General features: G+C 35.6%; 1 protein-coding gene across 1 annotated transcript; it reads right to left on the bottom strand.

Moving 5' to 3' along the window:
* Positions 1–1,620: 1,620 nt before the first annotated feature.
* LOC112020880 (ADP-ribosylation factor GTPase-activating protein AGD4) lies at positions 1,621–41,684 on the bottom strand. Its single transcript, XM_065776435.1, has 19 exons — positions 41,412–41,684; positions 41,063–41,139; positions 38,688–38,788; positions 34,531–34,601; positions 33,515–33,592; positions 28,162–28,254; positions 24,226–24,291; positions 20,440–20,487; positions 20,239–20,334; positions 20,116–20,157; positions 19,755–19,967; positions 19,476–19,607; positions 19,101–19,319; positions 17,794–17,880; positions 17,417–17,689; positions 15,665–15,786; positions 13,269–13,359; positions 2,259–2,710; positions 1,621–2,012 (listed from the first exon to the last, which is right to left on the bottom strand). The coding sequence occupies exons 1-19, from the start codon at positions 41,457–41,459 to the stop codon at positions 1,898–1,900; spliced, it is 2,424 nt and encodes an 807-aa protein (XP_065632507.1). The 5' UTR covers positions 41,460–41,684; the 3' UTR covers positions 1,621–1,897.
* Between the last annotated feature and the right edge of the window lie 9,674 nt (positions 41,685–51,358).

Genomic DNA, 51,358 nt, shown 5'->3' with positions numbered 1-51,358 from the left:
AAAATTAAGTCTTTTCTAAAAAATCCTCTAAACTTTTTTAAAATGTTCTTTCAAAGATATATCTTTTCTTTCCTTTTGGGGGATTCAGCGAAACAGTACGTTTTGAGGAAGAAGCCGCTAGGATTTAGTTTGCTCACACCATCAATAGAGAGTTCCAGGTTCTTTCTTTATGAGCTCAGGCTGATGATAGAGAGTTTCAAGTTCTTTCTTTGTGATTACTTCGGTTGCTCATTTGATCTGTTTGGTTACTTGGAAAACCAAAAAAACAAAACAAAACAAGACAAAAAAAAAAACAAAAAAAAAAAAAAAAACAAAAATTTTGAAATATAACAAGTTGCCCAGAGGATCCGAGTTTTCTTTGGGGTTTGTTGAGGATCTATGGTTTGATGATTTTGGTTGGAATTTATGAGTTTTGGTTTGATGATTGAGTTTTCTCTGGGGTTTGTTGAGGATTTGTGGTCTAGAATTTATGGATTTTGGTTTGATGATTGGGTTTTGTTTTGTTATTAATGTTGGATGATTTAGATGTTTTGTTGTTGATTTGGTTGGGTTTTGATTTACTGGTTTTGGAGATATGTTTGGGATGAAATTCTATGTATTTAGTTGAATTTGTGTTTTGAGAAATATTGGAGAAGAAATTAAGTACTATGTTCTTCATTCTTGTGATCTAGGATTGTATTCTTGTAATCTGGGTTTAAGTTCTTGTTTATTCATGTTCTTCAACATGATTTGAATTTATGTGTTTTTACGTTTTTAATTTTGTTTTTCTGTTTTTTAATTTTGCTAAAATTGATAAATTAATTTTTTTTTTTTAAATAAGATGCTAACGTGTTATTTTTTAATATTATTTAAATAGCCATATCAACATTTCCTCTGCCACCTATGCCTCCATCTGCATGTAAGAGGTTTCTGTTAGTAGGTTGACGACACGGACCAAAATAGAATCGATTTTCCTTTTTTAGGGACTACATTAGTAACAAAATCAATATTAGGACCAAAATAAAAATTGACCCAAAATATAGGAATCAAAAGTGCATTTTTGCCCAAAAAAAAAAAATGGAGCTTCATTGAACCAAGTACAAATTGCCATACCAATCCTAAATTTACATTGTACACACACTTGCATACATCCACTAGTTTACTATTAAATTGATAAATTCAATGAATTATTTTAAAAATAAATTTAAAAAAAAAAAAAAACCAACAACAACAACTTAAAATTTAAACATTGAGAATTAAAAATCTAGAAGGATTTTTCTACCCAACAACAACAACAACGACGACGACTTAAAATTTAAACATTGAGGATTAAAAATCCAGAAGGATTTTTCTACCCAATTCATATGGCCATGCGAAATACTGGATTTGGATCATTTTATTCAACCTATTGTTCTCTATGTCCATATAAATTCATAGCAACTACAATTAGAAGGTACGTGCACGTTTTGATACATAAAAATAAACAAAAACCATAGCAAAGAAACTTAATCCAAATTTTAAATAATCATCACTGTTCATCACTATCCATAGGGAAACTAATCTTTAATTTTGACACCAGTATTCTACTAATGAATAAAACATTAATCAAATTTGAAGACAGTTAACTGTTTCCAGTGAATATTGTTATAGAATAAGATTAGGAATTTTGAACTACATTAGAACAAAAGAATATTTCTATTTCAAATATTATTAGAGAACAATATTCAACAGACTGCTATAATTAAATTGAGGGAAAATAATGTCAATAGATATCAAAAATTAATTAAAAAGAAGGGTTTTTCTGTTCTAAAAGATGAAAAAGGATTAATGGATTATGATGTTTACAGACAATATGGGGTAGTCAGCAGCGGAGGTCAAAAACAGACTAAGCAAGCTTACATCAGGTGGCAATGTTAGTTTACTCGCATTCCGTAAGCAATATAAATAGCTCCTCATCAGTAATTGCACCCATCTCCATTGCTCTTTCCAGTACACTAAGCCCTCCACCATCTTTAATTGATGGACGTGCACCTCTGCATGACTTATACGTTAGGAGTTATAAAAGAATCTGACCAACAGAAAAGACAGAAGTTGCATTCTATCGCTTGGTCTGTCCCTAATGAAAACAAGATCCTCTATTTGACTAGTACAAAAGCTGTACAGTAATTTTTTATATGATGCTACAAGTTAATCATAAGAAGCAGGAGTTTATATTCATTACAGTCAGTTTCTTAGAAAAAAAAGACTTCCAAAACTTATATTCATGACAGATATATTACCTTCTAAGTAGAACCTTTGCTAGTGGGTTGTTCCCTCTGGAGATGCAAAGGTGCAAAGGAGTCCTTCCATGGAAGTCACGCATATTTATATCAGCACCAAATTGCAGCAACAATTCAATCATCAACGGATAGCTACAGTCACATGCAAGATGCAATAACGAACAACCTTGAAGACAGTTCGCTGGCTCATTGGAGTCCTCGATTCTATCACAGTCCGCTGGATCATACTGTTTCCTTTCAATTGCATCCGAGTCTTGTGCATCCACATGGTGATATAGATTGACACCATCCACATGATCAAAGGTAGTGTTGATGAGACTTACGTCTGACATAACAATAAGGCGATATACTTCTCGCAAATTATTATTCTTAACTGCTTGCCAGATATTTGTAGCATAGGAAAGAGTCCCGGCTTCAATTACTCCTCGGATGACTAGCAATTTCTCTACGTACTAATTTACGGCAAGAATATTATGCTTCATTTTAGACCTTAGATAGTGGAAGATGGTAAAAACTGGTAATTCAGATTGAGATTTATAGAACATGGATCATATTGCAGATATAACATAAGAATGTTTTCTGAACATAAAACACACACACTCAGACACAAATGAAGCTGTACATAAAAATGACAAGGACTCTCATGGATGAACCAGTAGTTTGCAAAGCTAAAGGCTCAAATTTACTTTTACATATTAATAGTTAACATCTTACCAGATCCACAAACAGCATGACAAAGTGAAAGCAACATGAGATCATATGACACTAGTTAACATTTATGTTACCCTTTAAGCCTAAAGAATCATCTAGAAGGCCAAGATACCTACAAAACATCTCTGAAGTGTGGGAAAACATGCAAAATGAATGCATCACTTTACTGTAAACTTCATATTGACTCATGTAGAAACTGAATAATGGAAGGATCGGCAGTGCATCTCCTCTCCACATAATGATTCAAGGATTAGATAACGAGGCAGTAGATGAGCTAGTGCCACTAGAAAGACACAAGGGATGGGGCTTTAATAACAACTTGATAAATTGCTAATTCATGAATCAAAAAGCATATTCTACATAAAACTATTAAAAGGAAGCTGTTTAAGAGGACTCAAGACACAAGATACCTACAAAACATCTCTGAAGTGTGGGAAAACATGCAAAATGAATGCATCACTTTACTGTAAACTTCATATTGACTCATGTAGAAACTGAATAATGGAAGGATCGGCAGTGCATCTCCTCTCCACATAATGATTCAAGGATTAGATAACGAGGCAGTAGATGAGCTAGTGCCACTAGAAAGACACAAGGGATGGGGCTTTAATAACAACTTGATAAATTGCTAATTCATGAATCAAAAAGCATATTCTACATAAAACTATTAAAAGGAAGCTGTTTAAGAGGACTCAAGACAGCATTTGGTAGCGAACTATAAAGCACATTATACAGAGACATTGAATCATGTATGTTTCAAATCAAGAGTAGATGTGCCTTTCTGGTCTAGCTGACTACTGCAATATGCATGTTAAGTGTACTGCTAGGACATTATACATGTATGATACCAGGGGGAAAGGATTGGATATGATAGAGATTTTTTTTTTTTTTCCTAATTTTAATTTTTAAATAAGAAAAGCTATTTTATTAGGAAAAAAGATTACTTCATGCTCACGATGATGAACATAACATAACCTTAAAAAAGTTGGAAGATGAAAGTTATGGCTTGGGGAAATGGGTTTGATGATTAATAGTTGTTCCGGTAAGGCAGCCCATGTTTGTTAAAACAGGATATTGAAAAGTTCAAATAATGCAAATGAGAAAGAAACCATAGGGAGAGGAAGAAGAGGGGAACCCATCATAGTACCATACTCATGATGCCCCCACAGCACCATGATTTGTTTCCTAAAAAACCGATGCAAAAGAAAAGTCCACTGCATTATTTACCAAATTTAGTGATGAGTCTATTGAACTAGAAAAGAAAAGGACAGAAAGTTAAGTGCGCAAGTTAACTTTCTAGTTGGTCCAGCTAAGAAGGACAATATAGCTAAGTCCCTCCAAAGGTAATTGCAAGCTTGCCCATTATATTTATAATGACATTTGTCAAATCCCTCCAAAGATAACTGGTGAATTTGTCCATCATATTTATAATGACATTTGTGATTTTAAAATTTTTAGTTATTATAATGAAATAAGTTTTGAATTTGACCAGAAACTACCTTGGGAGGACAATACAGAATGAATAAGAGATGCAACCCATGTTAAGGAAGGGTAAATGAAATAACACAAAGATACCAACTTTCGGTTTGATTTCAATTGCCATTTCAGATTTCATTGCAAAAAGTAGGATGTCATGAACAATCTTGGATACTATTGAATGACGCAACACAAGAAAGGAAGAAAAAATGTTACTACGTAAAGGTTGGAGATTATGGTGGGTTCCTTTTCTGTGTCAGTTCAGTGGCAAGGGGTGGGGGATGGTTTTATTTGGGTGAGTTCAAGGGTTTATGGCCCAAATGATAATAATGTGAGGGGCTAGATGTGGAATGAGTTGGTTGGCATTCAGCAATACTGGAACATCCAATGGTGTTGCATTGGGGATTTTAATATCGTTCATTTTCCGAGTGAACAATTAGGTAATTCTCGTCTTACTCCGGCTATGGAACAATATCCTAAGTTCATTGAGGATCTTAATTTGATTGATTTGCCTTTGGAGGGAGGGAGCTATTCTTGGTCTAGTGGTTCAAATCAGCCCTCAATTTCGAGGATAGACAGAGTTCTGGTGTCTCATGATTGGGAGGAGCACTATCCGGATGTCATCCAACAAATTTTACCTCATCCTATTTCGGACCATTTCCCAATTCTATTGGCAAGGGGGAAAAGTCCGTTTCGGTTTGAGAATATGTAGTTAAAGACAGACAAGTTTATAGAAAGAGTTCATTCTTGGTGGAATCGACATTCTTTCTCTGGTACACCTAGTTATGTGTTTGCCAAAAAATTGAAGGCTTTGAAAGAAGATATTATTCAGTGGGACCATAGTGAGTTTGGTCATGTCAGACGTAAAAAGAAAGAATTATTGGAGACTTTGAAATTTTTAGATGCCAAGGAAGGGGAGTTTGGCCTCTCTGATGCAGAGACATGTGAGAGTTGTTATGAGATCTCAAGTAGAGAATCTTCTTTCATTGAAAGAAATCTCATGGAGACAGAAATCGAGGATGTTATGTATTAAGGAAGAAGATAAAAATACTAAATTCTTCCATAAGATGACTGATTCCCTTAGAAGGTATAATCATCCAAGTATTTTGGAGGTGGATGCAGTGATTTATGAGGAGGAATCCGAGGTGGTTGCTCATGTAGTACAATTTTTAAAAAAATCTATATCAGGAGACAGAGGAGTGGAGGCCTTTTGTGGAAGGTTTGGAGTCTGATCAGATAGACACATTGGAGAGGGGCTGACTTGAAAGGAGGTTTGAAAAGAAGGAGATTCTGTTGGGAAAAATTCTATAACAGTGAATAAATTTCAGCAAGCACAGCGAAAGCACACCCACACAATAACACAAAAATTTACGTGGAAACCCTTTTTCCTTGAAAGGAAAAACCACAGGACAAACTTCGAATAATTTCACTATATCAAATAGATATTACAACACTTAGAGATACAATTTGAGTAAAGAAAAAACTCTCTTTTTCTTTTCACTCACTGTGTATTTTCTCTAACTCTCTCTATTTTTCTCCTCTTTTTGCTTGCTCTTACTCACGCACTTAGTCCTCACACTTTGGGACTTCACTTCTTTTTTCCCCACACTGGCCGAATGGCCTCCCTATTTACTTGTTTCACATTTTCTTCTTTTCTTCCTTTCACACTCTTCTCTTCAAATCACAATAAATGCAAGCCACTTACTTTGACTTTGCTTCAACCAAAATCTCTTTTCTTCAGCTCTCTGCCATAGCTGAATCTTTTCTTGCTTTCGCATCTTTCTTTTCTTTTGTCTTCAGCGTGTCCAACACACTAAGCCAACAACTCCAATAACTTATGATGACTTTTGTACAAAATGAAGAAAAATTAAGAAACATGAAGACACGCTCATTAAATGAGCATGTCTATTACGTGGGCTGGACTTATGGTGCAATGCACCCAACAATCTCCCCCTCCAGCCCATTTATGGAGGAGATCTTCAACTCAACCCTTCAGTTAGAATCCATGCCGGCCAAGTCAATACCAGACTCAACCTTCTTCATTATCTTCACTAATACTGAGAAAATTTCATCAAAATTAATACCTTTCATTCTCAAATAGTTTACTTCACCTTGGATATCCTTAATCCAATTTCTTGGCTCCCCTTGCTCAAGACCTTCATGATCTTTCACTCCATCATTCTTCCTAGCATCATGATATTTTTCATCAAATATCACTTTCTCATTTAAATCACTTTCAGGAAGAGAGAATTTTACTCTCTTGGCTGCAACACCATTATTATCAACTCTCAACTGTGGAGTTTTCTCAAAAACTTTGACTGCATTGGACTTTTTCTTATAAGCCCTCACATGAGTTCTGTACATGCCACAACAAGTACGCCCTCTAGCAATAACTAATAATCCTTTACAAAGTTTCCATCTTCCATTGCCAAGATGGTTACTATAACCCGCTTGATCCAAAGCAAAAGTAAACAACTCATTCATCCTTAAATTTGGAACATGCCGCACGTCCTTCAATATCAACGTGCAACCAACATTGGTCTTGATGCACACATCACCAATTCCCACAATTTTTGAATAACTGGAGTTACCCATCTTCACAACACCAAAGTCGCCTGCTTTGTATGTGGTGAACAACCTTTTTGTGGGAATAACATGGTGGGAAGCTGCTAAATCAACAACCCACTCAACATCATTCTTAGCAACATGCTTACACTTTTGCTCTTCAATAGAGAGCATCAGAACATCCTCATGAAACACAACTGTTGCAATATTCTTCTCATCATCATTCTTTTCATCTTTCTCTTCAGTTTGTTCTTTATTCCAATGCCAGCAGTTTCTTTTTACGTGACCCTTTTTCCCACAATGGAAACATTCTCTCATCTCTTTAAATTAAGATCTACCTTTTGACTGTGATCTGTCATTGGATTTGGCCCGATCATCAAACCCTCTGCTTCTATTTTTGCCCCTGTTCTCCATAACAAAAGCTTGATCTTGTGCATTGTTTATACCAGCATCTCTTCTGCGAACCTCCTCACTTAGAATCAAATCTTGAATATCATCATATTTGAGTTTGCTTTTTCCTGCAGAATTGCTCACTGCCATTCTCATGGCCTCCCAAGTGTTTGGCAAAGAAGCCAAAACAATTAATGCACGGATCTCATCGTCAAAATCAATCTCCACAGAGGACAATTGATTTGTGATGGTATTAAACTCATTCAGATGCTGAGCCACAGGAGTACCTTCCACCATCTTTAGATTAAACAACTTCTTCATCAAATGCACCTTATTGTTAGCCGAAGGCTTTTCATACATACTAGACAAAGCCTTAATCAGATCTACTGTAGTCTTTTCCTTCATAACGTTGTGTGCAACTGATCTTGTCAAAGTTAATCGTATAACTCCTAACACTTGTCTATCAAGAAGACTCCATTCTTCTTCTTCCATACTATCCGGTTTCCTTCCTAAAAGAGGAAGATGTAATTTCTTCCCATACAGATAATCTTCGATCTGCATCTTCCAATAGCCAAAGTCTGTGCCGTCAAACTTCTCGATTCTTGACGTCTTTCCTTTTTCTCCAGCCATTACTCCCAATCGAACCTACGCTCTGATACCACTTGTTGGGAAAAATTCTATATAACAATGAATAAATTTCAGCAAGCACAGCGAAAGCACACCCACACAATAACAGAAAGATTTACGTGGAAATCCTTTCTCCTTGAAAGGCACGGGACAAACTCCAAATAATTTCACTATATCAAATAGAGATTACAACACTTATAGATACAATTTGAGTAAAGAAAAAACTCTTTTTCTTTTCACTCACTGCTCTCTTCGTCGCTATGTATTTTCTCTAACTCTCTCTATTTTTCTCCTCTTTTTGCTTGCTCTTACTCACGCACTTAGTCCTCACGCTTTGGGACTTCACTTCTTTTTTCCCCACATCTTCACTGGCCGAATGGCCTCCCTATTTATTTGTTTCACCTTTTCTTCTTTTCTTCCTTTCACACTCTTCTCTTCAAATCACAATAAATGCAAGCCACTTACTTTGACTTTGCTTCAACCAAAATCTCTTTTCTTCAGCTCTCTGCCATAGCCGAATCGTTTCTTGCTTTTGCATCTTTCTTTTCTTTTGTCTTCAGCATGTCCAACACACTAAGCCAACAACTCCAATAACTCATGGTGACTTTTGTACATAATGAAGAAAAATTAAGAAACATGAAGACATTCTCATTAAATGAGCATGTCTATTACGTGGGCTAGACTTATGGTGCAGTGCACCCAACAGATTCTTCTAGCTGTTAAAAAATTGGAAGGAGATAAAGCTTCAAGTCCAGAAGGTTTCTCTATGGCCTTTTTTCACCATTGTTGGAGAGTTGTGGAAAGAGATGTTTTAGCAGTATTTGAAGAGTTTTATCAACATAGTAAGTTTGAAAAATCTTTGAATGCTACTTTCATAGCATTAATCCCTAAGACGAATGATGCTTCCAATATTCAAGACTTCAAACCTATTAGCATGGTTGGGAGCTTGTACAAGATCTTGTCTAAGGTTTTGGCAAATCGCTTGAAAGTGGTTTTAGATCAACTAGTATTTAAGTCTCAGAATAGTTTTGTGGGTGACAGACAGATACTTGATTCAATTTTTATTGCCAATGAGTGTGTTGATAGTCGAGTGAAGAGTAAGATTCTAGGGGTTATTTGTAAGCTAGATATTGAGAAAGCTTATGATAATGTGAATTGGAAGACTACTAGATCTGTTGAAGAGAATGGACTATGGGGAGAAGTGGTGCAAATGGATTCGTACTAGTATATCTACGAATCAATTTTCTATTTTGGTCAATGGGTCTCCACCTAACTTTTTTGGGAGCACGAGGGGATTGAGACAAGGGGACCCGCTATCTCCTATGCTGTTTTTGGTTATGATGGAGGTTTTTAGTAGGATGTTGAAAAGAGTTGAAGGTGCTGGCTTGCTTCGTGGTTTTAGGGCTTATGGTAGACGGAGTGGAGGGGAATGTGTCTCGCATCTTTTGTTTGCGGATGATACAATTCTATTTTGTGATGCAAATGTGGAGTAGATCCTACATGTTCAGATGCTACTACTTTGTTTCCAGGCTATGACAAATTTGAAGGTTAATGTCTTGAAGAGTTAGATGGTTCCAATAGGTGAGGTTAATAATGTGCCTGCCTTGGCAGAAATTTTGGGTTGTAAGATTGGGACTTTTCCTATGACCTATCTTGATATGCCATTAGGGGCTTCCCATAAGTCCCCTACTATTTGGAATCCTATCTTGAAGAAAACTGAGCAAAAGTTGGCTAGGTGGAAGAAGCTGTATTTGTCAAAAGGTGGAAGACTGACGTTCCTTTAAGAGTAAGTTATCTAGTCTTCCTACTTATTATTTACCTCTTTTTACTATCCCTACACATGTGGCTAATAAAATTGAGAAGTTGCAAAGGGATTTATTGTGGAGGATTCCAAGACACATTTGGTAAGGTGGGATAAGGTGGGCGCCTATGGCAAATCGTGGTTTGAGAGTAAGGAAATTAACTACTTTTAAAAAACCCTTACTAAGAAAATAGTTATGGCAGTTTGGGGTTGAGGAGACATGGCTTTGGAGAAGGGTTGTAGCTTTGAAATTTGGGGAAAAGTGGGGGGATGGTCTTCCAAGCTGGGTAGGCCCATAGGGGTATACATGGGTGTGGTTTGTGGAGAATTATCCGGATGGGTTGGGAGGTTTTTAACAAAAATATTCAGTTTGAGGTAGGGTTGGGATATAGAGTAAAGTTTCAGACAGATCGGTGGTATGGGTATTTACCACTCCAACTGGCCTTCCCGGTTGTGCATGGGATTGCTACTAATAGAAAGGTATCTGTGGAATCTTCTCTTGAACAATTGGGGATAGAGGAACGGAGAAGTTGGAATGTTCATTTAATTTGATAACCAAATGATTGGGAGATAGGTGTTGTGAATGAATTCCTTTATACCTTGGGATCTAATTTACCTCCAACTGAGAATGGAGACCGTATGAAATGGAAGTTGACGAAGAATGGGAATTTTGACATCTACTCGTTTTATAATATGTTACGAGGTCCCTTGCCCATTATCTTTCCTTGGAAAGGTATTTGGAAGGTTAAGGCTCATCGGCGTGCTTCTTTCTTTGTTTGGACCACAGCTTGGGATAAAATTCTTATAGGTGACAATTTGGGAGTAGAGGCTTTGATTTTGTTGACTGGTGTATTATATGTCGTTGTAATAGGAAGATGGTGGATCATTTGCTACTCCATTGTGAAAAAGCTTATCGGTTGTGGAGCTTGGTTTTTAGATCTTTTGGGATTTCATGGATCTTGCCAAGATCGGTTGCAAATACTCTTTTTGATTGGTGGAATTGGTTTGGAAAGCACTCTTCTAGCATTTGGAATTTAGTTCCATTGTGCCTAATGTGGTGTATTTGGAGGGAGCAAAATTGGCGGACTTTTGAGGATGGTTCACTTTTTGACTGGTCTAGGGCTTGGGGGACTCATCTCTAGTGTTTCTCTCCCTTTGTTCCGTAGTTCTCTCCTTTGTAAATAGCTTTTTCTTTGTCTTTTCGTTTCTTTTTCTGTAATCTTTGGTCTGCCTTATGCTTTTTTTGCACGAGGTAGCTTTTTGAACATACATCTTTCTTACTTATCAAATAAAAGAAGGAAAAAAAAAAAAAAAAAAAAAAAAGGTTACTACGTTGGTTAATAGTAAGAATTCATTCTAAAAATCTGGGAACAGTAAAGTTGGTTGCTATACTCATTTACTAGGCAGCCATTGAATGGTCTATAACATGTAACTGCAACCTGAACTTGTATAGAAAGAATGTAGTACCAGTTCCAGCTAAAACAAGACATATCATATCTTAAATTGGTGGTGATTTGTTTTACCACGAAGGCACATATCCCTAATTAATCACCAGTCTAATATTGGAATTATGTGGAAATATAAAATAGACTAAAATGCAAAACTAACCCTCTAAGTTTCTTCAGATTTTATTTCAGTCCTTTAACTTTGATTTCGTTTATTTCAATCCTCTAACTTTCAAGTTTATTCAATTAAGACTTTTCCATCGACTTTTGTTATATATTGTGGTTAATTTTTCAATTTTTTAAATTAAAAAAAATCAACTAATGATTGAAAAATATTTTGCATATCTTTTTGTTTTTTCAAAAAAATTTAATAACAGTTGAAGGAAAATCCTTAATTGAATAAATTTGAAACTTAAGAGGACTATAATAAACAAAAGTTAAGTTAGAGGACTGAAATGAGATCTGAAAAAATTTAAAGGGTCAGTTTCGCATTTTTACACTAAATAAATGCTTCGTAAGCATACTAATTTGAAATTCCTAAATATCTTCCACATGGTCATCAGCAGTTAGAATTACATGTCTATAAATTCTCTATTAGATTCTAATGAAGTAGAATTAGCATATATCAATAGTTATCGACAGAAGAAAAGCCGTGCACATATCATCCTGCTTACAGAGTATATAATATAGACAGACCATTTTTGGTACATATATTACTTTCTGTGTCACATTTTGTTTTCCCTCCTTCCTTTGTCGGAAGTTCCATTAATAGATGTCCACTTTTAATACCAATACACACAATATTTATGACTTTCCTGAAAACTTCATCGAAAATAAAAATAAAAAGAACAAAAAAGAAAGAATAAAGCAGCAAATGAAAGAGAAATAATGCAAAAAAGGGAGGAAGAGTATTATTTAGAAGAATATTAAGAAATCTTATTGCAAGTTTCAAAATATCAAAACAGAAAATTTATCACCAATGCCAAGTAAGACATGAATTTCCCACATGCACAAGATGAGAGTTTAACTGATCAACAATACTTCTATGTATTTCCTTTTTGGGATGTTTCATAATATATGTTGATCTTCCAAAATCAAAGCACAAAATATGTATGACTAACGTAATTCACAATACCAAAACTGGTGCAACACAGAAACTGAAGGGAAAAAAAAAAAAAAAAACTAGGAATCAGAATAAGCACCTAAGGTTGCATAGAATCAGCACCAAGCTATTGAAGGAAAAACTTCAACAATAAATTTATTACTCAAGGAAATTGTCTCTACTAAAGTATAATAGTGTGCTTATATAGACTAATATGATTTCACCCTAATTCTAATTGACTTAGGAAAGCCCAATTATTGAATCACAAAAATAATCCAAGTCTAGTAAATTAAATATAATACTAATTATTAAAGTATTGGGAATGGCCCAAGAGGCCTAGTTATGTTGTGAGCCCATGTTGGGCTAACCCTAGCTTCTAGTCTCTATATATACCCTATTAAGAGTTCACTGTAATTGATGAGTTGAGTTTATGGTAAAGATGTAACTGCTAGGGCTTTATTCTGTGAATGTTCAAACCACGTAATCCCTTGTGTTCTTCTCTCTTTCTTGCTTTCGCTTCTCTATATTATTTTATTCTCGTCTTTAACACAACTTAACTTAACTAATACGACCTAAAATAAAATCCAATAGAAAAACTATTTAAAATAAAATTTGAGTACTAAAATAAACAAAATCAAAATAAAATAAAATTTTCTTTGCACTTTCCACGTCAATGACTTTCTTATGCTACCCTTATATTCAAGGAGAATAGAATGAAAAATCAAATATAAAGAAAAATCATTAGAAATGGGCTGGAGGCAGTATTATACAGAAAAATCTCACAGAAATTTTTTGCAATTTTAAAGATGTCATACAGAATACCAATACTGATGCTCTAAGCAAGATATTGATTTCAATACATATACAATACAAGAGAAGGATTAACCAGTTACCTTAGCTTGAATGTATTTCTCCCTAACGTAGTTGGGATCTTTGGGGCATGGTTTTGTAACTGATGCAATCATAGCACTTGATTCATCTATCCTGCATAAGATTACATTGGAATTACAAGGGAATAACATTAAAAAATTTAAACTTCTAGAATACCACAAAATGTATATGACCAATATTCAATCAGCCAGACAAGAAATTATGCCAGTAAGCTAAATTGTCACATAGATGATATTTCCACCAATTCTTAGCTTTAATTCACAAGAATTCACTCTCTTTATTGACTGAAATATATAAACACATCTTTAGATCTATTCAAATAGCAGTGGCTAAAAGCCATAACAAAGTATGGAATAAATCTTTTTATTTGTTTGAAATCTTGTCGTACTCTCTCTCTCTCTCTCTCTCTCTCTCTCTCCATATATATATATATATATATGCATATTGATTGATTGATTTCTAAGATTTAAACCATAGATCTTCTCCACCTGAGCCAAAGCCCAAGAGCCAAAAATCCATATGCATATATGACATTAATAAGTATAACGAATTCATATTTCTCTTTCAAACAGCTGTGGGAAATGATAAATTCGAGGAAAACATGGAACTGGTCACTATACCAGGGGAAATGGTAATGACGAGTAAGAAACTAAGAAAGTATACAAAAATTATTGCATTCAGAAAATAAACTAGATGGGTAAATCTGAATTCTTGCTGAGAATACCCAAAACTACCCATTACTAAAAGTATAGATTACCATGTAGCCACTGAACCAAAGATTTTATAAAACCATATTTCAGAAAAAACATTTTAGTTCCCTCAATCTAAAGGAATGTTATTGTAAAGTTTGTATAAGGTGACTTTGTAGAAAGAAACATTAAACTGTCTTAAAACAAATGGCATTTTCTCCTCCCATAATATGGGATGGAGAGTGAGGTCGTGCCGTCATGGATTCAAGAATCACTAAGTGTGTGTAACTTATCAATAACAGTAATAATAATTTTTTTTAAAACATTTTAAAACAAGTCTCAAAGGTACTTCCTAGAGCAGAAGGCTCCAATTTCTATAGAGTTTCTATAGAGCTTCAAAGAGGTGATTAATAGGCAACCTTACCCCCAATATTTGGAGAGACTGATTCCCACACTCAAACTTGCCACACATTGCTTGGAGTCTTGGACAAAGGGCACTTGCCATTGCTCAAAGGTCTGGCCTATATCTTAAACAAGTCTCAGTTCTTATAAATGTTGCTGCTGCAACCTTTTCATTAATTCACCAATATATCTCATTAATTGCGGTCTCAAAAGTTGCCAGATTAATATTTTAAATACCTCAAATAGAAGAGTTTATTTAATAGCAAAAGATCTTCCATGATAAATGTAAGAAAAAACCCCCAAATTTTCATTTAAAAGAGTTAGAAGAATCCCTTTACCAAAAGTTAAGGAGAGCTTGTTGCCAAAAAAGGAGATAAAATCTAAACTTAACCTTTTTATTCTTTTACAATCTTAGGTTAAGTGTACGGATCAAAAGGTGCAACATAGTTATGGCAATAAACAAACTAAGCTGTTCATAAATGGCTTAGACTTTGCTTGAGAAAAAGTTTGTTTATGTTCATTTCATTAGGAAAAAAGTCAAGTTCTACCCATATTTGAAGCTTGATTCACAAGTTAGTAATGTTTTTAATGAACAAGCTCGTGCACAAAAAGGTTTATATATTTATGGGTCTAAACCGGTGTAACTTTAAGTAATGTTATACCAGCTAATAACTTTAATATTTCAAAAATCTCACCATTGGATTACATATTCTCAATGATCTTAACAAGCATGCCAAATTTTGTGCCGATCAAAAGCTATTTACCATTCTATCCATAAACACATCTTTTATGCATAATTTTAACATTTTATAGATAATATAGTTATTGATCTTTGATGACTTGAAATTTTGTAAGCATTGAGGGCATAAGAAGAAATGTAATCCAACAGTGAATTTATCAAAATTTGCATTAAATAAAAAATATGGAGTGGTGTAATATTACTTAAAGTTATACTAGATGTAATTTGAACCCAACCCTATACATATAAAGCAGGTGATCCTAAATTTGAACTTTGTCTCTAGTCTACATCTCATTTAAAAAGTTAAAAATCCAACATGTTGAGCCCCACTTATTAAGGGAGGGTTTAGACTCACAAGTCAAGTGGGAGTCTTATAATAATAGTTAAAATAATTAAATTCACCATTTCCCAATAGCTTAGGCATTTAGGACAAGTAGTAACTTATCACGTTCATTTACATCAAATTTTCCACATAACAATCACAACAAAGATAAAATAAAGAAACTAACAGCTACTAGACAAACTCAATAATATAGCCTACCTGGTATACAGCTCAAGGAAATCTTACCTTTCATTCTCAAGTAGAAGCAATCCCTCCCACACAGAGTTACAAAAAGAGTTACCCAAGTTCTGGAACAAGTCCAAGACAGTAGGTTCCCAAACCTTGACATCTAATGTTAGAGATCTCACCTGCAGTAGATAGGACAAAGGATCACTTTAATTGTAAGCTGTCAACAGGGAATTGACAATCATGACACGATTATGGAGGTTATTATTCACTGTGATTCTTTAATACATAAGTGCTGACTATAAAGAACCTGAACCTTTTTGGTTGACATAAATTTTTAGACAAAACTATATCTAAATCATTAAAACCCATATAATCGATGTTCACGTGAAACTCAACATAAGACTTCAAGCAATCATAAGAGCTTCCAATTAGGCTCTTGGCAAGAGACTCTTAGGTATGTCTTTAACATTGTGAAGAATAACTTATGATGGCCATTAAATGACTTCCTAGTAGAACATATCAAGCATCCTACTTAAATTTTATATAGTGAAACATCTCAGACGCCGCTAAAGTCAGGTTATAAGCAGGAATATTTTCTTGTAATACGGTCACTTCAATAAATAAATCATACTAGAAAGAATTAGCCTGGTTTCAATAATACAGTAACTTCAAAGAATTATTTTATGGTGTTTGTTACACCTATTTACTACACACCACATATTGATTCATGATATATATTTTCTCAAGGAAGTTAATAAATTTAGCATTAACATCTGAGGCCTTGAAAAATGTTCCAAAAGATAAAAAAGAAGCAGCTACTCAGTCTTACTATTATAATTGCAGACTGAGTATTTATTCGAGAATTTAATGATTGGGAGATGGAGGAAGGGCTGCATTTTCTCCGTATATTGGGAGCTAATACTCCTCCAATGGATGGTAGAGACCGGATGAGATGGAAGTTGAAGCCTAATGGGGAGTTTGACATCAGGTCGTATTATAACAAATTGCGGGATTCTCCCTCAATTGTCCTTCCTTGGAAAGGAATATGGAGAGTAAAGGCTCCTAGGCGAGTTTCTTTTTTTGTTTGGCGTGTAGCTTGGAATAAGATCCTAACAGGTGATAACTTGAGACGATTGAGGGGATTGGATTTTGTAGACTGGTGCATTATGTGCCGGCATTGTGGAGAGACGGTAAACCACTTACTTTTTCATTGTGAGATGGCTTATCGGTTGTGGAGCTTTGTCTTCATAACTTTTGGTTTGTCTTGGGTTATGCCTAGATCGATCCCAAATTTGCTTTTTGGTTGGTGGAATTGGTTGGGGAAGCATTCGTCTCAGATTTGGAACTTAGCTCCGTTGTGCATCCTATGGTGTATTTGGAAGGAACGGAATCGCAGGACTTTTGAGGATTTGGATAGTTCAGGTGTTCAGATGGTTGCCTCTTTTAGTGGAACACTTTTTGATTGGTCTCGGGCATGGGGACTCACAACTAGTGATTCTCTCCCTTCTTTTCTTAGCTCTCTCTCTCTTTTGTAATTATTTTGTTGTTTGGTTTTCTGTTTTGTTTTTCAGTTTTTCTTCTTGTATTTTCTGGGTTTGCTCTATGTTTTTTCATGCATAGAGTAGCCATTCGTATATATAACATTCTTACTTATCAAAAAAAAAAATAAGCTATAATATTCTTTCAGCCATCATCCGTAGTGTTTCTATATGAGCAGTTTCAAGAGCCAAAACAGATATTTGTAACTATAAATTCTATAACAAAATAATAGCAATAAATTTTTGAATCTACATTCCAAATATAAGGCACCTTTGAGATATGAACACCAAGATTCCGATGAACACCAGAGCATTCAATGCATAACAATATGCCAAGATTAAGGGATGCCCAATCTGGTTCAGGAGTGCTGCACTCTGCACAAATATCATTTCCTGGAATTCCTCTGAGAATTCTAGGAACATAATCAGCTCTGTTGAATTTTATGTCATCATCTAAACTTTCATGGCTACCTAGTGATTGAACATCAACAGAAGCACCACAGATAGAGTGACTATTCTCAACACGTTTTATTCCAGGGTGCGGCTGCCAAATGGACAACAAATTCTTGTCAGTGAAAGCTAGAATGATTGCATGCACTACTTGGTATAATATCACACAGGAAGGAAAAATGCATTGCATGGACAAACCTGTTGAAGAAAATGAGAATTGAAAAGAGATGCAATAGCACCTGTGATTTTGTTTGTCCATTCCATCCTATCTGCCTCATTTTCAGCCTGACCAAACAAGGTTAAGGAAAAAAGTTGGCACAATTTTGTACAGAATACTTCCAAGTATATTGTTATTGATTTAAAAAGAACCAAATAATAATAATTCACGGACCAACCCCTTAAGATAATATGTTGCCAATTATCATTAGCCAAGATCACATTGTGGCAATTACCAAGAAAAGATAATGCAAAAATCATTCGTACCATAGATAATTGGCACTTAGCCAACCATTTAAAAAAAAAAAAAAAAAAGGCCTTTGATAATTGATGAAGTAACAATATTATCCTGAAAATCCAATTGGATAATCAGTATCCAATATCCATACTGAGGTCGCACAAAACTAAGGATCCATTTGGTATAGTTTTATGAAGTTCTGTTTACAAATGTGTGGTTTCAATTCTTCCTGAACACAACACACCCCCCACCCCTCCCCCCCCAGAAAAAAAAAAAAAAAAAAAAAAAAGAGCCCTTGATTAAAAATCAATGAAAAAGTGTTGTTTATGATAATTGAGCATTTTGAAAATGGTGTAAAGCTATTGTTTCAAGGACAAATTACCAAAAAGGACATGACTACATCGAAATAACAAGTTTCTCTTTTCTTTTTGGGCACTTCATGAAACAACGCAACACGAAAATTGAAAGAACAGAAAAAATAAAAATGACCTAGGTTTTTGCCACAGTTCACTAAATGGTTAAGGGTAGAAACTAGAGAGTGCTACCTTTTAGTAATAATCTTGATTGACTTCCCAAACTCTGATGTTAATAGAGCAGTTTCATTCTCCTTGATCTAGTGTGCTATAGTTGCTCTGGTATTGTTGCCCGACCGTGTCTAGAAATGTTAACTATGTTGATTTCTTGATTGTATTGGGGTTTTGTTTGCTTACGATGTACAATGGTCATGTTGCTGGTTTTCCTAGCTTAATTCAAGAATATTGAGCTTGAGTTTTAGATTGATACTAAGCTTGCGTTTTAAGCTTGAGCTCAAAGGCTTGACTGAAATGAAATATAAGCTTAACAATCATGTAAGCTTTTTCTTTCTTTCTTTCTTTCTTTTTTACCATTTTCATTGTACAAAAATAGGAGTATAAAGGCTTATGTTGGATAGTTGGCATTATGGTACACAAACCCCAAAAAAAAAGGAAGTTGGCCTTTTGCTTATATGCATTAATGCACAATCCAGGAGAAGAATATTATTTAAATATTGAAAAGCCAATCGATCAATCACCTGCAATGTGTAAGTTTTTAAAGGAGAAATTATTCTGAAGCAAAGACGTAGATCCATGTCCTCTGCATCCATCTTTATAGTCGATGTATGGAGATCAACGGTACGGCAGCTCAGAATTTCTTCACTTAATGAAGATGTCCTATTGTGTCTTGAACGGAATCTACCAAACATACTGCTATTACTTTCAGCTGAACGAGTATAATGGTAAGATTGAAAGCCCTGTTGGGGGTAGGGAAAAAGAAAACTTAGGATTATTTCATGTAGCTAGGTCAAAACCATAGGTCAGTAAGTCTGGAAGCAAGCTAAAGAAACATAAATTAAGCATTATATCACTAAATTTTATAGGTCAAGACAAGTTATGACAGTATTATATACCACAGGTTTGGTACCCTTCATTCTGTAATAACTTAGAGTCCCTTGACTGTCAAGTACAAAGAATCTCCTCTTCCAATCTCCTCTCAAACTTGAAGATCGTTTTAAGAGATATCCTTGTTTGATAGTTTGGACCTAAAAAGTGAAAAAATACAAAATAAAATATGTCACAATGGAATCCTAATGAAGTCAGACAGAAGGTTTAGAAAATTTGGGGATGGAAACTGAAGGCAATTGCATAGTCTGTAACTTAATATAAAACTACCAAAACCAGTTAATTACCTCCCCATTGGTGGACTGCATAATTGCTTCAACATTTTTGTACGGACTCATACCAACAACACGAATGCTATCAGTACCTGTTGAATGCTCCAAGCTACTTGAAGCTCGCATATTGTCCAGCTCAGCTTGTGTCCTGTATTCTTGAATCCTTTTTGCAAGTTTATCTTGTTCAATATTGGCCATTTCTTTAGATTGTTGTGCGTATGTTAATACCTAATTTCAGGAATCAATTCATTTATCATTCACAATTATAGAACGCAGGAGCAACTCTGAATTAAGTATGATGCTTCCAGGACTTTGATAAAAAAGAAATTTTTCAAAAGCTGATAAGCAAGGAAATATTCAACCTACACATACATACCTGGTGAATAAACGGTTCCATCTGGCTCAATAGTTCATATCCCTAAAGCACATATAACTATCTTTAGTTCACAAAACGTTTGACATGTAACAAAGTGTAGATTTAAAAATTAAAAAAGCACACCAGTTTAAAATATCTCAGATGACCGTCCATAATTGCACTTATAGATTCCAAGAACTCATACTTCTTCTTTGCTTCAATATTCATGAGGGCATTTACCTGCACTCCTTAAAACCAGAGAGGAAAGTCTACTACAAGTAGAACAACAGAAAAAGTGATTTTGTATGAAAGCATAAAAGAGATCTGCATAAGTAGAAGGCATACTAGATTGAAGCGGCTTCTCTCAAATGCAGACTTCGAGTTCTGCAGATCCTGTCCCAAAAAATAAAAAAGGATGATAAAGAGTGTAAGATCCTTAATTTTTCCATCAGGAAGGTGTCAGCTCCTATAAATTTTATTTTAGGAAAGAATATGCACCTGGCTTTTAAATACCAAAACAAAAGTTTTACTGAATATGTTTTTTTTATATGACGTGCAACCTCACCAAGGCAGTGCCCTTTGGATCCACCCTTGGGGAGTAAACCTTGGATACACAACCCCACCCACCAAAACCATGTATTAGGTAATCCAGGAAAACTCCTAATGAGGATCAAACCCAACATGTTTAGTTCTACAGCTCATCACAAGCCTCCAACCACAAGACTGTACCCTAAAGGGGTAAAAGTTGTGCTGAATATGTTTACCATGAAATATAGTTAAACTCTTTTCTTCTTTAATGGTAAGATATACATGCACCCAGTGGGTTTAGAAACCACAATCTCACCCTCCACGGCGTTCTTACAAAGAAGGAAATGACATTGAAGATATCATTGCCAAAATGTAGTAACACTATACAAATTGGTTAGGAGGAAAGATACAGACATGACCTGGCATGAGAGACCACAAAACAACAATACTTGAAAACTAGGAAACGACATGGCATGGACTCTGTAATAAAATAAATAATTAATATTAATTGTTAGATATATTTATATATTTTTGGGCATATTTTATGTTTATTTTAGGTTTTAAACATAAGTAACAACCAACAAAATGTTTGAAGTCATATCTAAAATATTTCTCAACCAAAAAAATGTTTGATGACAAAGTTTATGTTTATCAAGTGTGCTAGGGAAGCAAATCGATGATTTGTTCTTCTTCTTCTTCTTCTTTTTCTAAAAATAGAAAGATTTTTTTCATCCATTTTGAGACTGTTTCATGGCCATGTCTCGGATGTGTCCCATTTAAAAAAAAAAAAAAAAAAAAAAAANTTAATTTAAAAAAAAAAAAAAAAAAAAAAAAACAACAACAACAACAAAGTATAGGAAAACAACATGGTCTACATTGCCATCAAGCTCAAACCATACGCTTTAAGTTTTTCTTTTACATGGTCTACATTTCTTTCTTTTTTTACCCATAAGTAATATAAGTATTTCGTTCATGATAACTTCTTTGGATATGATTATATGACCTTTTGGAAGGCATTAAAGAGTGTTGAATTTGAAAGGACAATTTGGTAGACAACATTATGCAGGACAATACTAGAACAATTGAACAGCAAAATTGAAAGACAAGAAAATAAAGGGACATGGCCTACGGATCAGCACCTAGGCCTGGCTTAGAGTTGGCACCAAGCATTTCAAACCACTAGGAGTTAGCACCTAGGGTGGAACAGGAGTTGGCACAAGACCAAAGAAACCAAAAGGCTATTGTTTCATTCATCAAATTATAATATCCAAAATTAGTACAATAGTTTGCTTATGTAGGATAACTAATCACTAATTTCTAATTGGTGTAGGAAACCTTAATTGCCTTATTACCAAAATAACCTTACTTCCAAATATTAAAATACTAATAGCCTAATAAACTACTAGGACTTAAAACATAAAAATACAACTGACATGCAAAAATAAATAATAATATTAAATTAAAATTAAAATATCCTTGTGCATCCCGCATCACAGCATAATGTAACTGTATGGAATGCAAACCTTTTGTGTCTTATGTGGTGTATTTGGAGATTGAAATGCTTAAAACTTCAAAGGGTGTGAGGAATTGGTCTTGGATTTGAAGGTTTAGCGTTAAGTCCTTATATGATTGCCTGGCTGCCAACGTGTGTTCTTTCTCTAATTTATTTAAATTTCTAGAGCTTTTAGTTTCCTCGATAGCTTATGGTCCTTTTGTGAACATCTCATGTACATGAGTTGCAACCCTGTTGCCGTTATTCAATGAGATATACATGTAAAACACTCAAACAAATTTTTTTTTGATTTGCATGAATTAGCAGACCGATCACTGAGTAGGGATGCTACCTCCAAAGTAGGAATGCTACCTCCAAAGATTATCTACCCTAGGCTCAAAGCTTTTTGAGAAACCTCCTGGCTGGGTTTGTCTTCTGCATAGAGGTACTGGTTTAAGTCTACCTTGAGAAATTTAGTAAATACAATGGGGTCAGAAAAGCAGGTGCAAATCCAAATGCATGGACAGGACAGGAGCAACCAAGGAGAGAAAGCCAGTGAAGGTTGCCTTGTGTGACTCCAGCTTAATACCAAGCTTTTATTAGAAAAAGATGAAACCATAAGTACAGAGGCTATACAAAAGGTTCACTTAAACATTACAAATTCTAACGTAACAAATCAAAAACCATACAAGGGAAAGAATAAGAATACTGCTATAAGCATGTATTTACTCACATACATATCTTATAAATAAAGATTTAAGCTTAACCATCTCAACCCAAAAACCATACAAGGGAAAGAATAAGAATACTGCTATAAGCATGTATTTACTCACATACATATCTTATAAATAAAGATTTAAGCTTAACCATCTCAACCCCTAAATGTACAACCGTTCCTCTTTCTAAATTGCCCCCAGCACTGTATTCCAAATAAGGCCAAACATGCCTCTCCAAACTATGGTAAACCTCACCATCTCTTTAAGATATTGCCCATTTAACCCCAAAGTGGAAAAGGTAGAAGACCATGACTCTTGCAATAAGTCAATGAATTAAAAGAAGATCAACCATATCATCGCTGCCCTTACAAATGCAACACCAATCCACTTAAATGCTAATCCTCTTAACAAGGTTATCTACCACAACGATTTTAAGCAAAGCAGCTGTCCAAACCAAAAATGCTACTTTTAAATAGACTTTACAGTGCCAAAATTCTCTTCCAATTTAACTGTCTAACATTAGACCCTATTAATGCTTCATTTTTTTATAACTTGATAGTTACAACAATGGAGGAGGGGGGATTTAAATACAAGGTTCTTAGCAACCCTCTTAATGCCTCATTCTAGGATCAGATTTCAAATTTACCATTCTTAGTAAGCTTCCAAAGCAATCTATCAGCCCTTTCTCCTGAAGGACAATCAGATTACTTATAAAAAAAATTTTAAAAAATAGAAGCAAAAATCAAAATCACAAAAAAATTATAAATAAAAAAAAGTGTGTTCTTCGGTCCAGTTTGACAAATATTACGTCACTTTCCCACTAACCTAAAACTAACCCTTGCATTATGAGGCATTCTAGAGAAGAATTCAGAACAAGTTAGTTATCTTGTTGATAATAGGCTTCAAGGGAAATGTCCCAGCCCCCAGTCCATCATGGACATGACACTAATTAAAGGGGTAAAACTGTTGAAGCACAGATCTTCAGCCAGTAAAGCCTAGATTTGGAATGTACAGTGATAATCACATCCCCACACTAAGACAAATGAGCTATAGCTCAATTGGTACTTCCTTCTTCCATGATAATGGGATGAGGGTGAGGTCGTGAGTTCAAGACCCATTGGGCACATTTGTAACATACCAATCCAACAATAAATAAATACTAGCAATCAGTGCCAGGCTTTAAGATAATTGACATCATACTATCTATGACTACTAATTATTTTCAAGAAACACGTCTAACTGCCAATGCAATTAAACACATAACTGGTCAAGAAAAAAGTTCCATGAATACAGATATAGTTAGATATAAAACAGTATGAAGTTACCACAGCCAGATGCAAATGCTTGTCCAGAAAAAAATTAATAAGTCACTGATTACAATAATATAGAAAATACCTCTTCTAGTTCTGCAACAATGTCTTCTCTTGTATTTTTCTTCAAAGACACAAACTTCTCTCGTGCCTGGCAATGGAAAACCACAAAATAAAAGAGATATATACAAGAGAGACAACCTTATGTAGCTAGATGATGCTACGAAGATGATGAGTTTGTTTAACAGCAGGATAAATCCTAAGAAGCACTAGGGTAGAAAAGAGAAATCATCCCATAAATAAAATATGTTTTCTATCAAAATTTCTCACTTCTCAGATTTTCATTCATAAATCATAAAGAATACATAACTTATATTTAATGATCTTTTTTTTTTTTTAATAAGTAATAAAGATTCATTGATATCAAAAAGAGAGAGACACCCAAGTACACAAGGAGTATACAGGGGTGAACAAATCAAAAACGAACATTACAAAGTCAAGCAAATCCAAAATAGAAGAGGAAGGATGGTTTCTCCACACAAAGAACCAATCAAGTAAGGTTCTAAAAAAAGAAGCTTGAGATCAAGCATGGAACGCTCCTTGTCTTCAAAAGACCTACTATTTCTATCCTTCTAAATACACCACATCAAACAATGAGGAACAACCATCCATATATCTCCATTACGATGGCGACCAAAACGACCTTGCCAGCAAGCCAAAAGCCCAACAACAGAGGATGGCATAACCCAGCAAACTCCAAATAACCCAAAAACCATATCCCACAACTCCAAACCATATCCCACAACCATATCCTCATTCTTGAGAATTTATTTAAGTGATCTCACACTCTAGGGTGTAGTGATATGAATTCTCTTGTTGGGTACATTGATTTTTTGGTTTTTCTTTTTCAATGTTAATCTTGTTACTTGTAATTTTTTAGGAGAAATTGGAGTATAAATCCTGCGTACATAAAGCTTATTCCTTTTGCAACAGAAAATATTATTTACCAAAAAAAATTTCCTAGTAAATAATTCTTAGTTTCAAGAACATGCAATCGAAAGTCAGATAAGAATGACAAAATCCATAATGGAAAGATGATATGAGGAGTTAGAATCCCCATCTACTCATATAAAGTACTTAAAAATGTGCTTCTAAACTCTTAAGAATGCTCCATTGTATAAAACGTTCATTAATTGTGTGCCACCCATAAGAACTAGGCCAAGCATAAAAGAGAAGCTCTAGACTTTTTTACTGATAATACTACCAAACCTCACATGCCAATTAAAAAGTACCTTGAAATTTAGTTACCCCAAATGGGCATAGGTAGAATATTACAACTCCCAAGCTACTGAAAGAATGTAAGAAGATTTGGTTTGCTAACTCTATCATGTTCTCTAGCTAAGCAACATACACATGGCAAGCTTTCACAGTCTCTCTTTATAGCGATCCAGGATTTTGATAGGTAATAATAATTTTATTACCTATCAAAAGACGAATTCATGTACAAAGCACATAAATAGGCCTAAAGAATGACAACAAGAAAGAATTACATACGAAAAGATAAGGACACTATGAACAACACAGTGGATTTCCTCTTCATAAACCCCCGTGCTTTCCACATATTCAAAAGTGCATTAATTGTGTTCCCTCCATATTATCATCAAACATAATGGAACAAGGTTCCAAATATCCAACGAATGCTTACCAACCCAACTCCTCCATCCAAACATAAGGTCAATGACCTTAACCAAAAAAACTCACTGAATCCCAAAGGATCTAAAATCAAAGCTCCACAACTCAAAAGCAGCACTGAAGCGTATCAAAAAATGGTCCACCATCTACCCGCTACATCATCACATGCAAAACCAACTCACTATCAAATTGTTATGATCCTAGTGTCCCACATGCATTATGACAAATGGTGAACAAAGTTTCAAAGGATATCAAGGATGTTTTAAAGAAGGTTAAGGCCTTGGCTAAATCTAAAAAGGCCATGAAAGAAGAGCTCTCAAGATTGCAAGAGAATCTTGAGAACATGACAGAAGAGGAGTTACAATCTCTTGATTCAATGGAACAAAAAGAATAAATCAAGTTCCAAGAATCTACTACTGTTATTGCAAGACGGGACATTGATTTTTGTGTCAAAGTGGATGATGATATCCTTGTACACATTGCCATTAAAGTTCCATCCAAAGAACCAACAAAGAAGGTGATGATGATCCAAGAATCCACAATGCATGAAGCTGTTGCTGTTGGCATGGATACGAGTGATCCAATGGCGTTTGACTATGGCCAAACCCATGCTTCAACAAATGGGGCTGCTCATGTAATCAAGAATGAAGGCTTGAAATTAACAGCCACACACACTGGTGGCAATGCAATTAAATTTTAACTAGATGATTCTTTTCTTGGTGGCTGTGTTGGGATAAATAATGGCTTCCATAACCGAGCTGATCATAATTTTTATAAGGACTTAGGTGTGAGTTGGGATCTTAAAGGTTGTGAAGATATAGAAATTGCTCTCAAGAAACTCCCTCTATCCTCAATATCGGCTTCGTGGGAACTTGATCAGTTGGATCCATTTACTGCATGATTTGCAATTTGTGGACAATCATCTCCTTACCCATGTGAGTTGCATGGGTGGTCATTGGTTTGGAAGTTTATGGTCGAAGGCTTGGTATTTGATAGAAAGGCAGGCCAAGTCATAAAGATTTCTTGGTACTCCTTTGCTGATCTAGTTAATGATGGGACCTACTTGCACAAGTTATGGGTTGTGACAAAGTGCTTGGAAGTAGTTGGTATGTTCAATGTTCAAGATGCTTTGAAGTATTGGGTTAGTGGCTGGTTTCCCCTCATGAAGGTGTCATTTCACAACAACACCTTGTGTGCAAGGTGTCTTCAAGGAGAGGGAAATGTTAGGAATATGAGATAATTGTTGTAATCCCTTTAGTTAGGTAGTTAGTTAGTTGAGATTAGAATAAGTTAGTTAGGATTTGAGCACATGTAGATCATTTAACACATGGCTTAATTCATAGAGCACATGTTAAATTAACTAGCCAATTATCTTGAGCCATGTACGCCGATGAGATTAGAGCTAGTCTCCTTTAAATACATAATTGTAATTTAACATTAGATATCATTGAAGAATAAACCAATTGATTACTTAGTGCATTTCCCCTCTCTCTCTCTCTCTCTCTCTCTCTCTTAATATTTCTCTATGGCGGGTGACTACCTCGAATTAAATCAATTACTCCATAATTCCTATCCGTCCCCATTAGGAACCACTCCTAACATTTCATATCAGAGCCAACCACCACATCAAGTAATCGGATATAGCTAATTGAGTATGGGAACAAATGAGTTATGGCTTTGTGGTCGAGTCTCGAAGAGGAGCGACCTAGAGGCTAGATTAAAATGGCTAACTAAGTCATTGAATAACTGATAGGTGAATGGGGCTGCCAAAAAAAAAAGGGGGGGGAAGGGGGGGGGGGCTACCGTCGGATCAATGTCAATAGAGAGTCACCGTGGACGTCAACTGCAGAGTGTGGTGATATGGTATGATCCTAGTGTCTCACATGGATTAAGTGCAAGCTTAACCATGTGTTTATAAGCTCTTTGGCACCCTCCTCTTGCAAGCTAGTTTTCAAGGGTGAGTTCTACCCATGGGTTTCTAACACAATTATCCCCTCTTGATAAAATTGTCACTTGTGAGAATCTTTATAGTGATCTAGGATGGCATGAGGGAACAGGGAAGTTAGGGAAGGATAGATGCAGTGCAATTAAAGAAAGAAATATAGGAATTTGGTAAAGATATACAAAATCAGTTTCTTGGTATTCCCTCAATGCCTCAAAAGATTTTGAAAGCTCCTCAATCTGATAGTAGAAGGAAACTCCTTGAAAATATAAAAATAAACTAAACATATATTTTCTAAGTACAAGCTCGAAACTCAAGCATCTCATCAACTAGTGGGGAATATATAGACAGATTCATACAAGAAGCTTTTAGTAGGATATTCATTACCTGATCATAAGCATGTACAGCTTTGTCAAAACGTCGACGGGACTCCTGCAAAGTAAAGAGGTAAGCATGAAAGGAAAAAATAATTGAGAAGAACTTTCAAGAACCTTATCTCAATACTCACACTAATTTCTAGTAAACAAAACCAAAATAGAAAAGTTTAGTTCTTCACATATGTTAGATTAAATGATTAAATTCACCATTTCCTACAACTAGCAACCAATCAAACAAATAAGTATGAAAAACAATATAAGGTTGAGGACAATCCATTCACAGCACTAAAAGCTACTAAACCCAAATCAACCACTGGTGACCAGAATAGAATCCAAAACCCCTGCTTCCTAGCAAGAACTAGAAGCTTCCTTGTTTCCTGCCAGTCAATGACCAGCATCAAACTTGAAACCTTCTTCTTTTTTTGATAGGTAATAAGACTTTTATTGAATGAAATGAACAACGTGTTCACGATGATGAACACTCTGAACTTGAAACCTTCATTTCCTAGCAAAAATCTAATACTCCCTCGTTTCTTGGTAAGAGCACAAAGCTCCCATTGGGTTTTTTTTTTTTTTGTGATAGGTAAGAAAAAATATTATTGAAAATGGAGTAGCAAGAAAAATACATAGGGTTCACGATAGTGAACAAAGAGTAAAAAGAAATCAAAAAGTAACAAACAATCACTAAGCTATTCTAAGAGACAAAAGAAAATCCATAAGTGCAAAACAATCCGAGAGACCCCAACACCGAGACCAATAAAAGAGGGTCTGTTGGCATAAATCTAACAACTAAGCCAGAGATTTCCCAGTATTCTCAAAAGAACACTAATTCTGTTCAGCCTAAATAGTCCATATTAAACAGCCAAGAACCAAATTCCAAATATCAAAATTATGTTTCCTAAGCCAATGATACCAACAAAATAATAAGTCTACAACTAAACTTGGCATGACCCAATCAATCCCACACAATTGAAGCATATTCATCCACAAGGAATGAGCTACAAGACAAAAAATCAATAGGTGATTCCTCATTACAACAGCACATACAACAACGATTCACCAAAGGTCGACCATGAAGCATAAGGTTATCCGAAGTTAGAATCTGGCCATGAGCTGCTATCCACATAAAGAATGCCACCCTGTTAAGAACCTTTACTTTCCAAATGCCCTTCCAAGGGAAAGTAGAAAGAGTTACATTTCGAATCTTATAATAGAAAGACCAAATGTCAAACTTCCAACTTCCATTGAGATGCCAGCAAAGTCTATCACAACCTCCACCCCTAAGGATCTGAGTTTGGATGAAGTGAAGAAAGGAGTAAGAAGCCGCTAACTCCCAATTATTGAATTTCCTATAAAATCTTAAACTCCACACACTATCATTATCACCAACTAGAGGACTTAACACTTTAGAAATTCAAGCTCCCATTGTTTCAACAACTAATATCAACCTGATAGGCTGATATTGTTGCTACTTGGTTGAAACAGCGCCAATTCAAAGAGATAATGGTCATTACTTTGTTCTCACCTTGTCGCTGTTAAGACATACTAGTACCTCTTGACCGCAACTTGTTGCTCATCTATTTCAAATTTACGAGCCCAGTTGCTTGAAACAATTCTCTCTTGCTTGTCTTAATTGCTTTTCTATTAATTTGATGGTGTTATCCATTTATCCTAGTAGACAATGGCTCTATATTTTGGTTTCCTATGTTTCTTGATTTGCTTGATTGGATTATGGAATTGCGAGGTGATAATTATAATGCTTGTCTAGTTTGGTATTTGTTATAATGGACCCAAATTATCGATTGTCCTTAAAAGCTTAAACTGTTAGAATATGGTAAATTTAATCATTTAACCAATATTCTAACACTCCCCTCGCATATGGGCCTAGACTCTACCTTAATAAGTGAATCAGGGGAAGTATTGAACTAATGAGGCTAAAAAAAGTTATCCGAAGTTAGAATCTGGCCATGAGCTGCTATCCACATAAAGAATGCCACCCTGTTAAGAACCTTTACTTTCCAAATGCCCTTCCAAGGGAAAGTAGAAAGAGTTACATTTCGAATCTTATAATAGAAAGACCAAATGTCAAACTTCCAACTTCCATTGAGATGCCAACAAAGTCTATCACAACCTCCACCCCTAAGGATCTGAGTTTGGATGAAGTGAAGAAAGGAGTAAGAAGCCGCTAACTCCCAATTATTGAATTTCCTATAAAATCTTAAACTCCACACACTATCATTATCACCAACCAGAGGACTTAACACTTTAGAAATTCAAGCTCCCATTGTTTCAACAACTAATATCAACCTGATAGGCTGATATTGTTGCTACTTGGTTGAAACAGCGCCAATTCAAAGAGATAATGATCATTACTTTGTTCTCACCTTGTCGCTGTTAAGACATACTAGTACCTCTTGACCGCAACTTGTTGCTCATCTATTTCAAATTTACGAGCCCAGTTGCTTGAAACAATTCTCTCTTGCTTGTCTTAATTGCTTTTCTATTAATTTGATGGTGTTATCCATTTATCCTAGTAGACAATGGCTCTATATTTTGGTTTCCTATGTTTCTTGATTTGCTTGATTGGATTATGGAATTGCGAGGTGATAATTATAATGCTTGTCTAGTTTGGTATTTGTTATAATGGACCCAAATTATCGATTGTCCTTAAAAGCTTAAACTGTTAGAATATGGTAAATTTAATCATTTAACCAATATTCTAACACTCCCCTCGCATATGGGCCTAGACTCTACCTTAATAAGTGAATCAGGGGAAGTATTGAACTAATGAGGCTAAAAAATCCTTTTGCCGCATTGCTTGATGTGGTGTATTTGAAGAGAAAGGAATGCTAAATGCTTTGAGGGATGTGAGCAGTCCCTTGTTAGAGATTAAGTCTTTTTTCCTGCATACTCTCCTTGTTTGGAATGTGGCTTTATCACATTTTTCATGTTTTTCCCTTCCCGCTTTACTTGATCATTGTAATTTTGGTTCTTGATTTTTGCCCCCATAGTACATCCCCAATGTACTCAGGTTGGCTGGTTCTTTCTTAATAAAATTTTTTCATTACCTATCAAAAAAAAAAATTTCTTTTGTGGAATGTTCGGTGGCTTGAATGACAAGGATGAATGTCAGAGAATGAGGAATTAGCTAAGTTGGAGGGTGGATGTTGTTTGTTTGCAAGAAACAAAAGTGAAGAACATGTCCCAAGGGATGGCCTGAATTATTCAGCCTAACCAATTTGCTGCTTGGGTTTTTCCGTAGATTCAGCAGGATCCTCCGGGGGTATTCTTATTCTTTGGGACACAAGAGTGGTGGAAATGATACAGGAAGCAGTGGGGAGGCACTCTGTTTCCTGTAAATTTAAGCGTATCTCAGATGGTTTTATTTGGCCTTTTTCAGGGGTGTATGGTCCTCACAAATTTAGGGAAACCTTCACAGGTATTTAGTTGTTGATGGCTGCCATCTACTGAGCCTTCTTACCAGCCTGCAGATCCATCTCCATCCCATCCTCCACCTGTCTAAAGTTATTTCTCCTACAGAGGCATCATCTCCGTGCTTTCACCACCCCTATCTCTTCTATGCTTGTTCTTAAGTATGTCTAGGATGCCCTGTCTATAAATGGTTGGAAGACAACCACGGGAAAAAAGATGTTAGCCCTTCACAAGAATGGTGCCCAGTATTTCGTACCTTTTCCCTCAAGAAAGTCTACTGTTGGCTGTTGTTGGGTATAAATTGTGAAATACTTACCTGATGAGTCTATTGAGCACTTGAAAGCTTTTCATGTGGCAAAGGAGCACACCCAGACCTATGGAATTGATTATTCTGAACCCTATTCTCACCAGTTTCTTCTACTTGCTATTTCATATCCCTAGCAACTAATCTGGATTGGCCGTTATTTTAGTTAGATGACAAAAACACATTCTTACGTGGTGAGTTACAGGAGGAAGTCTGCATAGAGCAACCACTTAGGTTTGTTGCTCATGGGAGTTAGGGAAGATTTGTAGACTACGCAAAGCCTTGTATAGACTCAAATAATCTCCTAGAGTGTTGTTTGGCAAGTTTAGCAATGCCAGTCAGTGTTGGAATGCAAAATTGCCTATTTGACACTTTTGAGAGAGGGAAAAAATATTTATAGTTTATGCTAATGATATCATCATAACTAATGATGACCAAAAGCAGATTACTGAGTTAAAGACGTTACTTCTTCATTCCAAACTAAGGATTTGGGAAAGCTATGCTATTTCTTGGGATTTGAGGCATTGTGTTCCAAGCTAGAAATTAATATATCATAGAGGAAATAAATGTTAGATATTTTGGAAGAGATTGAACTGTTAGGGTCAAAACCTGTGTGTTAGGGTTAATAAGATTATTAAGTTGAAGAAATACAATTAATCTTTCTGTTCACACTTACAAAAGGAGGTGTTGCAATTTGAACTAAGGGAGTAGGTACTATTTGAGCTAAAGCTCATAGGCAAATTTGCCTTTTCAATTTATTGAAAGTTCTAATTATACTTACTAAAATAAACAATAGAATTTACAACATATTAGTATCTGGCACATTATATTACCACTTATTCCTTCTTATACTAGCATAACATAAATGCAAATTGGGGCTGCAATTTTGTATATTCAGGAGTAATTTTTATGTCTTATTTCCTAGATTATAGAATACGTAGTCCAGACTCCAGAGTAAATACCATCCAGGACATAAATTATCATCTACACTAGAGTCATATTGCAAAGCCTTTGTCAACTTCCAAGAAAGTATTATCATCACAGCTAAAGTGGAATACAAAAGATATAGCTTTTTCCCATCACTTTAATCAGGGATTTTTTTTTTTTTTTTTTTTTTTGGGTGCGAAGGTAAAAATGCATTGGCCTTCAACTAATAAGGAGATATAGAAAGTGATAGCATCACCTACAGATGCAACTTCTTCCCATCACACTTTAATGGTGTAACAAGTGATAGCATCACCTACTAATGCAAAACTTTATAATTTTATATATATATATATATATATCCCTCTAACCCACTATAAACACTTGCAACAAACACCCATAACACTTGGCACTAGTTCAATGGCTTACAATATATTCTTGTTATCTTTTGTATGGACAGCAGCTTTTTATTCTACACTGACATTAGATAAACTTGTTAAACGGAAGCTAGTGATTGTTAATAGATGTTTTATGTGTAAGAAAAGTTGTTAAACAGACGAGCACTTTTTGTACCGTCCATTGCTAGGAAGATGGGGTCTTTGGCTTCTCCAGCTTTTGGGATTCCTTAGGTTATGCCACACCAAGTAATTGATTTGTTGACTATTTGGAGAGGGGTGTTTGGACATCACCGTAATAGGGCAACGTGACAAGCTACTCTGCATTGCATTATGTGGACCATATGGAGAGAGGGATCACCGGACTCTTGAGAATGATGAGCAATCTATGCAAGAAATGAAAATGGTTTTTTGAGAACTATTTTTGAATATTGTATGGCAATTTGAGGGTGTCTTGTAGTTCTATCATTGATTTTTTGGACCTCTTGAGCGTTCATTTGTAATTCTTTAAGGACGTTCGCATTCGAGCAATCTTCCTTATAATAAATTATTGTCTTATCAAAAAAAAAAATGCAGTAAGATCAGGTTTAAGAAAATAAATACAAATATCAAGAGACAAAGCTCGTGGTGAAAGGTAGCATGTTAAAAACAAATGTATATGAACAGTAAGAAAGGCAAAAAAATGTGTCTAGACCACTAATTTATCATTGCTTAGTCTTAAGGAAGAATGATGCTTTGGATCCACTGATACTAACTGTAGAGACCCAAACGGGAGTCCTACAATTCATGGAATCTCATATCGCCTAGAAAAGCACATGGGGATGCAATTATAAGGAACGATCTCCCTTCAATGTGTAAGTGTCTTTTCCCCTACTACTATATGCTTTAGGAGGAGAACAAAACCGTGAGGGGTATAGATACCAAAGCGGACAATATCAACATAGTTTGGGTAGGGTCATTACAAATGGTATCAAAGTCATGCCCTAGTTGGAAGTGTGGACCCCACATGCGTGCTAGTAAGGGGGGTGGATTGTAGAAACTCAAAAGGTGGGCTTGCAATCCATGAAATCCCACGTCGCCTAAGGAAGCACATAAGGATGTGCTTATAAGGAGTGAACTCCCTTCAATGTGTAGAGGTCTTTTCCCTCACAGCTGTGTGCTTTGAGGGGAGAACAAAACCGTGAGAGTATGGGTAACAAAGCGGACAATATCTATATAGTTGGGGTGGGATCATTACACTAACAATGTAAATGGCATCTCTCATATTCATAATACAATAACATTTGGAAGAACAATTTCATTGATTGGCAGTTTGAGGACTCACTTGGGAACGAAGAAGCTCTTTATAAGTAGCAAGCTCATGAAATGCAGTAATAAACTTGGATAAAACTGGACCTGGAATAAAGGAATAATTTCACATTGGTTATCATCAGATTAGCAAGCAACATAGGTGGGGAATTCTCCATTTTCCAATATTGCTAAAGCCAATTTTGAACATGATTAGTAACTCAACTGTCCCATTGCCATGTAACTGGGACTTGATATTCTATTAAAAATAAAAATCAACAAATATTAAAGGATAAAAATCTACATATTCAAAGTAGTACATATCCTCTCAAAATTCTAAAAATGATATTCTTTTGCAACTCAGACAATAAGGGACAATAATATCATTAAAAAAAAAATAAGCACATCAGAAAAATAATTATAATAACAATAACAACATCAGTAATATTAATCATAATTATCCATTGAATCGCAATAATTTTTTTTTTTTTGACAAGTACTCAATCGCAACTAATAATAGCAAGGGTAAAATGCACCAACACCCCCTAAATTTTCATTTAGTTGGACCTAATACCTCTTATACTAATTATTAGCAAATTCAATACAGGTTCAAAAGGTACCACTTACCAAAACCAAAAACAAATTATAGCAAATTAGTCTTTTAGAGCATTAGCATCAAGTGTGCTAAATGCTAAATTTTTAGCATTTAGCACACCAAACACCAAAAACCCACCAACAACAGATGTTCCAAATGCCAAATAAATTTGGCATTTGCTACAGTACACTTCTACTATTGGCATGGTACGGATACACATGCTATAATTTTTCTATCTTTTTTTATTCATTTTTCTCTCTCCTCTCACCTCAGTCTCACCTCACGTTTGCTCTCTCTCTCTCTCTCTCAGACAGCATCGGCTGTCCTTGCCTTGCCATGCCATGCCGCCAACCACCACTTCGTCCACTCTCACTCTCAGAATCAGATTTGGGTTTTTTTCTATTTCTTCAGATTTGGGTGATGAGGTTTTTTAGTTATGTTTTGCAATGATTTTTTTATTTGATTTGGGTTTTGTGAAGGCTTGTGGTGGTGGTTTGGTGATGGGTTTTGATGGTGGTGCTAGTGATGGGTTGTGGGTTGTAATTGTGATGGCCGTGGTGGTGATGGTGATGGTGATAGTGGTGGTGATGGGTTTCGATAGAGGTGGTGGTGGTGGTGGTGGTGATTTTTGTGGGGATGGTGGTTGTTTGGTTTATGAGAGAGGTAGTGGTGGTGATGATGGTTGTGGGTTTGATGGTGATGGTGGTGAGGTGATGGGTTTTGACGGTGGTGGTGGTGGTGGTGGTAGTGGTGATGGTGGGGATAGTGGTTGTTTGGTTTATGAGAAAGATGAAATCTAATGAAGGGAAGAGAGAGAGAATATAGAGAAAACATAAGCCGAAGAAGAAGTGTCCATGGTAGTTAATTAGGTTTTTTTTATATTTTATTTGATTATTCTAGAGACAAGGTTTTTTTTTTATTGCACTTCCCCATCCCCCTTAAGTATAGGCAAATGCAGATGCAATTGCACTTCTGATAGCACAACCATAGCATGGCACAAGAAAGAATATCCTCTTTGGAAGTCTAAGGCTAAGGAAAAGCCCAAGAATAAGTGTCCATGGTAGTTAATTAGGTTTTTAATATTTTATTTAGTTATTCTAGAGTCAAGGGTATTTTAGTAATTTTACAATTGTTACGTATAGGTCATAGTATGAACCATGGGTTTTATTTTATTAATAAGTCTTATTTTAGATTATGGTTCTTTATGTATGGGCTTTGGTTTAATTCAATTAGGTTTTGTTTACTAGTCAAACTATGAATCCTAGTACTAGTAGGATTTTTTTTTTTTTTTTTTTTGTATTTTTTTTTTTGGTAAGTCATAAAAATTTTATTCAAACATTAAAAAAGAGTCACCCAGGTATACACGACATATACAGCTAGGAATCAATACAATCAAGAACACAAATTATAGGCATCCATCAAATCATAAATTGAAGAGATAGAATGACTTTCTACAATAGACATCCAATCTAATAGTGTTCTAAAGAATAAAAGTTTTAGATCTAGTAGGAGTATTATTACTACTAGTACAAGAAAAAATCTTTATATATTGTGCTCAATGTATTCAAAAGAGGTAGTGTCTTATTAAAATTATTGTATTTGAGCAATAAGCACGTTAGCCTTTGTTGGTTCTTCCTCCTTTTCTCTTCTTTCTTCTCATGGTTACTATTCATACAGCAGTGAACACCCTAAATTTCTCTCTAATTCTTCTTCTTTCCTAACCCTAAGCCCACCACAAAAACACATAGACAAACTCCCTAATTTGTCCTTCATCAATTTCATCCCTCCCTTAGTATTGCAACAAATTAACCAAAAAATCAATTCTTTTTTAAAAAAGTCCAAACCCACAGGTCAATGACCTTAATACCCTCCAATAACAAACACATCATATGCACAATGATTGCATGAATACCCTCCAAAAACAAACACGTCACATGCATAAAGAAGGTCCTTCAAATTATGCATGGGATGTGTTTGTTATTGACGGGTATTAAGGTCATTGATGTATTGGTCTGGACACATTTTTCACAAAAATAAAAATTGAAGTTTCCATTAATTTGATGGAAAATACTAAGGGAGGGGATATAAAAAGATAAAGAGGGGCATTGTTCCATTTTAAACTAAAGTGATGATATTGCAACGGCCCTATGCTTAAGAGGGAAACTACAATTTGCTCAAACTTTATATCAATGCTAAAAATTCACTTTATAAACCCTCTAAATTTAGGGTTACTTCTAAATAAGACCATTGATTTTCAAAACTTGCATTTTACACCCTTGACTATTACAATGATGTAAATGCGCCCCTTCCATTATGGTCCATCAAATTTTCTCTATTAACCAACCTAAAAATGATGTTTTTTCTATTTTTCTGTCTAATACTTTTTTTTTTTTTTTTGGTGTGCGGGTTAACAGCAAGAATCTACCGAAAGTTGACAAAGGGGCTCAGTCATATTTTGTTAATACCCAACCCGATGGTGTAGATTGTAAGTTTACATAATTAAAGGACCCATTTAGAAGCAACCTCAAACTTAGAACTCGAGCCCGCAACTTGTAACTTTTGGTGAAAGGCACTTGTTAAATACAGCAAAAAATAACAAGGTGCTTGTCACATAGTAAAGAACACCAAAGGGCCCAATTGTTCCCTAATAATACCATCTAATTTATCTCAAGTATTAGGGAATGGGAACAAACTTGATATATCTTCAATCAGTGCAACATCGATTTGACCAAGATTGGAAGATATTGGTTGTGATTGGAAGCCTAGTAACTCATTCTCTAATGTGCTCCCAATCAATAATGCTTAAAGTGAGATTGGTCAAATGGTATTACTTGGGAAAAAATGGGCCTTCAGTGGCCAAGTTACAAGCATGTTCGCTTCCCATCATTGACCTTAAAAAAAATAAATAAAAAATAAATTAAAAAAAAAAACTGAAAAAAAAGTACCTATTTGCTACTTCTCAGTAGTAGAAGGGAAAGAAATGGATTAAAATGAACTTTTATTGAATATTCCATATATTCCTTTGTTTGGGAGTTTTGTGGGAAGGAATACCATGCCTCTAAACATTCCATTTCCTTATACACAATCCTCCCAAACGTGGCGGAACTATCTATTCCCCACATTAATTAAAGGGGAAAATGTTCTTATCCTAATGTCTTTAAAAAAAATTAAATATATGAGCATAAGAGTATAAGTTTATATTCATTTCATTTCCTTCCCTTCCCTTCTTTTTATAAACTCCCTAACACACTAGAAAAATAATACCTCATTCTTTTCCGCTCCATTCTATTTCTTTATAACAAATCTATTCCATTTCATTCTTTTATGAACCCATACATAAATGTGCAACTAAGTAAAAGTTCAGGGGTTATTGATGCAATTAAGTAAAAGTTCAGGGGTCTGAATTTTGCCTGAGTAGTAGTAGATAACAATAATAGTTAACAAACAGAATTTTCTTAGTGTTTACAGCTTATATAATGATTTTGTTTATGTTATAGAGAATTGTTTTATTATTTGTTATCAAAGCACCTATGGGTTTCTAACCATTTTCCAAGAGATGAGGAAGAAAAAATAAGAATATAAATATTGATCTCAACAACCTCCAATTGATACGCTAACAGGATCATCCAGCCCCCCACCAAATGCTTCTAATGAATCTGCAAAGGTTTCGTCTCCAATACATGCTTCTCCAAGAGCTGCCCTGTAAAAAAGTAAAAAAAGAAATCAGCAGCTTTCCTCTGCCATGTCTTCACCCTTAATTCTAAATGTGTGCAAACATTTTCACATGGATTTTAAACAATAAATAAAAGAATAATTGTAGGACAAATACTTATCAAAAAATAATAATAATCGTAGGAAAAATAGGATGTTCATTGAAAAACATTCGTTTCCTTCTGCCCCCTAATAAAATAAGATAATGAATCTACAAAAGGAGAGAGGTTATGGGCAAAGGATAAACCTTATGGCAACTGCTAACAGGAGATGACAAATATAAGGTGGACTCTTTAATTTAAGATGTTACAGAAGTCTTTCCTGAATGATTTTTTTTCTTTTTTTTCAGGTCTTTCTTGAATGTACATAAGTGAGGATTCACCATCTGAAAAATATTGTGGTGTAGTCATTCCATTTTGAGAGGGGCTTCATATTTGTAGGGAATGGGAATTCTATAAACAACACAAAAGCCCTATAGTTCTCAGTGACAAAATATTCTGTATTAACATAAGGGTATTCTGTAATCTCATTATATCAGTCTAATATAATATGTGCCAAGGTGAGCGATCTCGATCTCGATCAAACTCTCTAAATCTCTCTCTCTCTCTCTCTCTCTCTCTCTCTCTCTCATACTTCATATTTTACGACTTAATTCAGTATCAAAGCATGTAACGATCCAAGCCTAGAAGCATCTGGAAATAATTGTCAGATAATAAGGGATGTTGACATCAGCATCTATCTGATGATGTCATCATGAATAACGTCAATGCCAGTACAGACACCTTAGCCTTGCAACCACATGGTTTGGTTCACCTCTCTGTCTTGGTAATCATGGTGATTTTTATAAATAAAAAATATATATATTTTATAACAATTTTCAGATTACCAGCATATTTTTTCAAAATGGATTTAGTGCTCTCTTGGTAATTTTGTTAATTGGGCTTGGAAGATGCGTTCAATCATCAGTTGGTGGGATGGGATAGGTTTTACTCCTATTGCTAATGCAGACTTGGGTATTAGGAAGTTTACAATCTTTAACCAAGCTCTGATGGGGAAGTGGCTTTGGTGTTTGATACCGGAAAATAAACTCGGGAAAAAATTGTTAGGAAAAAATTCTAAGTGGGCAATCTAATTAAACAGGAAATTTTCATGGTGAATAGGTCTTGCATATGTAAAACAAGCAGTGAAGACACTGACCACTTGCTACTACATTGTCGAATGGATGGAATTTTGTTTCTCTAGCTTTTGGAGTGAAATGCAAAAATTGGTGATCCGGAAACAATGAAAGGCATGCTGCAATGTTGGCAAACAAATCCGAAAATTTTTAAAAGTAGAGTATAGAACATAATCTCATATTGTCCGATGTGGCAATCATAAAGGAAGCGGAATAGGACTTTCGAGGGGTAAGAGCTATCTATAAGGAGAATAAAATCTCAATTTGTTGGGTCTCTTCTCTATTGGATGTTACTGGATGGGAGTAGACCATAAAAAACGTATGAATTGATAGATGAATCCTATCCCTAATCATCTATAGGAGAACTTGTGGAATATATAGCTAGCACATATCAGTTATAGCCTTCGTATTCTTTGTAAAATTTCAATAAAATTATTGTTACTTATAAAAGAATGAAGGAATTGCCTTCCAAATTTCAATACCATATTGTTTGCCAAACGCCCTTCCAACACACCGATAACTAAACCACTGATCTCAGCATAACCCATCTAGCTCCAAATAAACAGAAAAAAAGAGTCCACAAATCGAATAGCTGTATGTTTCCATTTTGTCTTAATCCAATACTTAACAAATATGAAAATCTATTGTGTGAGAACAAGAAATAAAAATGTAAGGCAAGAAAAGCTGCCAATAAGCTTGAACTCAAACCAAAACTCATCCACTAGTAAGTGACGGCTGTCATGAGTTCAAGACCTTTATGGGTAAGAGTGTAGCCTACCAGCAGAACCAAAAAAAAAAGTAACAGGGTGTCTTATTGTTTTACTAGAGTGTAGCACTCCAATTCAATTCACTTTTTCTACAACATTAATTCAAACCTCGTCAATGAGCTCTAGTTCAATTGGCACCTCCTCCCCTTATAAGTCCTATGTGAAGGGTTGGATCATGGTTTCAAGAGCCAGTGTGTAACTTACCATTAAAAAGAAAATACGTTAAATCAAACCTCATTTCTAGTAGGAACACAGTAGCATAATCTAATCATAGATTATGCTACTGTGAATGAAGTATATAGCGAATAGGTGAGGGACTTACATTAACTTCTTAGACCCTTGATATAGCCTTTGGCAGCGATCTTTCAATACATCAGTCGTCTGTTCTAGCGTATATACCTGACCATAATGGAAAAATGAAAGAAGTAAAAAAAGTAAGAAGTATGACACTTTTTCTTTAAATACAAAAAGAGAGACAGTGACAAAGAAAAATTACATGGGTTCGGCAATTTCAACCATAAAAAAACCTTAAATACAACCTCTTGATTTCTATTTTTGTGGAATCCAATTCCAATAGATTAAATATAGAATCTGATTCTATAACAAGTCAGGTATAGAAATAGTAAAAAAAAAAAATAGAAATATGATAGAGGGTCCGATTGGGCTTGTACCTGCTTCAGAAACATAGGGGAATCGTCCAGCTTGATAAAGGCACCCATTGTTTCTCTCGACTCGAGTCTCAACCCAAAAACGCAAAACCTCTCTCTCTCTCTCTCTCTCTCTCTGAGTTTCAGATCGGAGTGAAAGGAAATAAGATCACAATCGGAAGTCGTTTCACACTTTGACGTGACGTGAGGTGAGGTGAGGTGAGGGGAGAGGGCAATATGGGCAATTGGATAACTAAACACCGAATGTGCACCCTTTTTCCTCCTCGTTCAACAAACATAAATTTTTTTTTTTTTTAATAGTTTCAACAAACATAAATTGAGTGTTTGTATTAATTTAATTCCGTGCGTTACAGACAGTTTCTTCAACTAATACTAAAGTTCCTGAAACCAAAACAAAACAAAACAAAAATAGTACTAAAGTCTCCTAGACGTGCTTTTTTTTTTTTTTTTCTTTTTAAGAAGAAAGTCTCCTAGATGTTTGGAGCTGTTTGGTGAGTGTTTTCAAATAATCATTTTCAGTTTTTAAATAATATTTTATGCATTTCAACGTATTTTTTCATCCACATATATTTTCACAAATATTTTCAAATAACAATTTTTAATTTTTAAACACACCTACCAAACAGACATTTATATCTATACTACTATTAAGAAGCTTCCCCTATTTGGAATCCTCATTTTTTTGGTTCAAAAATGATCATACATCCCAATGTTTAAATAAAAACAAAACCAAAAAGACAATCCGGCAACATTTACAAAAAATGTGGCTATAGCTAATTTATAGCCGCGTTTTTAATAAACACGGCTATAAACTTAGACTACAGCCATGTTTTTAAGTCGCGGCTATAGGTTAAGTATTTTAAGGAGCTTCTAAGCAATTTAAGCCATGGACGTATAAATAAAATACCTAAATTTTAGGTAAATTTTTTAAAAAAATAGTTTTTTTCACTACGTTTCTCCATATCCTACAAAATTAGGCACCACCCCTCCTTACACTTTCTAACTTTTTTTTTTAGATTATATCAACTTGGTTTTATTTTTGATAAAGTTGAACACATACAAAAAAAAAAATGTGAAAGAGAAACAAAAAAAGGAGAGGTACCCTTTTTTTCTTAAATTAGCGTGTTTTTTTATAAGAACCTAGGTTTTTTTTTTTTTTTTTTGGTTAGAAAATAGATATGAACATTATTTTAAATTACAAAAATAAATAAATAAATAGAAGAGCCTTTGAGCACTTGCATGAATGCGTGCTCAGAGGCTATTTTTCATTAAAAATATGGGTAATTACGGTAAACCCATCTATAATTTAGTCCAAAATCACTTTGCCCTCCTGTGATTTGAAAAGTATCACTTCACCCACCTAAAGTAAGCTCTATTTATATTCTATAACCCACCTCTGCCTATGACGTTAGAAAAACACATTTTAACCCCAAAATAGAACATAACACAAATCAAAACTCACTCTCTCAAAATATTTTCACGAGAGTGACCACTCATGTTTTCTACATTCGAATCTCCATTGTTTGAAGTTATTGGGCTTGATTCTGTAAAGTTTTTCGCGTTTTTAATAAATTGAAGCTAGGTTTGCAGTACAAGCAAATAAAAACCAAGTGTGTATGTTTGTTCTTCTTTTAGGTTTTGAATTTTTTTCAAAATAGCTGCGATTGTATGATATGAAAATGGTGAATTTGTTGATACCTTACATGTTGTAATACCTAGAAAGCAATTGTTGAAGTTTTTGTCAATTAATCTTTTGCAATGTCTTCATCTAATGGTAATTACCTAGGTTCAAGTGGCCATATGTGTAATGAGCAAATATGTGTTTTGAGAACAAGTTTGACGCTTGAGAATTTTGGGAGGAGATTCTTGGGTTGTAGCCAATAAAAGGTTGGTCTAAAGTGTCCTTTCTTTGATTGGGTGGATAACCCAATCTATAATCGTGGGAATGAAACTGTGCCCTTGGTTATTCAAAAGATATCTAGGCTTTAGAGTACTATCCAACTTGCAAATGAGAGGCAAAGGGTAACTCAGGAAATGGCAGATGAAGCTAGGCAAATAGCAAAAAAAGCTCTAGAAATGGAAGCCAAAGCCAAGGAGATAGAGAGAAATGTTCGTGTTGTCTATCCAAAAGTTAAGGAAAAAGCCATAATTGCTCGTTAGAAAGAGAGAATGTGTAGGCTTGTACTAATTTTGTCATGGCTCTTCTTTGCTATTTTATGTTTTTATTTGTTTTGGCTCAATTAAGCAATTTGGAGTGAAGAGATTGAGGTTGCCATGAAGTAGTTAATTAGTTAGTAGAATTAGTTATGGCAATGTTGTTGATGGATTTGCATTGTAATAGCACTTACCTACTTAGGTAATGTTCATTATCACTAAATATTGGTAATAGAAGAAGTGTTACTTAATTGTGTGTTGTGTGTGAAGCTGTGTTGAAGTTGGTTTGTTGTTATTCACACCACCTATAAAATGTGAGATGTGTCATGGTTTAATACTCAACTAGCATAACCACATAATGTCAAGAACACAGGTTTAGCATTACAACAATTTGTTCATACCATAATAACAACTTCAATTTGATTATACCAAAACAACCATACAGTGGGCGCAACAAAAGGGGGTACGCCTTGGCCAAGTGGACCAAAGTTGAGAAGGAAAATAGAGTCGCCACCTAAATTAGGTCTAGGAACCATAAATATAGCGCCCTTCGTGGAAGGACTTATTTACTACCAGAGCACGTGTTTGGAGTTTAGGTATGGGGATGGGAAGGTGTTAGGCACCCAACCCCATCCCATCCGTAGGTCGGCTTCCATTAATTATGTCTTACGTCTTAATCTTATTAAAGGCACATTCAACATTTATCATTCTAAACTCACACACACACTAGCGTACATCTAAGCATACAACATGGCACTTTCTTCCCAAACCTTAACATACATCTATCATTCATCTCATCATATCTCAAACTCTAGCATACATCTATCATACATGGCAATATATCATATTCAAGGCAAAAACATAAACATGGCAGCAATCAAACAACATGTTATAGGCATCTAAATATCAAAAACACATCATTCAACCAAGCATGTTCATACTCATCCTCATGGTAAAACCATATGCATGTTCATGTGAATGCATGACTTACTTCACTTACCTTACTGCACCACAGCACCTATGCATCAATTTGTTTAGTGTTCTAAAAGCTAAACATCCAGAACTTTCCAAGGACACCAAAATTAGCTCAATTGGAGTCATGAAGACCATCAAATACATGGTCAAAGTCAGAATCGGAAAAAGTTAAGGCTGTTGATGTCAAGGCTAGAGAGGCAAAGAGAAATCGATGTAGTGGCGATGATTTGTGGTGGCGAGGTAGCAGTGGGAGGATTTGAGTTTTGGGTTTTGATTTTGGGGTAAGGAAATGGTGAGTTTTAGGCTTGGGGGAAGGAGATGTTAGCGTGAGAGATGAGAAGAGATATTATTTTAAAAACTTTATCGTGTTTTTGTTTTTGTTTTGTAAAAATGTGAGAACTCTAAAAAAAGTCAAATATTGGTCAGGGGCATCGATTTTATAGTATATATAGATTAGAATTTTAAGTTTGATAAAGGCTACTCACAACTCTCAAACTCAAAAATCAAACATTCATCTATCATCTTTATATATAATAGCAAAAATCTAATCCTTAATTTTCTTTTCCGCTATGTCATGTGTCATATCTAACACATACTTACAATCCTAAACCAACATAATTTTTCATTCCCAAAAACACCGTATAATAAGACAACTACTCAGATACACCGTCTAAACTAATCGCTATGGCTTTTGTCCCAACACTCCTATTACAAATACACTATAAAGCCAAAGTTTCAACTTTGAAAGAGAAGATTTTGGAAATAGTAAATACAATGTTTAGCTATCTTCTAAGAGAAGTGCTATGTCCACAATATTTTCACAACATATTCACCACAAGTCTTAGATGACAAATTGTTATGGTTTTTAATTTGAATCCACCACTGAAATTACTTTCTTGCCAAGTAAAAGCTTGTAATAGCCTACCATCTAGGATTTGTTTTGAAATGTTAATACCGTATTTTGTTCGCCCTCGATTTACATGTCAAACCCTGAAAAATCCAAAAATATCATTTTCTCTCCACGGGTCTGCGAGAGCATCCAAAACGATGTGGTGCAACCCGTTCGAGCATTGGAGCACCCGAAGTGCCTTTTTAGCTAAAATGACCAAAATGCCCCTGGTTAGCCCTAAGTTTAATCGAAGGCCAAACAAGGTCCAAACTCTCTCAAAACAACATTTTTCATAGTTTTACATCAAAACTGAGCTTCTCAAAGATTTTTAATAACTTTGACTAAGTTTAACCTAAAGTTAATCCTAGGTGGGCCCGAAAACCCTAATTTTGATACGATTATCAGAACGGGTTGAAACCAATACCATTGTGAAGATTATCAAATTCTCATTCCAACGGCTCAGATATCACGAAAACCAGGATGATACACCGATTGATGCATCGCAAACTTTCGAGAGTCATAACTTTTGATCCGACCATTGGATTTTCAAGATCCATACCTTTTTGGAAACAAGAAGCCAAAATCTTTCCAAGGGTGGCCAAATCAACACATTCAAGGGCAGCCACCTTGTAATATGTTTCGAGGCTATAAATAGCCCCAGGCACCCCTCAAACCAGAGGACCAGACATTTTTCTAGATTTTTTGCTCTCTGCCTGGTTTCACTACACGTTTTTCCCTCTTTCAAACACCAAAAACACACCCAAAAAAAACACCCAAAAAAGATATCAAAGCCTATTGATTCTTCTTTCTTCACCAATAACACAAGGTATTGTTCTTATACCCATTCTTTCTTCCCTTGGTTCTATACTTTGGATTTGAGGTTTAAGGATGTGGATGTAGTTTTTTGGTATCATCCACACCCTAACCTTCTAAATCTTTTCCTAGCAATTATCTTGCTCTTTTTGCTTGAATAACATGATTTATTGCTTTCTTTAGCATGTTTCTTGCTTTATTTGTGTTTCTAGCTTAAATCCCTTTGTTGATTATGTCTTATGTCATGTTTCGTGCTTAGATCCATGTTTCCACATGTTCATATGTTTAGATCTACATGCTTAGGGTTTTATGCCATATTTTTCTATGTTTTGTTCCCCTTTTTGCTCTATGTTGATGTTAGGGATAAATGCTCACATGCTTGATATCATGTCTATGGTTATGTCTTGCTTAAATCTACATGTTTATATACACGTTCTATGCTCCTATGCCTATATTCGAGTCTTCACATGCTTGTATGCTTGGATTCATGTCCTTCCATGTCTATGTGCTAAATGTCTATATGTTTACATGCATGTTTCTATGCCTATGTGTCTAGATCTATGTTTTCACATGCCTATGTGCTTACATCTATGTTCTCTTCATGCTTTTTGCTATATTCCATGTGCTTGTGCACTTCATGCCATGTTTATGTGCCTAGACCTAGGCTATGTTTGTCATGCCATGTGCTGTTGTAGCCCTTTTGTCGCTTTATCTTTCTTTCTTGTATTTTGGCCTAGTGGTTAAGACCCGATCTAGACCCTGTGGTCTTTGTCATCGTCCATACACCAAGGCCCACATAAAAGGGTTTGGATCATCCTATTTGCATGTCTATGTTTGCTTGCTTCTATGCTTTATACTTGGGTTAGCCTTTCTTGTTCTAAACTTTGACATACTTGACGCCCGTAGCAGTCGTGTGGTTATGTGGTTACATCCAACGCCCATGAGGCCCTGTTTGGATGCAACCACTTGGGACGCATCGCCATGATGCCGGTTGCTTCGGGCATACCTTTCCCCTTTTCTGCTCCATGCGACAATATGCTTGCCATGCTTATTTGTGTCACCTATTAGCTTTATATGCATCTTTACACACTTGCTTACATGTCCATATTTGAGTCTTGCTTGCTAGTGTGTCATCCATGCTTCAACACAATGAAGTTATGGACATTCGATCCAAACCTACATTTGTCCCTCACAGACGCTCGTTTCCTTGCTTGTTTGCCTTTTTGCTTGTTTGCTTGCTTTCCTGCAATGCTTGCCATCTCATCATGCTTATCTGTTTTATGCCTCTCTCACGTACCCTTTGCATCCTTTCCTTCTATTGCTTGTCTACCGGTTTCTTGTCTTTGCCTTTGCATGTACACAGGGAGCGAGACCGCATGGAGTTAGGGCACGATCTCCCAGGTGCAAGCAAAAAGGGCACAAACGTAAGCATGTAGATAAGCCAAGCGGCTGTGTTCAGTAGGTTTAGGAGTTTAGCCTTTCTCTTTGGTTATGTACTCTTTTAAACCACTTCCTTACTCCTCCATTTCTCTCTTAAATGGTTTGTATTAGGTATATCATGCCTTGTACCATTCATCCTCATCTCTAGAGTATAGCGACCCTTGTTTACTTTCCTGCACCTATATTTTAGGTCATGCTCTAAGGATGTAGGCATTTACTTTCCTGCTCTGTGTGCTTGCATTATGCATGATGTATTTATATATACTTGCTTCCCTCTTTCGATGGGATCATCACAGTCTATGTCAGCTCAGGCAAAGCGATGCTGAATTTTCGCTGTGAAAGTAAGGTGACACATTGCCAGATTTTCGCCATGAAAATCTAGTATTCGGCTCGAATGCCATAGGAAAGCATAGATTGGGACCATGACCTTTCAAAAGCCAAACCTCAAAGCTCCCATTCATGCAAATCCCCGATAGCCAATGCCGAAATCATATGTTTACTACTAGTCTCCGAAAATTAAGGTTTTATCATAACAAAAGACTGTCCTTGGACAAGCGTTGTGGGGTGCCTAACACCTTCCCCACACGTAACCAAACTTCTGGACCTAACAATCAAGATTTTTTGTCATCCACATTAGATTAGGAAAAATGCCTTTTTTCTTAGCTTAGGATTGGTAATAAAATCAACTATAAACAGGTGACCAATCACACTTTAGAAAAAACCCAATGATTGATGGCAACTCCACTCACCTTTGGTAATCACCTAAAAATTGGCCCAGCTTCCTGCCATAACGCCAAAGGTAGACCTACCTTCCTCCACCGAGAAAGAGAGAGAGAGAGCACCCGAAGCTCCGCACGATCACACGCACACAGATTATCGAGAGGGGCCCTCCAACAGGGCGCCACGCACGAGGAAGCTATCACCACAGTGGATGGTCGAACGAAGGCATGGCGACGGCAATCTTTTTGCTAGTCGATCGGGGCCGGGCGTCAACATAAAAGTATTGTGAAAATATTGTGGACGTAGCATTTCTCCTCTTCTAAACACATTGTCACAATTTGTCCTATAAACTTTCCAAGAGTCCTACCCATGTATAAAAGTCAATGTTGCAGTCCTATTTAAAATAAATAAAAACAAGAATGAAAAAACAAAACACGGTGCCTACAAAAAAAAATTTCCTACCATGTCTAATCTTAGGCGAAAAGGGGTTATTGAAAATGATACATGTGAGGTTTGTGTTGTGATAGTTTTTGAATCGGTGGAGCATGTTCTTTCTGTGTGCATCAAATATATGGGCTTTAAAATCTATTTTCAACTTTGCTAGCAGTATCCTATTTGGTGATTTCATGGACTTTCTATGGTTTTTAATGTTCACTCAACAAAATGGTGATGACACTATGGAATTAGCTATGACTATTTCATGGGTTAAATGGACTAATAGGAATGAGAAGAGGCATGGGGGAAGACCCAAATCTGGGCTGGATGTTCTACACTAGTGTGAAATGTTAGTATCAAATTTTAAGTAAGCCAATTCTAAGGTTGACACTGCTGGACCTGTATGTGTTCAAGGTTGGAGGCCACCTGTTCCTCCTTCGTATAAGGTAAATGTGGATGATGCTATCTTTCTATCACAACATGTGGTAGGGGTTGTGTTTGTTTTTCGTGATGGTCAAAGGTTGGTTATGGCTACACTTAGCAAAAATATTTAGCAACCATTGAGTCCTTTAGAGATTAAAGCTAAAGCGCTTGAGGAAGGAATTCTCTTTGCTAGGGATATAGGTATACAAGAGTTTATGCTAGAAGGGGACTTATAGGTGGTTGTAATTGCTATTACAGGTTTCTCTCATCCTCCTTCATCGATAGCCCTTGTTTGTTCTCTTTCGCATGAGTTTCGTGGGGTTGAGGTCTCTCATACTCGTAGGGATAGGAATGTACCTGCACATTTGTTAGCAAAATATGCTCTAGGTGTTAAGCATTATGTTACTTGGATTGAGGAGAGTCCTTGTTTATTAGAATACGCTATCTCAAATGATGTAATTTCTTTTTGTTTTGTTTAATGAAATTCTAGTTTTTCTATATATATATATATGATGCAAAAAGTCCGCAGTTGAGTTCCTCGTCCCTGCCGATGGACGAAGTGAGTTGAATACGTAGCTAATGTAAAACCTGCGATAAGATTCAAACTGGGAAAAGAATACACTGGTGTGGTGTTTGCCAAAAACCCACCAATGATTAAGTCAAAAAGAAGTTTTGAGAGAGGATTTGACTTAAGAGTAGTTTCTGGATGAAATTTTATGTGTACCTTTTGATTCTGTTTCCCCTTTCTTTTATAGCTGTTCATTGCCTTAAAAGGCAATGAATCTCTGTATTTATGCGCAACGGCTAGTACGTTACAAATGGGTGCTCTAGTGTGTACAGCTTCTTTGTTATTGTTGCTCCATTCGTTACTCTTTTGTCATAAATGCTTGTAATGAATGTGGAACACACCCTTGGTTCGTCATACTCTATAATGACGGCTTTATTATTTTTTCTACTCATCAGCTGCCCCCATGTTCGTGTCTCCGTCATATAAGACAAGATAAGAACATAGTTTCCCGTTGCTTTGTATTCCGTGTTCGACGCATTTATTGCGAGTTGATGTTTCGTCTGCCATGTGACATGTGTACGGTCAAGATGACTTCGTCATGTCAGTTTTTCTCGATTTTCTCGCACACGATCTTCTATTTGGTCTGTGCTTTTCCCTTCTTTTTTTATTGATGCGTTATTTTTTCTGGGCGTTTCGTTTCTCTGAAGCTTTCTTCTTTTTCCTAGATATTCCTCTCATTTCTTGTTAGTCCTTTTCTTAATCTCCCTTCTTTCCTTCATCTTTTCATGGTGGATTTTTCTTTGGTTAGAACAAGTTATCCCTCTATCTCTTTTTTCCTTGCTCACCTGTGTGGTTTGCTTGAGTCCATAGGTAGAAAATGTCTTAGGGTTGGGCTTTTTTGGGCTTTTTATAGGGAGAGATTGCCCCTATACTTTTCTCTTCCCTTTAGTTTACCATTCAGTAGGAGTTGCCCAAACTTCGATAATGTCTAGTAAGGAGATTAGATCTAGCGAGCTTGAAATGGGTCTGTCCTCATCTGAGGATTGAGGAGTTCTTGAGGTTTCATCCCCGTCTACCCCTTATAAGGCTTGGAGCATCCACTATGCTCTAAAGGAAAAGGACGAGAAAAGATTAATGTGGATGTTAGCCAATGACGGAGATACCATTAGGATAGATGAGTTTTTGCACCTTTTTTGTCTAAGACGATCTAAGATTCGAGGTTACTGGGAGTTTAAGCCTTAGGATAGGAGTTCAAGGTTGATTCTTAATTCCTCCTCTTCTCTTCAGAATTGAAAGACGAGCTTTTTCTTCATCTCTAGTGAAAGTTGGGAGACCATTCCTGGTGAAAATTCAAATGACACCCCCAAATTTCTTTGTGGCTTGGGTACTCTTGTGTCTGGTGCGTCTTTACGTACATGTTTATTTGTACATATTTCCTTGCGTATGTAGGTTTGACTTGTCGTTTGTTTTCTTTGTGCAGATAAATTTTGTCCTTGTCTAAAGAAACGATATCATGGTCGCTTGGAGAAGGTCAAAGGATATTTGGAGACCATTTTAGATTTTGACGAGTTCATCTCCCCCTTGTCTCTCTTT

The sequence above is a fragment of the Quercus suber genome, unplaced genomic scaffold, assembly GCF_002906115.3.
Source record: "Quercus suber isolate HL8 unplaced genomic scaffold, Cork oak 2.0 scaffold_133, whole genome shotgun sequence".
In the NCBI taxonomy this organism is placed as follows: Eukaryota; Viridiplantae; Streptophyta; class Magnoliopsida; order Fagales; family Fagaceae; genus Quercus; species Quercus suber.
This window is presented reverse-complemented; position numbering and strand designations above follow the sequence as displayed.

Excerpts from the sequence above, each read along its gene's own strand:
- LOC112020880 (XM_065776435.1), bottom strand. The coding sequence starts at position 41,459 with ATGGGTGCCTTTATCAAGCTGGACGATTCCCCTATGTTTCTGAAGCAG. Across the intron at positions 38,789-41,062 it reads CAAGGGTCTAAGAAGTTAAT|GGCAGCTCTTGGAGAAGCAT; the intron begins GTAAGTCCCTCA and ends ACTTTTTTACAG. Across the intron at positions 33,593-34,530 it reads AAGAGCTTCTTCGTTCCCAA|ATTGCTCATCATTCTCAAGA; the intron begins GTGAGTCCTCAA and ends TTTCTTGCATAG.